Source organism: Gossypium hirsutum, chromosome D07 (assembly GCF_007990345.1).
Source record: "Gossypium hirsutum isolate 1008001.06 chromosome D07, Gossypium_hirsutum_v2.1, whole genome shotgun sequence".
NCBI classification, from domain to species: Eukaryota; Viridiplantae; Streptophyta; class Magnoliopsida; order Malvales; family Malvaceae; genus Gossypium; species Gossypium hirsutum.
Window position 1 is genome coordinate 2,488,490 of NC_053443.1, and position 71,676 is coordinate 2,560,165.

The window sequence follows — 71,676 nt, forward strand, 5'->3', positions numbered from 1 at the left end:
ACAGAGTTTCTGAAGTGCTTGTGGTTCTGCATATGTTGCGAACACACCATAGCTCACAAGATCGTCCTGTTATAGCTCACATGAGCATCCTGATATAAGCTCTCTTGAGCTTTCTGATAGATGGCTCTCCCAAGCTTTCCATTTATATGCTCTTATAAGCATTTTGATAGGTAGTGGTCCTGTATGTGCTGCGGACACACCGCAGCTTTTATGAGCATCCCGATATATGGCTATCCGGAGCTTCCCGATTAAGAGCTATTTCATGAGCTTCTTGATAATAGCTCTTCAGAGTTACCTGTTAAGCTCGCATGAGCTTTCTAATTTAAGCTCATATGAGCTTCCTGTCATTAAGCCTGAATAAGCTTCTCGTTATTAGTATTTGGCTTGGAAGAGCTTCTCGATTAAATGCTCAATGAGCATTCTTGAATATGAATTGACAGAATATATTATGTACACTTTGTGTGTACTAACCATGTATTCATCGATATTATAAGTGATTCAACAGGGTAAAGTTATGATAAATGGCAATAAGAGTTTGTAATGAAAGATTATGGACATATATTTGACTACATGAACATGAATTGTATATGAAGTTTGAATACATGATATGGAAAGTATATGAATAAGAAAACTTAATTAATGATAAGTTCATACTTGTTTATTGATATTCAAGTGAAATAAATGACTAACATTTTTATGAGGATATGTGTATAGGCTATCAACCAACTTTCTTTGAAAATATTATGTATATTTGCCTTAAATGCAATTAAATGGTAAGTTAATTTCCGTTAAACGAACTTACTAAGCATTAAATGCTTACTCTGTTTTATTTCTTCTGTTTTATAGTACTCGGAGGCTCGTAAGGTTGGAAGCTGGTCGGAGCCACATTACATTATTAATCACCCTTTTTCGGTATATTTATTAAATCAACTTTGGTATAATGACATGTATAGGTTAATTTAGCCATTATTGGCTTATAAATTTTTTGGTTGTAACTAGCAATTGAAATGACTTGTGATGAATGTGTTTTGAAAGTATACATATGAAATAATAACATGTTTAGATATAATGATTTATGAGGTGATATGCCATGCATAAGACTTGATTTTGGCTTGGTTTAAATGTTTTGGATTGGCTTGTTTATGTGTTAAAATATTTATGTAGGTGGAAGATAAATTGGGTGAGAAATAAGGCTTGGAAATGGCCATATTTGTCCACACGGGCAAAGACATGGGCGTGTGTCACAATTGTGTGTGACACATGGTCATGCGAACGGGTGTGTGGTTCGATCGAGTGTCCCTTACATCTTTAAAATTGCAAAACAAAATGCTCAGGTATTTTCACACGGGCAGAGACACGGGCGTGTGTCCCAGCTGTGTGTGGCACATGGCCTGGCACACGGGCGTGTGACTTGGCCGTGTGGCCCCTGCACTAAATTAATGTAAATTAAAATGTTCAGACAGCCGTGTGTGTAATAGCCCGATTTTAGGCTTAGTCGGAACAGTGGTTTCGGGACCACAAATCCGACGAAAAAAAAAATGTAATGGCTTGAATTTTCAGAGGTGTCGGAACGGTGATTCGAGATCACTAAATTCGACAAATGGGTAGAAAATATTATTAATTTAGTAAGTATAAGTTAAATATGAAGTTAGGAAAATTTTTGAAATAGTGAATAGTGCACTAGAAATAAATATTAAAATAATTAGAATCGAAATGAGGTATCAAGACCTCGGGGATTTTAAACTGAGCCATAAATATTTTTATAAATATTTATGGAGTGTTAAAAAGTTAGTATTAAAGTTTCGTTAAGAAATTTTAAAGTTCCGATAATTAATTGAACAAAAAGGACTAAATTGTAACAAATGCAAAATTTTGGGAAATGATTAAATAGCTTAAATGATAAAAGGAAGAGGGCTTAAAAAGGCAAATAGACCCAAGGTCTATTTGGGCTGGACGGCAGAGGCATGAAATCAGCAAGAAAGTAAGGAGAATTAAGGGCAAAATTGGAAAATTGCAAATTTTGCTTAATAAAGTTAGGACCTAAGTGGAATTATCCAGATTTCTCTTCATTTTTCTGAATTCTCATCAGCTAAAACACCATGGAAGGGCTTCTTCAAGCTGGTTCTTCATATTTTTATTACAAGTAAGTTCAATTCTTGACTATTTCTTGAAATTTTTGTATTTTTATGACTTTTACAACTAGGCCCACTTGTTAAATCCATTAGTTTTTGATTTTATGAAAGAAGTTGAAAGTTGATATGAATATATGCTGGAAGTATATGATGATTTAGCATGAAATTAGAGCTTTAAATTGTTCATATGTTGATTTTATTGAAAGAATTGAATAGAAAGTGAATGTTTGGGACCTAATAGTAAAAGAGTTTGAAGATAGAGTTATATGTGGAAATTCTGAATTTCAATAGTTGTGTAACAACTTATAATGTCTAGTAAAGTACTAATTGAGAAAATTAGATTAATTGAGGGGTTAATTGAGAAAGGACCGAATTGTATAAACTGTGAAATTTGGGGCAAAATGGAAATCAACATTTTGCACTAAAGCAGTTTTGGACAGCAGCAGTAGTGTAACTTTGAAAAATCACCAAAAATTGTAGAGATTGAATTAGAGGATGAATAAAATATGAAACTAAAGCTTATTGAGTCTAGTTTCTTATAAAAGAAATGATGTGAGCAATGGAATTGTAAATCATGAGATATAATAGATTTTGTGAGACAAGGTCAGAATGAATTCGGGTTCCCCTGTTCTGACTTTGGAAAATCATTAAAAATTTGTACAAAAATGATTATGAGTTATAGTTTATATGGTTAGAATCCTTAATGAGTCTATTTTTATAAGAAACAAGCTAAAACATCATCCGAATTCTGTACAATGAGATAATTAATTTTTAGTGAAGAGTGGTCGGAACTGTCAGACAGCGAAACAAGGGAAACTTTAAAGAATAAACTGTACTATTTGGCTGAACCAAAAATTATGAAAATTTTATGGTATGAAGATATGTGAGTCTAGTTTCAGGGAAAATTAACGGATCTTAATTTGGAGCTCTGTAGCTCCAGATAAAAATAATTTAGTGACTCTGACTCGGATAGACAGCTTTGAATATACATGTTAGTGAATATTGAAATTATGGTTAATGTTGTTTAAGTGTGTTATACACATTAAGGATGTGGGATGGAGAGGAGGAGGAGGAAAATTGGGAAATATATGAATGATTCGTGTATAAATGGTCATATGTTTGATTATAACTCATAAACGATGAAATATGAATGATGCTTATTTTTGTGCATTATTGGTCATGGTTTAAGCTCATGTGTGAAAATAAAGTTTCATAGTATGTGTGTATGGTATATTCAGTATATGATTTGGCATGAAATAATACCATGAATGGTTTATGAATTAACACATGTTGGTAAGCCTGATATATGAATAAATGATCAAATTGAGCGGAACGCCGGATTTGAGTACTTCTGATCAAGTGACAAAGTGATAAGTGGTAGCTTTAGCTACACTTATCTGATCAAGTGACAAGTGGAAAGTGATAAGTAATAGCTTCGGCTATACTTATCTGATCAAGTGACAAAGTGATAAGTGGTAGCTTTAGCTACACTTATCTGATCAAGTGACAAGTGGAAAGTGATAAGTAATAGCTTCGGCTATACTTATCTGATCAAGTGACAAAGTGATAAGTGATAGCTTCGGCTACACTTATCTGATCAAGTGACAAGTGAAAAGTGATAAGTGATAGCTTCGGCTACACTTATCTGATCAAATGACAAGTGAAAAGTGATAAGTGATAGCTTTAGCTACACTTATCTGATCAAGAGACAAAGTGATAAGTGGCTACACTTATCTGATCAAGAGACAAAGTGATAAGTGGCTACACTTATCTGATCAAGAAACAAAGTGATAGGTGGCTACACTTATCTGATCAGGGACAAGTGATAAGTGATCATACGTAAGACCATAGTTATACTATGGCAAAGTGAAAGTGAAGTACTCAATTTTCCGTGACCGTTCCCTAATTTGATTAAGGATGGTAAGTGACAAATGGGCCCAAAAGAATTAAAGTAAATGGATAAGTGGTAGTGTATTTATATCAGGACGATGTTGTTATTCAAACTAAAGTGATATTTTCATTGCTAAATTGAGAATTTCATAAATGTGTTATTGAATGGTATAATCAATAAACATTGAGTTAAATGGTAAATACGTATTAGTTTTGAATTTGATGTCATTGAATTGTACGTGAATTAAATGGAAATTTCTAGTGATATGATTTAAATTATGAGCATGAGAAATTGCGAATTGAATGAAATGGAAATGAAGCATTAAATTGCATGAGTATGTATCGGGTCTCGCAGGCCCTAATTATTATGATTATAATATTTTGAGGATATATTGTGAAAAGTTATAGAAACATGTTAATTATTTTGAAAGTTTTAATTTTGATGAAATTTTATAACTCGGTTAAATACGTTTACAAGTGTATGTGTTTTGGTAATGCCTCGTACCCTATGCCGGTGTTGGATACGGGTAAGGGGTGTTACATTTAGTGGTATCAGAGCTACGGTTTAGTCGGTTCTCGGACCAAACGTAGCATATGTGAGCCTAGCTATACATGCCACGTTATTACTCTTGATGATGTGATATCTCCGGGCTCTAACGAAATTGCTTTGTTAAGACAGAGATGATTTTCAATCGAGCTATTTTCGATAATGCTAAAAATGATATTGAGATAAATGAAATATGCTCACGTTATGTTGGAATTTGGAAAGGTAAGTATAAAAATTTGTGATATGGATGTGTTCATGTATGAAAAGAGATGACTATAAGTTAAAAAAAAAAAGTTTATGTTGTGACAAGCTCATCCAAGTATGTTGGTGATTATATAATGCTATGTGCTCAACATATTTGATTAAGTGAATATGATAAGCAAATTTACTTAAATAGATGGAACGTGTGTATGTACATCTGCTTGAATAAGTGAAATCAGTATGTTCATATGATAGAATTTTATGTTTAATTGTTAAATTAAAGATAATAAAATATTTTGTTTTATGTCTAAACCATGAATATTATAATAGTATGAAAAATTGAATTGGAAGTCAAATTGAGTAGAACGCAGGAATGAGTACTTTCGTTCAGTGATATGTGATGAATTGACGGAAAAGACCATGGTTTGACCATGGCAACATGTGAACATGTGATTATGTGATTCCGTGTAAGACCATAGCTGGGCTATGACATCGGTAAGTGATATGTGTGATATGTGATTCCGTGTAAGACCATAGCTGGGCTATGGCATCGGTAAGTGATATGTGATTTCGTGTAAGACCATAGTTGGGCTATGGCATCGGTATGTGATTTGTGATTACGTGTAAGACCATAGTTGGACTATGGCATCGAGAAAACGAAGTACTCAATTCCGTAAGACGTTCTCTAATTTGGCAAATGTCGGTAAGTAAAATAGAAGCCAAGTATTGGAATTTAATTAGATATTAACGTTGAGCTTGAGTCAGTAAATTCGTTGTGTGAAATTGTGAGTGACAGAAAACATTTGTAATAAATAGATGTGTTAATTTGCTTGGAATGAATTACGTGGTTATGATGGTATTACATTGATGATGAATACAAAATCATATATATATGTATCTATGAGAGCAAGTTGAAAGATTTATGACTTCACCATCACCCCCTTATCAGTATTGTTCTATGACGAAAATTATCTTGATGAGACAGATGTTTTTCAACTGAGTTAATTCTAATAGTATAGAAATAAATACTAAAATGTTTGAGTGAAAATGTATTGATTATGAGTTGAAACTCATAAAGGTATGGATCAAAGAATAAAACATTTTTTTATTGATGAATGTTATAATTATACAAGCATATGAGTTATGATATTTGGATTATGATGCTATATAGAAATTTTGATTGTGAATTAGTGATTTGAGTTAGAATTTTGTGTTGAGAACAAAAGTGATTAAAAGCAAATGTTTATTAAATGCTTTGAGAATGTGAACTTAGTAATGAATTGGCTATTTGTGATGGTATGTGTTATGCGCATTTATGTGTAAGATAAATTTGAGGCTTTACTACACTCACCCCCATATTAGTAAAATGTTACAATGAAATTTGTGAGATTTTGGTTGAATAAGCTTACGAGTGTAGTGTTACAGAAGTTCGTGTACGGGAGAATAATAATGTGGTCAGAAAAGTGAATGAATTAGAAAATGAGGACAATATAAAAAGAGAGAAATATTTGATAGTTCTGAAAACTACTCAGGTTATCAAAATGGATATCATTCTATATGGATTGTAATTTTTTGATACTTTGTGTAGCTTCAGATGCTGAAATATCGCTATCCTGATTTTCTTATGAATCTATGTGATTATCTGTAAAAGATATGAAAATCCAAAATCATGTGTGAATTTGAAATATATTGTGGAAGTAAATCATTAACCTACCATCTGGTAAGATTTTCGGGGACGAAAATCCCTAAAGGGGGGAGAGTTGTAATAGCCCGATTTTAGGCTTAGTCGGAACAGTGGTTTCGGGACCACAAATCCGACGAAAAAAAAAATGTAATGGCTTGAATTTTCAGAGGTGTCGGAACGGTGATTCGAGATCACTAAATTCGACAAATGGGTAGAAAATATTATTAATTTAGTAAGTATAAGTTAAATATGAAGTTAGGAAAATTTTTGAAATAGTGAATAGTGCACTAGAAATAAATATTAAAATAATTAGAATCGAAATGAGGTATCAAGACCTCAGGGATTTTAAACTGAGCCATAAATATTTTTATAAATATTTATGGAGTGTTAAAAAGTTAGTATTAAAGTTTCGTTAAGAAATTTTAAAGTTCCGATAATTAATTGAACAAAAAGGACTAAATTGTAACAAATGCAAAATTTTGGGAAATGATTAAATAGCTTAAATGATAAAAGGAAGAGGGCTTAAAAAGGCAAATAGACCCAAGGTCTATTTGGGCTGGACGGCAGAGGCATGAAATCAGCAAGAAAGTAAGGAGAATTAAGGGCAAAATTGGAAAATTGCAAATTTTGCTTAATAAAGTTAGGACCCAAGTGGAATTATCCAGATTTCTCTTCATTTTTCTGAATTCTCATCAGCTAAAACACCATGGAAGGGCTTCTTCAAGCTGGTTCTTCATATTTTTATTACAAGTAAGTTCAATTCTTGACTATTTCTTGAAATTTTTGTATTTTTATGACTTTTACAACTAGGCCCACTTGTTAAATCCATTAGTTTTTGATTTTATGAAAGAAGTTGAAAGTTGATATGAATATGTGCTGGAAGTATATGATGATTTAGCATGAAATTAGAGCTTTAAATTGTTCATATGTTGATTTTATTGAAAGAATTGAATAGAAAGTGAATGTTTGGGACCTAATAGTAAAAGAGTTTGACGATAGAGTTATATGTGGAAATTCTGAATTTCAATAGTTGTGTAACAACTTATAATGTCTAGTAAAGTACTAATTGAGAAAATTAGATTAATTGAGGGGTTAATTGAGAAAGGACCGAATTGTATAAACTGTGAAATTTGGGGCAAAATGGAAATCAACATTTTGCACTAAAGCAGTTTTGGACAGCAGCAGTAGTGTAACTTTGAAAAATCACCAAAAATTGTAGAGATTGAATTAGAGGATGAATAAAATATGAAACTAAAGCTTATTGAGTCTAGTTTCTTATAAAAGAAATGATGTGAGCAATGGAATTGTAAATCATGAGATATAATAGATTTTGTGAGACAAGGTCAGAATGAATTCGGGTTCCCCTGTTCTGACTTTGGAAAATCATTAAAAAATTGTACAAAAATGATTATGAGTTATAGTTTATATGGTTAGAATCCTTAATGAGTCTATTTTTATAAGAAACAAGCTAAAACATCATCCGAATTCTGTACAATGAGATAATTAATTTTTAGTGAAGAGTGGTCGGAACTGTCAGACAGCGAAACAAGGGAAACTTTAAAGAATAAACTGTACTATTTGGCTGAACCAAAAATTATGAAAATTTTATGGTATGAAGATATGTGAGTCTAGTTTTAGGGAAAATTAACGGATCTTAATTTGGAGCTCTGTAGCTCCAGATAAAAATAATTTAGTGACTCTGACTCGGATAGACAGCTTTGAATATACATGTTAGTGAATATTGAAATTATGGTTAATGTTGTTTAAGTGTGTTATACACATTAAGGATGTGGGATGGAGAGGAGGAGGAGGAAAATTGGGAAATATATGAATGATTCGTGTATAAATGGTCATATGTTTGATTATAACTCATAAACGATGAAATATGAATGATGCTTATTTTTGTGCATTATTGGTCATGGTTTAAGCTCATGTGTGAAAATAAAGTTTCATAGTATGTGTGTATGGTATATTCAGTATATGATTTGGCATGAAATAATACCATGAATGGTTTATGAATTAACACATGTTGGTAAGCCTGATATTTGAATAAATGATCAAATTGAGCGGAACGCCGGATTTGAGTACTTCTGATCAAGTGACAAAGTGATAAGTGGTAGCTTTAGCTACACTTATCTGATCAAGTGACAAGTGGAAAGTGATAAGTAATAGCTTCGGCTATACTTATCTGATCAAGTGACAAAGTGATAAGTGGTAGCTTTAGCTACACTTATCTGATCAAGTGACAAGTGGAAAGTGATAAGTAATAGCTTCGGCTATACTTATCTGATCAAGTGACAAAGTGATAAGTGATAGCTTCGGCTACACTTATCTGATCAAGTGACAAGTGAAAAGTGATAAGTGATAGCTTCGGCTACACTTATCTGATCAAATGACAAGTGAAAAGTGATAAGTGATAGCTTTAGCTACACTTATCTGATCAAGAGACAAAGTGATAAGTGGCTACACTTATCTGATCAAGAGACAAAGTGATAAGTGGCTACACTTATCTGATCAAGAAACAAAGTGATAGGTGGCTACACTTATCTGATCAGGGACAAGTGATAAGTGATCATACGTAAGACCATAGTTATACTATGGCAAAGTGAAAGTGAAGTACTCAATTTTCCGTGACCGTTCCCTAATTTGATTAAGGATGGTAAGTGACAAATGGGCCCAAAAGAATTAAAGTAAATGGATAAGTGGTAGTGTATTTATATCAGGACGATGTTGTTATTCAAACTAAAGTGATATTTTCATTGCTAAATTGAGAATTTCATAAATGTGTTATTGAATGGTATAATCAATAAACATTGAGTTAAATGGTAAATACGTATTAGTTTTGAATTTGATGTCATTGAATTGTACGTGAATTAAATGGAAATTTCTAGTGATATGATTTAAATTATGAGCATGAGAAATTGCGAATTGAATGAAATGGAAATGAAGCATTAAATTGCATGAGTATGTATCGGGTCTCGCAGGCCCTAATTATTATGATTATAATATTTTGAGGATATATTGTGAAAAGTTATAGAAACATGTTAATTATTTTGAAAGTTTTAATTTTGATGAAATTTTATAACTCGGTTAAATACGTTTACAAGTGTATGTGTTTTGGTAATGCCTCGTACCCTATGCCGGTGTTGGATACGGGTAAGGGGTGTTACAGTGTGTCCCTATTTCGAATGTCCACACGGTTTGAGACACGGGCGTGTCTCTTGACCGTGTGAGACACACGGCTTGGCTACACGGGCTTGTGTCCCTTGCACCTTGGAAAAATATTGGGATTTTGCGAAAAATTTTCTGAGTACCCGATTTAGTCTTGACTTATTTCTATTGCATATTTTGGGCCTCGAAGGCTCATATAAGGGACAATATGATTGTTTATGATTGATTTGTGATATAAATGAGAAATGATATGAAATGTTTGTATTTGATCTATTTTTTCGGTAATACTCCGTAACCCTATTCCGGCGACTAATACGGGTTAGGGGCGTTACAATCTAATTTTTATATACTTATAAATAACTAATATAAATAAGGGTATTTTAATTATTTTCGCTTTCAAACCCAAAAGTTAAAAGTTAAAAGCACCTAAATTCTAACTTTTGCATTAGGGTGGAAAAATACTTTTTCACCATTGTTTTGACTCCAAAAGTCAAGTATTCTTCATTGCTTCTACGGTGGAAAAGCAATTTTGACTTTTCAAACACAATGAAGAATGGGGCTTGAACCTCTTAATAGTTAAGTATGTTGCAAAACAAGTAACATAAACCTCTTTAGACTTAGTCAAATTCTTATTAATTTAAAATTAAAAATTAAAAATAAATATATCTAAAAAATATAAGATTTAATAAATATATTATTGGACTCATACATAATAATAAAATATTTAAAATTGAGCCCAATATGATTTAAAAGCTAATCCAACATATAAAACTCGAAATTCATATATAATTTTTTTTGCATACGTTGTCTTCACTAAAACGGCCATAACTAAAGATCTAAAAATCAAAATAAAATGATTTAAATTACATTTCAAAATAAGAGAGTAACAATAAATGTTTAAATTTGAGTTAAGGGGAGTTTTTCTTTTGAAGTCAGCTTAGAGATTAGGAATTTCTTTGGCAATCTTGCCGATAAGGGGAGAAGATTTGGCAGCAAATGATCATGCTGGGTTGATCATGATGATTGTGTTCGAAATGCATGCTAAAGGGGAGATTTCTAGTACAATGCTATGTGACAAAAGCTGAAAACACATCTTGTTGTGCTTTGTCAAAATGTGAAAGAGATACTCTTTACATGCCATTGTTTCATTCCTTATTCAAATAATACTTGGGACAAGTAGTTAAAGATTGTATTTGGGACTGCTACTTGGGATAATAAGTTAGGACAATGAGTTTGAACAGTTAAAGTGCAGTCAGTTTGTTAACATTTTCTACTTGATTCATCTTACTTAGTTTTCTGCAATTTTTGTTTTTAATCTTGTTGGTAGATTTAATTAAATTTATTTTTCTTGGAGATAAAGCTGATCAGATTTATTACCGCACATGTTGGGGGTGTATCGTCAGTGCTTTTGTCAAGTGTTTATTGATTTTTTGCTCCTTATTTTTGCACTTGTGTCAGGTATTTCATCGGAGAATAAAATTTGTTGTAAGGAAAGTTGTTTGGGGTGAATAATGGTAATATTGGGGGTATTTTGTGTAAAGGTAGATTGAGCTTTTTTTCAATAGGGTTTTGAATCTTTTGTTGAATAAAATCATTCACTTAGCAAAACTACGTGGAGGAGGATTGGTGAATCTAGATTGCGTTAACAAATCATATGTGTTATTAAATTGTCTTGTTCCAAACAGGTGAAACATTGCATTGGACATCCAACAAACCGGAAAGTTTTCAAAAACAATATTTTAAATTAAAATTTACAATTGTAATTAAATGATGTCTAATCAATATTTATAAATATCTATATAAAATATATTTTGCATGGACTTGATAATTTAGTTGTGAGTAGGATTTATTCTCAATTTTGTCATCACAAATTCGCATAATTTTGAGTTTTGATTGGTTTTGTGCCATATAAATTGAGATATTTCAAGCTCCAACTATCACAAATTTTGATTTTGAGTTATTGTATTTTTAGGATTAAATTAGATTGATTTACGGATCAAAATGGATGCCTTAGGAAGGGAAACACTTTGTTTAGTCCCCTAACCCACACGTGGTAGGCAACGAACCATTACAACAAAGACAATTAATAACACCACAAAACATAAACCATAACCCGAGAGTGAGTTGGTAACTGAGTCAAAATCTTCCAAATCTCTGGGCCTCTCCAAAGCGAACCCTCTCTTCTCTAGAAACCACCGTCGAGCCATGGCTCTAATCACCCGAACCACCGCCAATCGCCTCCCTCACCTCCTCTCCCTACAGCGTGCCCTCGCTATTCACACCACCGTCCCTTCTCTCTCCTCTTCTGCCACCCCAACCACATACGCTCGCCCTTCTCCGCCGTCCACCTCCGGCACTCCCTCCAGTCTGTCTAAGCCTGCTGAGTACGTGATCTCCAAGGTCGATGACCTCTTGAACTGGGCCCGTCGTGGGTCCATATGGCCCATGACTTTCGGCCTCGCTTGCTGCGCCGTCGAAATGATGCACGCCGGTGCTTCTCGCTACGACTTCGATCGCTTTGGTGTCATTTTTAGGCCTAGCCCTCGCCAATCCGATTGCATGATTGTCGCTGGCACTCTCACCAACAAAATGGCCCCTGCTCTTCGCAAGTATGATCTCATCTCATTCTTAGGGTTTCATTTAAAAAAAAAAGTTAATTTATGATCCTTTATTTTGATCTGTATATTAGATTTGGGATTTCATGAGAATGTGATTGTTGCAGTCCCAACCTTTTCTTAGCTCGTTGGGTTTTTTAGCCTAATACAATACAGGCGTAATCGCAAAATTCAATTCGTGAACCCTCTATTTGATTTGTGTTAAGGATATATTTACAATTTGATATGTGACTGAATTGCTTTGATTTTTGGAAGATGATTTTTTCTTTGAAATTGGTGGATTGTTTTTGGGAATATGATACATAAACTAAAAATGAACTGAAAAGCTACTTGAGGCTGTTTCTTCTTTAACATGATACATAAATCGAGAAGGTTATGTATATTTTTTCTATTGCTCTATTCAACTTATGGGTTTCTTTCTGATTATCGGGAGAATTGTTGAAGAGTTAGTAACATAAAAAACTATGTATCTGTAATCTTTTAAGCCCGTAGCTTGGTTGACAAAACATAGATCTTAATGGTGTAAAACCTGAAGCTCAAGCTTGAATGGTCCTGGATAAGTTCGTGTGGTCTAACTGGGGCTTGATGTTTTAGGAAGAAGATTCATAGTTATTACAAACATATTAGTACACATTGATTTTTTTTTTAACTTTTATTTTATGGTGTTTCTGGACTTGTGGAGAACTACCCAAATCCAGACTGAGCTAGCTTATTTGGCATGCAATTTTGTCTCATGACAGCCGTAGCCTAAACGTCTGATGGTGAATTCAGAGTGGGATGTCCATGAAAAGTTTTCTTGTTTTAATGGTATTTTGACAAATATGATTTATTCCCTTTGTTGTGTTGAACAAATCCAACCTATTAAGTTTTCACCCCTGATGGCATCCCACTCTCTGCTTTGAATATTAAGATTCTTATTAGCATTCCCCAAATTTTGTTGCTTGGTAGTGCATGTTACAATTTCTTCATTTTGAAGTTTGTTACTCTAGGCTCGAGGGATTCTCTATGAATTATGTGAATGACTTGGCAAAGAATCAACACTGTGTCTCCATTTTTGCTTCTTCTTCCTGCCTGTCTTCATATTTCCTGTTTGTTTTCCAGTCTTCGGTTATGCAAATTTGATTCGGCTTTGGTAATTTAGTTAATGGTTTGTAATATTTGTAGGGTTTACGACCAAATGCCAGAGCCTAGGTGGGTGATTTCAATGGGAAGTTGTGCAAATGGTGGTGGGTACTACCACTACTCATACTCAGTTGTAAGAGGTTGCGATAGAATCGTCCCTGTTGACATCTATGTTCCTGGTTGTCCACCCACTGCAGAGGCGTTATTGTACGGAGTTCTTCAATTGCAGAAAAAGATCAACAGGCGCAAGGATTTCCTCCATTGGTGGTCCAAGTAAGAAATTTGCAAGTTACTTCAGGGCTATTTGCACTGCATTTTGCAGTGTTGAGTAACAAATAAATAAAATCAAACTTTCTGGTGAAATGCCATGTAGATGGAGATTGTTAAGAAAAGCTTTTGATTATAAAAGTTCGTGGGGTTTCTATTACTTTGCATGGTGACTGTACTTCCTGTATCATTTGGAACTTCAGTTTTTGTTTCGGATTTAAATGGGTATGAAATATGAATAATTTCATTGTTTTGTTGTGGTATTATCTGGATTTGATGGTTTTTGCATTCATGCAAGTGTTTATCTTCTTATTTTGTGGAAGACGAATTTGGTCAAAAAAGTTCTATTGATAATTGGTTAACTCAATTTTATTGGTTTAGTCAATTATGATGTTAAATTGGTCAATTATTGATTATTAGAATTCATTATTGAATCGACCTATCAATATTAAATTGATTTGATTAGATAAACTGTTTTAGGTCGGCAGTACAAAAAATTTAACCTTGCAAAAAGGGCCTTTTATACCCTAATAACAACCATTTTATTCCAAAAGTGAATTTTGATTCAAGAACAACTAATGATACTTTCATATGTAGTTTCCCAAATAAGAGAAAATCCCTTCTATCAACAATTATATGCATTCAAAACCGATGGCAATCCAAACTCAAGTTTAGTCACTGATGACATTGATCTTCTTTTAGATCCTCACCAAGAATGTCTTCATACGAAACAGGAACCCTAATCCTGTCATGAACAGTTTTTCGTGTTCCTTTGGTACTGAACTGTTCTTCCCGAGTTTGTGGAAGCAGTTGAGAATCTTCCAAAACACTTACCGGGGTCCCATTAGTCAGATTGCAAGCAGTTTCTCGGGACGAGCTCTCTTTGTTCTGTGCTAGTGTTCGTCCGACATTTTGTTGCTTGAATTGCTTCTGCAAAATTATAAATACCACAACTCACATATTCGATGTTACAGTTCGAAGAACGAAACTAATTACTAGCTTTGGTTACTCATAACATGAAACAAGAACCAAGGCCTGGAAATCTAAACCCAAGTTCAATGGCTAGTACATCAAAAACAAGAGTTGCTTGAATCATACTTATATTTCAACGTAAAGGAACATGTCATATGCAATTAGATTAGTCATTAGGTAGCCAAACTATAAGAAACATCAGGCTTTAACCGCTAACGGTTTACCTTTGGATATAAACCAGACAATTATTTAGACATCTGATTGCTGGATGAATCAGAAAGCTCTCATGCATACACGTGTATGCATATATTCATAAGCTAATGAAAAGGCTAGTACTTGAAGTGCCTATTAATACGCACCTCGAAGTCCTTGGTTTTTTTCATTATTTCGCGATAAGCAGCGGGTTGTCGCACTTTTAGGATATTCCATAATATGCCACCACCTGTCCGACAACGTTTTCCATCGGCAGTCATCTGACCTCCACAAGATTGAATTGCACACACCTGGGAACTTTGTATTTCATCATACCATCCCAGAAGGAAAATTGCAACAGGAAAAATGAAGGAAAGAAAGTATCAAACCGAGCATGGAATAGTACAGTAGGATATATTGAGATTATCATAACATATAACAAAAACTATAATTTGCAACAGAGGTAAAAAGGGCATAAGGAAGAAGAAACAAGTCATGAATTTCCGCTTATTCCTATCTATACATCAAGCAATGGTAGCCAAGGTGAGGGACTTCAACACAACAATCTTATGAGCCATGGCCATGATGAAAATTGTTTTCCACACCAGACACCAAATTAAGGAATCTCCAAAACTATGTTACACAATACTTGGGTATATGTATCCGACATGTGTATGGTTAGATTTTTCTGTACTCAAAGGTCATATCACATGTGTCGAGCACATATAGGAAAATGAAAAATCCGAGCAACATAGCTCCAAAATCAAAAGAAAAGCTCAATGTTTTAACCATTATCAGTTGCAAATGGGATACTAGTGATAAACATAAACCCATCATTAGATTGTACATTATAAACACAGATAATTGAGTAAAAAATATACCTCCACGACAAGATCACTCAATGCAGAAACCCCCAAGCACCCCACAGCGTTGTACACCATGTATGACTTCTTTTCTTTTAATCGTCTACAAGTATCTAACACAAACCTGCAAAACCCATATTTATCAATTTATCAACAAATTAACCATGTTTTGATGGAAGAAAAAATTTTCATAGAGAATTACTGGTTTATATCCAAAGGTTTATGTCCAGAACCACCCTTTTTTCTCTTATTCTTCCTCTTATTTGCTCGGCGCTTTTTATTTTTACTATGGGGCACTTGATTTTCACCATTAACAGCAGCAGAGCCGCTTTTTTCCCGATCATTTCCCGAGTTACAACATTCCACGAGCTCTCCTTCTTCAACGTCAACCATCTCTACATCTTCTCCATCTCCTAAATCTTCGTCTTCGTAAATCGCTTCCAATATGCTCTCTCCTTTCTCCATCAAGAATTTCAAAACCAAAACAATCCCTAAAATTTTAAATTTTATGGCCTTTAAATGGACAATGGAGAAGTTTGTCGGCCGAGCTTTCAGTGAACGTGCGAACGTTTTTGAGTGTACATTAGTGGGGATTTTTCGGTTTTGTTTATGTAAAGCAAAGGGAAGCCCAACTGAATAATATGAGCCGATTTTGGGTTTTCATTTTCTCGGGAAAATAACCAGTCGGAGAGAAAGCCAATAAAAATTTTAAATGGGCCTCCACCCAATTTTCTAAGCAACTCTCATCACAACCGCCAATTATATACGATCCCTAATCATCAACAGCGACGCCCCAGATGCAAGCACACATTTCTATAAAAAATTTATAGATAATGTAGCTCTGGGCCCCTTACGTATCCTTTACTATATATGATAATGTAAACATATCTATGAATACCAGCTGCAAAAGGCTTGAAGAATCTGTTTCCTTTTTATGGTGCTCTATAATTTGGCCAAATCATGACATCTCTTGTGGTTGGTGCGATTCTTCTCTTGTTGTCGTTGACCGGAATTGTCTCAGCCGGTAGAGATGTAACCGGAGACATACTCCGGTTACCTTCAGAAGCTAATAAGTTCTTCCATGGGGGCGACGATGATGAAGTTGAAGGCACGAGATGGGCGGTCTTGATTGCCGGATCTAATGGATATTGGAATTACAGGCATCAGGTCTTAAATAGTCTAATTTGTCAAAAAAGTTACTTATTTTGGGGAATTTTATGATGAATTTATTGTTTTTTAATTCATAATGATTGATGGGTCGTATTAATTTTGAAGGACATATGTATCTATATATTTGTTTCAGGCTGATGTTTGTCATGCTTATCAAATGTTGAGAAATGGTGGCCTAAAAGAGGAAAATATCATTGTTTTTATGTATGATGATATTGCCTACAATGAAGAAAACCCTAGACCTGGAATCATCATTAACAATCCCCATGGTGATGATGTTTATAAGGGTGTTCCAAAGGTTTATTCTTTTTTCATGGTTACTTGTAATATTCTTTAAAAAGATTATAAATTGTATGCCTAATTGATGTTCTTATGCAGGATTACACTGGAGAAAATGTTACTGTTAACAACTTTTTTGCTGCTATCCTTGGAAACAAATCTGCTCTTACAGGGGGTAGTGGCAAAGTTGTTAATAGTGGCCCCAATGATCATATCTTCATATATTACTCTGACCATGGAGGTCCTGGTGTACTTGGTTAGTTCTCATTAGCATGGTCATTAACTTCATATCTATTACCTTGGATTCTTATATGTCATTCAGCTTGAAACTTAATATTGGTTTATAGAGTTGCTAATGAATAATGATGAATTGTGTGTTAATCCAGGCATGCCTACCTTACCTTATCTTTATGCTGATGATTTGATTGATGTTTTAAAGAAAAAACATGCTTCCGGGACCTATAAAAGCTTGGTAAACTTTTTTGTTCTAAATATCTGTCGGTTTCTAGATGTCTTGTTCATCACTATGTCGTAATTTTAATTTCTTGTCTGTCTGTATGTAACTTTGTAGGTGTTCTATCTTGAAGCTTGTGAATCTGGAAGTATCTTTGAGGGTCTTCTTCCCGAGGGTTTGAACATCTATGCAACGACTGCGGCAAATGCAGTCGAGAGTAGCTGGGGAACCTATTGTCCTGGAGAGTATCCAAGTCCTCCCCCAGAGTATGAAACCTGCTTGGGAGACTTGTACAGTGTTGCTTGGATGGAGGACAGGTACATATAATTTTTCATCTACCCTTCGGATCATTGAATCTGCGAGGTTTTTGAAGTTGAAGCCTATTGCCTATATCTTCAGTTTATTTCATTTCTTTAAGAATTTGGTAAACAAATACAAAAATCAGAGGCAAAGTAGGTGGATATATTCTGATTCTTTTGATATCATCTGGATTAAATTAGGATATATAATACTAAGGAATCAGTTTTTTTTCTAAATAGTTGAGTTACATCTCTCGGAATGTATTTTTAATGTTCTGTATCTTGTTGAGCAGCGACATACATAATCTGCGGAAGGAGACTTTGCACCAGCAATATGAATTTGTAAGGCTTTTTTAAATCTATGCTTTGCATGAGCTGTTTCCTTTCCTTTCTTAAAAAGAGAAAAAAAAATTGCGACTTCAATGTCATCTTCCTATAGTAGTTATTTATTACTGCTATATAGATATAAATAAATATGAAACTATATACTGAAAATGAGAGGTCGGTCTAAGTTCCTTTGACACTGAATTCAAGTGCCAATGGGTCTATTCAGTATTATGCTAAAATCCAAATGGTTACCCGGTTGAGTTATATGGTGAAATTTCACTGTGCTGGTCTTTACAGGTAAAAAGGAGGACTATCAATGGCAATTCTGCATATGGTTCTCATGTTATGCAATTTGGTGATATAGGAATTAGCATGGACAATCTCTTCACATATTTGGGTACCAATCCTGCTAACGATAACTTCAAATTCATCGATGAGAACTCCTTGTTGCCACCCACCAAAGCTGTTAATCAGCGCGATGCTGATCTTGTCCATTTCTGGGATAAGGTTTGTATCTTATGTCTCTTGCATCGGATATTACTGTGAATGAGTGTAAGATATGAACACTTTGTTCCGTACTTTGAAAGCTGAACTGCTAGTTTAGAGCTCATCCCACTCAAGTTATTTTTGAACCTATTGTGCAGTATCGCAAGGCACCTGATGGCTCGGTTAGGAAGGTTGAAGCTCAAAAGCAGGTTATGGAAGCCATGTCCCACAGAATGCATGTAGACAACAGTATACAACTCATTGGAAAGCTGTTATTCGGAGTCGAAAGAGGCCCTGAAGTTTTAAACACTGTTCGACCAACTGGTCAACCTCTTGTTGATGACTGGAAATGCCTTAAGAAAATGGTAATATCCTTGATTCCAAGTCCCTCTTACTCATTTTCCTTTTTCTCATCATGCAACTTATGAAGATGCTCTGTCCATCGACACAGGTAAGAACCTTTGAGACGCACTGCGGATCACTGGCACAGTACGGGATGAAACACATGCGTTCCCTTGCGAACATCTGCAATGCTGGAATTGAGACAGAAAAGATGGGTGAGGCATCAGCACAAGCTTGTGTCAACATTCCTTCAGGACATTGGGGTTCTGTTGAGAAAGGGTTCAGTGCATAAAATGTAGCAGAATTGTCAACTGTTGGAAGACCTTAACTTTGATGATGTTGTATTTCATAATGTGTTTTCCTAAGAGATATGTATATATATAAACTCTCTGCATTTTTATGATTATTCATGTGATTGCTTCTGCCCAAAATTGTTGGGTAGCCACGCTGAACCAGACATGCTTCATTTAAATTAATGTGCTTCAGTTATGATTCAAATGAAATATTGCAAAGCCTAAAATGTGATCTTTTTGGTGTAACATCTTTCAATTTGGATTCGAATTTATTTAAATCTCTCAAGGGTAAAACTTTGTCACTGCAATTTTTTTTTCTTTTTTTCAAGTTTTGAATCCGAAACTTTGCTTAAAGATATTGGAATTTTTTTTCACTTATTCTTACGTTGCATAAAGGATAAAGGATATTGAGACTGTTTGTAACGGACATATGCTCCACAAACTTAAAATTTAGGTATTCACACATTTGGTTTTAATGTTTTTTTTTAAATTAAAATATGCTTCAAGTCCCTATACATATATTTTTTACTTTTTGTATTTAGTCCTATTTTTTATTTTTAGGGATTTAATTCCTTTAGTTTTCATATTTAAAAAACAGACCCAATTGTTAATATTGTTAAAATTTTATTATTAAATTTAGGTCATTACAACATCTTTTTTGTTACATGCCTACCAATTGAGTATTTTTTTTTTAATTTTAAAATACCAAACCAACAAATTTGATAAAATAATATTAATCATGTTAATAATTGGACCTGGATTTTTAAATTCAAAAAAAAGAAGACTAAATTTATTAACATAAAAGTAGAGTGGCTAAATTCTAAAATCTACAAAAGATATAGGGACTTGGTGAATATTTTACTTTTTTTTTGTTTAGTACATATAAGGAAAAGTATTCAATTCCTCTAAGATTTAATAAAAAAAACATTTATTTTTATATTTTAAAAATATTCATTCACTCTTTTAAGGTTTAATGAAAATACACAATATGTTTAAGGTTTATTTATTAACTGAAATTTAAATTAAAAGATAAATATGTTCTGTATTAATTACGTATTTTTTTAATATTATATTCAATCATTATTAGTTAAAAATAATAAAAATATAATTATTTTAGCTTTTTTTAGAAGTATTATTAAATTAAATTGTAAATTACATCATACTTTAATATAAGCTTATCTTAATATTTTTCCGATTAATACTAGAAATGAAACACTGCATGAAGACCCTATTTTGTTGAAGATAATGTTCCAAAGTTTACGAAAATTAAACTGTTCGGTAATTACATTTGATTCTAATTAAATTTGAAGTTGAAGCTAATCATATTATTAAACGAAAAGTAATTTATTTTAACATTGTACTTTTCCGTCCTTAAATTACGAAATCAAAATTTTACTTTAAAAAATATTCCACCACTCAACAAACCCCTGAACGAATAAAAATTTTAACTTGTGCTTAAAGAGAAGGCCCCTCTATTTTCCAATCAAAGAGCTTGGTGGTGACACCCTTGGGTCATTGTCATCTTTAAGGACAAAAATAAAGAAAGAAACTGAGCTGAAAGTAGCCATTTTGGCATGTTTTTCATCTACCATTAGTAATAGGTTGATGAAGTGATTTGGAAGGTGACGGGTGGGTCTAAGCAAAGACACTTCAAAATTTTCATCATTGGTTGGATATATAATACCAACATATGCATAATCCAGGCTGTGTGGGTTTTGTAATTGGCCTAAGTACAAATCATTCAATCAATTCCGTGGCTCATTATCAGGAATTTAAACCCTTTTTCCTCGGGTTGGAAGTTAGTGACTCTTCATGTGAATGTGTCGAGAGTTGCTTGGGGTGGCTTTATAAGTTGAAATTGAGTGTCGAAATTTTGAAGGTACCTCACTTTTCAATTATCGTTGTCTAATACAAGAAGACAATATATTTACACTAACTATTAACACGATATGATAACTAAGATTTTTTTGAACAAAGAAAACTTTTTCAACCTTGTTGCATATAATTATTTTTATGTAATTTCAATCTACAAGTGACACAAAAACGATAAAACCAGCGTGGATAAAGTATGGGTTTCAATTTTAAATCATGTAAACAAATGTATATAAAATAATAATAAAAAGGGTTAATTGCACCAAATTATTATCAAGGGTTCGAGTAATATAAACCAAAACACAAAATTAAAAATTTTAATTACTTTTAGTAGGAAAGTAATTTGCCTCCTAGTAAAGATTGTAATTTCTAGAAAATAAGATTTATTTTAAGTAAATAAATTATCACTACTTTCTGGTAGAATAACAATACCTTATGATTGTATGAAGTGTTTCTAGGTCAATCGATCCTCTCTATTAATAGAGGGAAGTACAAGAATCCTGTTTGAACAAATCTTTGATAAACAATATTATTTAAATAGAAAACATACTCTCTGTCTAACTGAGACAGAGGAGGGTAGCACACTCTCATAATTTTACTAGGGTTGTTACCTCCTCATGTTACATGACAGATAAATTGGCCTCTCATGTATTAGATCTAATTATATGTGCTTTCTGAACTTTTGATCTAGCACTTTATAATTTAAACCAACCCAATATTTATTTTTTATTCTCAAATAAATGATAGTTAATCAATTAATTAAATTAATTAAATTAACTAAGTTACTTTCTCAATTAGATAATTTATCAACCAAATTCTAATTCCATTAAAGTTATAACAATTTTACTGTAATAGAATCTGTGAGGAAATATATTTAATTTCTTTATTCAATAGATTCATGACGACTAATTAATCTAATTTCATTTTCGAATTTTAATTATTTAATTATAAATAATTAAATAATAATTCGAAAAACCTTCAATTAATTCTCAAGTCATTTTTGTACTTAATGAGAAAACACATTCATTGTGAAATATATTTCTCTTACTTCATCGTTTCCATTTATTTCTATTCATTTGGTTCTACATGTGATTCATTTATAGTTTCAACGAGCTAGCGGAAGTTTCAACTTTTTACCTATTAATTATGAACATACTTAGTCACGAAGTCATTCCACTAAAGTCACTAAAGTATTGTGACTGAGCTCTTCCTTATTATATACTATTATGAAAATTATTTAACAAGTATTCGTCCAATGACCTTGTCAAAAATGTATTATTTTTATAGGATATCCTTAATCTTTTTTGGATAAATCTATTTACATTACCTTTGTTACTTCCTCCAACTTAGGTGTCAGAAAGTTTCCTACAACATTAGTTTCGGTATCTCCATAAGTTTCCTGTTGTTTTAAAGGTTCTTCCATACTTCCAGCCCAAAACACAAATCTCAATCCAACCCCTTCCAAAAAAAGATGTTAGCAATCTTACTCTAAGCATCACTAGCTTCAATTGTTGTAATCAAATGGATCTCAAACGGTAATAAGTTAGATCTTAAACTTAGCTCGAAATTTGTAGCACAAAATTCATCTCAAACTCAATCCAATATGTTAGTTTTCATTTTCCAAACTTTTGATATAACAACGTTTAATAATGAAATTTGCAATATTTTCCGAAACCATTTTATGAAAATATTATTGAAATCTCATTAAACATTTTCATGACTTTTAAATCTCAAAAAACACTTTTATTAAAATGGTTTAATATTTATAAAATAATTTTGAGCTAAATTAAAATTAATTTAAAGTGTTTCAAAGAATTGTTTCAACATTTTAGAGACACAGGGAATCCCCCAAGGCAATGGCATAGGATTGGTCCCCCTGAATTGAGTAGCTAAATGAGGTTTTCAGAAAGGTGGGGGATTGATTTGCCCAAGGGATCGATCCCCTATGGCTAACAACTAGCTTTTCTACACTACTGCAAAACATGATTTTTGTACTTTCAACGATCATTTTTCATCCCCGATGGCTCCAAAGGTTAGAAATTAAATTTTTGGTATAAATATATTTCAAAAACACTTCAAAAAGCAATAAACTCATACCCATACAAGAAATCAAGAGAATTTATTAGAGCTTTCTTTTCTACATCTTTCTCTTGTACAAATTTTATTGAGAACTTTATTGTAAATTTTTGTATAAGTTTTATTCACTCTTCTTGATAGCTTATATTTCGCAAACACTTACTTTATTACTCACATTCTTCTTTGAAAAATAGATCGGTTTTTAGCTGAGCCTTTAGAAAATAGTTAAATACTAATTTATCCCTTTCTTGGAAAAATTTGATCCATCAAGGCATTCACAATATTATTATAAAAGTTTGAGCTCGAACCAAATTCGAACTATTTGAGTTTGACTCAATTAAGTTTATTTACATGCTCGAGCTCAAGTTGAAACTCGTCTCATATATAATTTTTTTATATTTAAATAATAAGCTTTAGGGTTTACATTTTATATGGATATATTTTAAGAATAAAATAATAATTTAATATTAAAATATTATAAAATACTCAAAGTCGCTTAATAACTTGAGCTTAGTTCCATAATGACGAATTCAAACTCATGTTTATATCTAGACAAATTTTATGAGTGTTAGCTCACAATTTTCATTTTTCAACTTTTTTTGGTTTCTAATACTATTCAAAGATATCCAAATTCTCCATCTTCAGCGGAATACAATGAATTTTAAAGCAGACAACATCAAAAGCAGATAAATAAAAAAGGAAATTGCAATAATTAATAATAACAGCCAAAAGCAGGAAAAAAAAAATCACCAATGTTATTTGAATCAGATCGAGAATCAGTTGAGAGATCGGTTTGATTAAAGGGATTAGATTAGTTTATTCATGTTATACCACCATTCGTGTAAGAACACGTGACAAGTCAAAAAGGCATTCAAGTAGTAAGCTTGTTGACAGCAAACTAAGAAGTCGTTCACAAGTCCTCCTCTCCGAAGATACCATCTGATACCTAGGTCTTAAGGCTTTCATTGGGAACATGAAGTTGTTGGTTACCGAACACCACGTGAGCTCAACTGTTCTATACCATCAAGTCAAAGTAAATGACATGATTTGTCCCATCACAAACTTCCTCATCCCATCGAAGACATTTGCCCCCACACGTTTTGTAATGATAACTAGATGATTAGCCCAAACACGTTAACGTCATCTTACATGAGACCCTCACCTATAAATACTTTCAAGAACGATGAAGAAATGATTGATTATCCAGAGATGCTTAGTATAGAAGCAGAGAATTTCTGGAATTATCTCTTTCTTAATTGATTGAGATTACAATGAGCTAAATACATACTGTACACAACTAATTCCTAAACTCTAGGAGATAAAAACAATAATTTAAATCTACCTATTTACATGCTTAATAATACAAGTGGAGTTTATCTATATTAACAGAAGAATCAGTCAACAGCAGCATGTGCATAGTACGGGGTTACACTGATACTTAGTCAACACACTGTCAACTTACCTTCAAGCATTCTCCTCACTTCTAATCCTTCCTACCTCCAGCTCTCCATTCAGATTGATTGGACCAGTCTTCGTAGAATCTACCACTCTCTCCTTCATATCTCCTCCTTGTTATATTACTATATCAATAATCGACAAACTGATATGAAGTGATTGAACTAAACAAAATACAGATTGAAACGATTTTTTTTCATTTTTTAAATATATTTTTATAATTTTTAATTATCTATTTAATATAAACCAAATTAATCAAATTAAAAATTAGTGTTAACAACAGTTAAACTACCATTCCAATTAAGAAACATTTTAAAAAGAATAAATAATAAATAAAACCAATTTCAATTTGGCAACTTGCCTTCTTATTACTGTTTGAGCCGCCCGACAGGCATACTTACCCGTCCTATTGAGAAATTAAAATTCAAAATTAAATTATGATATTTTGTTGTAGACGAAAAAGTCCTACACCAACCAGCCACCACTCTTTTAAGTGTAATGGTTATTTCTGTCTTTTCAAGCTTGTAATTTAGGCTTCTAATTAAAATAAAATTATAATTTGGATGCGACATCTATTTTTTTTCTTTTTTGAATTTTCCACGTGTTTGCCCCTATTTTTAAGCCTAGTAGCGTTTTCGCAAATTATCAAAAAAAGTCCTATTTTTTTAAAATTTATCGAAATAGACTCGGTATTTTATTATTTACCGGAATGGGTCATTTTTCTCGAAATTGCGTCCACATCAGCGCGATGTCAGGGAACGTGTCAGAACATCGCGTCCACGTCAGCGCGCTTTGCTTACGTGGACACAAATTGCGCCTACGAGGATGCGATTTGCTGACGTGGATGAACAGTTTATGTTTTTTAGTTGAGACATTTTTTTTTATTTCGAATAACTTTTCGAAATCTACGCGCTGACAAACAGCCGAAGGCGGTTTGCCGCAGTTTCCATCGAAAAAGATCATTTTTTGCCCCTAAATTTCGATTTTTTCGGTTTAAAATTGAATTTTGAAACATTCAAATTATTATTTTCCTTATTTATTTGAAGTAAACACCAGATTCTTTTTTACAGAATTGTTGTATTATTTTTTCTGATTTGACATGTGTATGGAATAGGTCCGGTAAATCGTTAGAACGTAAGTAATATAATTAAGATAATAACAGTATTTCTATAATATGTTAATTAATTAGTTTAGCTTAGTTGGTTAAGATGCTTGCTCTTTTCCCTTAGTTTTTTGGTTCAAATCTTGTTGGTAACAATTTTGAATCTTTTTTGTACTTGTTGCTATTGATGTAATGTTGAAGAGTTAATTGATTAAAAAAATAAATACAAGTACAAAAAGATTCAAAATTTATTTTTTCAAAATACCAAAAAAGCCCTATATTTTTAAAATTTATCGAAATGGGCCCGGTATTTTTTTTTGGTATTAAAAAAAATAAATACAAGTACACACAACTAGTAATTTTCTTTCACAAAAATAAAAATCACTTAAGTATTTTTTAGTGTCACGAGTATGCAACATGTTAATTTTCAAACACAAGATTCACAACAATCACACTAGCAACAACAATTTCTAAATAAGAATGTTACATTTCTAATCAATATTTAAGAAATTTAAGATTATATAAATACAACCAATCTTAATTTCTTTAAGGATTTGTATTAGTTAACCTTTAAAAACAATTGCTCAACATGCCAGTATTTCACACAAAATCAATATCTCAAAATCATTCAATAAATTAAAAAAAAACTAAATCTTGCATAAAAATTCTAAATTATCACAAGAAAAGCGAAAAGAAAATAAAGTTGTCATCAAATTAGGGAGACTCGCTTGAAAGTATTAAAAGGTTAATCACTTTCTTGAAGAAATTCTAGAGAGAGTGTGTGAGAGAATAAGGTAAATTTAAGAGAAAAGTGATAAGTGTTAAAAAAATAAAATGATTATGGATTTTGGGGTTTTAGTGGGTGGAGTGAGATTTATTTATTTTTTATAAAACTTTTAGTGGATCATTTTCAAATTTTTGGTGAGATAAATTATATAAAATTTTAAAAATATATAACTAAAAAATTTCCTTTTTTTTGGGGGGCAATTTAAATGATTTTAAAGCTGAGTGGAGATAAGACCTACAAGGCTTGAAAGAAAGTTTTAGTATAATGTATAACAATAATTACGTAGCCCACCAACCTAAGGTATATAGACCATATGCTTGAAAGTATGGCACCACCTGAGGTACGTCTAAACGACAAAACTTTAAAATCTTCTTCCAAATGAGTCAACCCTTTAACAAGGTTCAAACTCCACTGTTTGAAAACTCTTCAGTTTCTTTGATGGTTTGCTTATTCGGGCATCGGTGAGTTATTTCCTTTCTATGATCTTGTCAACTTTTTAAACTACTTATCTCTTAATAAATATAGAAGAAAAGTCCCTATAAAAGATAATATCATATTTGTTAAATATTTCATTGATTCTGAATCAACTAACACTTTATAAACTTCTCCTAAATGAGGCCAAAATCGCTTAACATAATTGTTTTTTTTACTCAGTTTTTTCCTTACCATTTGGCAAACGTCTCATGAGCTTTTCCTATTTCACATTCCTTTTAATCAAGGAATCAAAATTTGGATCCTAAATCAAAGTAATGGAACTTTAGATTTTTTATCTAGTCGATTGAATATATCACTTCATGCTGATTGAGTCTTAACTCGATTAATATGGGTATTGTTATCAATACAAGAGGGCGTGAGTTCGAGTGTACTGAAGCGTATTATCCTTTTAGAGGGATTATAGATAGTTCTAAGCATTGCGTAAAAATAAACAGATATGGCCAAAACCTTTAGTGAAGTTGTTCAAAAAAATACACAAATTAAATCGTAAAAAAATTGTCATCAAATTCTATTTTTAATTAAAAAAATCAAGATTTTTAAATATTGATATAATTAAATTTACTTAATTACCATTATCAACTACACGTTCCAGTGACATGCCAATCTCTTTTTGTTACATTATTATTTATTGTCTTTTTAATTTTTCAATCAAAATAATTCAACTTATTTATTTTTTAAAAAGCACCCCAAAACAGAATATCTAAAAACCAACTTTTCTAAATATTTTAATAAATAAAGTTCCTAAATTTTCTATGTTTTGAAAGAAGTTAAATTTACTAATAAGATTCCAAAAATGTTGAAAACACAAATTTCGAAAGTGGGTTTAATTCCTTGAACTTTCTCTTGATAATATATATATGAATATATTTGAATAAAATTTTAATATTTATATTTTTCTATCACTTTCACCTTTAATTAAAAAAAGTTGAATTTAATCATCAAATTTTTAAAAAGAATCGAATTATTTTTTAATGAAAATTATTAGTTAAATCATTAAAATTTAAAAAATAGCAACACACATGTCAATCCAAATATACTTCATGTTTTTTTTTGTTTTTTTATGATTTTTTTAAATATTTTATAGTTTAAAAATTATTTTTTAATGTGACAAATAAGACAAATAGTATTATATTTGCATAAAATACATATGGATTGTTCACGTGAGTTACCACACAAATATCGTTAAAAAATTAATGTTTTAATTAATATCTACATTGAAAAATGATTTGATTCTTTTTTAAAAAATTAATAATCAAATTTAACTAATAAAAATAAAAATAAAAATTACTAAAAAATATAAACATTAAAAACTAAATTTATTATTATACGTTTAATAATTAAGAAAATTATCACCGACCGTGACAAGGGTTCGATGAACCTCACCAAAAGAGGAAGTGACATTTTTTTTTGTCACAACGGAGAGACATTTAAATAAATATTGAAAGAAAAAATAAAAGTAAATATAATAAAGTAACAAAGAAAAAATAAAATAATCGTAAGGTATAACATAATGATTGTTTACTTCATCTTTAAATTATAAGATCAAAGATTTGATCTCTATTCATGATAATAGAGCACATTACATGACCTGTTACTTATGTTTACGTAGGATATTTATAATGAGGGAATTAGTCCTATAAATGGTAGACATCCTAATTTCAACTGCAAAAAATAAATAATGTGGGAAAAGTATAATTACTGTTTGATTCAAAAGTCCACCAAGAATTACGAAACTGTCCTACAAGAACAGACCCGGTTTACATTAACCATGGTCAGTTCACCCGAGTTTACATAACCAACCATAGTTAACTTGTTGCATTGTTGTGCTAAGCACCACCTCACCCGGCAGCGACAAAATTAAAATAAAACAAAAAAAAATATTAAAGAAAAAATAAAAATATTATTATTCCAGCGTTGTTTGAAGATTCCGCTAGATCTATTAACGCCGTTAAAGAGGAGTAAGGCAAAAGAAAATCCTGAAACGAGAATCGTTATATAGACGGAGTTAACTTTTCGAATTTAGGGTTGGGGAATATGAGCCGTTGGATTAATGATGAACGGATTGGATTTCACGGTGATGAAACCCTCTGTGGTGTAACGGAGGGGTGAGAGGAGGTATAAAAACTGGTTATTGGAAGGGAGAGAGCGCATTTCGTTTAATCAATTTTTTCTTTTGCTTATTTTCTATGTTCTTTGCTAATTTGCTTCTACTTCCTTCTTCTTCTCTTTCTCGTGAACCAAACAGAAATTTCCTAAAGGAAAAAAAAATTCAAAAGCTGATGTTAATTTATGAATAAATGTTGAGGATCTGAATTTTAAACCAAGCGAGGGAGTGAAAGAGAGACGAGAGAAGGATTTGAGGAATTGTTAGGTGTGTAATTGAGAGTTGAGATTGTTTGTGTTTTAATTTATTGTGATGAGTTTTTATTACCTATTTCCAATGGATAACTTGTTAAACAACGATTTCGATTTTTCTTTTCTGCAGATACACTTGAAGAGATTGGAGGGAAGTTTTTTGCTGGTTCTGATAACTAATCGTGAAGATTTCTTTTTATTTTGTTGAAGTTTTTGAGAATCTGTAAGAAAAACGGTGAACAAAGTTCAAGAAATTTGGAACTACCGTTACGTTTCGATTCTTTTTTGGAAATAATTTTGTCTTTCTTCAATTTTTCTTGTTTGACAGATACATTTGGAAGATAGAAGAGCTACTTCGGGGAGAAATTTCAACTGAATTCATCTGCAAATAAGCAGATCAATTGCTGACATATTCAAACATTAGAACCTTCATCACAATCACAAGAGAGTTTCGGAGGAATAGGCTGCAAATGTCATTATTTTGTTGAAAATTTGAAGTAGATTTGTGTTTATAGACTAGAAGAAGCAAAGTTGTAACGGCTAAGCCTGAGTAATTCAGGTATGAGATAAGATCAGGAATCTGACTATCCAAATACCGATTCTAGTTCCACCTAATGGGAATTGACTCTCGCCATTGTTATGGCAAGCTTTTTGTTAAAAGAAGAAAAAGAAGTCACGGTTATTTTGTTTCTTCCCCAGCTTCTATTTTTAGAACACTCACTGTTCTACCAATTGGTTTTCTCTAGCTTGGATTTGATCAAGAATCGAATTTTTTTGACAGAGTTGATTTTTTTCCCGAGAACGTTAGCGACCTTCAACACATCTTTCTGCAGAACGTTGGGATTACTTATCCTCAGATTTTAATCTCACTTTGGAAGTGTTGTTTATTTCGTTTTCGTTTTCGTTTTCTGATAATTTTAATATGTTCTCTTCCATGTCCGTCTATGGATATTTCAAACAATTTTAAGAAGAATTTAATCTGTTCCGCCAAGATTTTTCCTCCAGATTGGATCTCTGTTTTGGTTTTGGTTTTCGCTTCCTTAAATCACCACTGAGAAACATCGTTTCTTCTTTGGCTGCGATGTTTTCCCGATTTTGTTGAATCGTCTTTTCAGTTTTTTTTTCTCATCGCGTTTCTTCTTAGTCAATGAATTCCTGTTTGGTTACCAGGAATCCAAGAGAAAATTAAAACAAAACAAAAAACTGTTTCTCCCGTCTTGAACTTTTCGTCAGTCTTCGGCCCTTTTTTTTTGAAAAATTTCTATCTAAATTCTGAGTCGTTCGATGCACATATTCTAGTGCTAATCCAAGGGCAACTGTTGTTTGAAATTGCGTGAAAGTTTCAAGAGAAGCGACATCTCAATTCTCCTAATCTCTTACCATCTTTTTTTTATCCTTTCGGCATTTCTACTTTAATTCTGAATTTGTATCCAACGCCTTTTCCCAAAATTATTTTTCTCAATTTTTTACTCTTCATGATGGGTCAGGTGTGGTGGAGAAAACGATGGAGAAGGACGCATTAAGGATCAATAACAGTGGTATTGGTAATAGCACCAACTACAGCAGAGATAGAAACGGAGGCGCAGGAGACGGCGGATTGTTAAGATCCAGCTCGGATCCGGCCAAGCAAACGGCGTCGTCTTCTGATTTCGTTTTGCAGTGGGGAAATCGGAAGCGTCTGAGGTGTATGAAGATACAAGTCAAAGACGATCAGTCCGGCCCGGTTAATCGAACAACGGTTCGAGTCGACCGCCGAGTCGTGAGGGCCGACAGAGACTCTTCGAATCAACCAAGCAATAATAATCACGGGAATGGATATTTTAACCTCCGTCAACGACCTGCTTCTCCTCAAGCTCCGCCATCTCAGCGCGTTCTCAGGTACTGTGTAATTTACGATTTTACACTTCTTCTCCTTGAGTGTTGGGCGCGTTTAAGATACGCTCACTTGTGATGGGGTAATAATGGGCGGTGTTGGTTAGTTTTTGATGTCTGGTTTCTTTTGCCACTTGTTTTTGCCTTGGGTTTTTAGTTCAAATTGGCGTGAGGAAGTGATTATAAAGATTTAGATCCCATCATTTCCAGGCCCCACTTCATCATGTCTGAAATTTCTTAAAATAATTTCTTCCCCTGCTTCAAAAGCAGAAATTACTGATCTGGATTAAGCTTTTTTGACTAGTATATATCCTTTGATGAGATGAGTTTTCTGAGGTCATGGATAAGTGAGAAGATTTTAGGTTAAGGAAGTACTTTTTTATTTAAATTACGATTTTAAATTAAAAAAATTGATAAACATGCCTCTTTTTAAATCAAAATTTATTTTTAAATCGAGATTTTAATCTAAATTAAAAAAGTTAAAATTTTAGTTTTTAGCTTTTTGGAGATATGCTTTTTAGTGAAATTATCATTTTATCTTTAGTAAACTTTTTACTTTGTAACATCATATTTGAAATACATATTTTAAGCAGTTTTAAAGATAATTATAAAACAAAATAAAAATATTTAAAAATATTTTCTCACAACTAGACGCAGAACCCCAAGCCCCCTAATATTTTAAAATCTTTTTATTTTTTATGAAATTTTTAGAAAATTTTTATTAGGTCCTCTCAAATTTTTAAAAATTCTCATTAATTTTTTAAAAATTTTAATTAAACTTTCTTAAAATCTTTGAAAATTTTCATTAATTTTACAAAAAAATTAATTAAACCCCAATTTTTTAAAAAAGAAATTCAAACTCGAGAAAATTTTGAAATTTTATTAAGCCTCAGAATTTTATCTAAGTCCACCACTGCTCGTATTTTTCAACTTTAATAGTAAACTAACTCCTGTGAATAGAGAAATTGAGAAATTGGACACTTAAAAAGTCTAGACAAAAAAGACAAACCTTCTCGATCATGCTACAAAGATCAAGGTTGTTCGTTGACTGTTCATTTTTCCTGGTAGCGTAAAGGTTTGTTCCAAGAATGGATAATCTTTATAGTTGGTTGCCAATGCCACGGACACTCCTAAAACCTACACAAATTTGGATGGATATTTCCAGATGGGCCTTTTGACTAGTTGGTGAATGCATTTAATGGCTCTCGTATATAAAATAACATTTCAGCCTCAGATTTGCTATTCTAACATTACATAACATTATATGAATGATGCATTCAGGGCTGAATTATTTTTAAGAGGCTTTTATTTTGTGCACTCCCCAATTGGTCAGGTGGGCGCCAGTGTATGGTTCTGGAGAGACACAAATGGTGAGTTTATGAATGGCGCCTTCTATGTTTAGGGTTTTACTTCTTTTTCGTAGATCTGACTGAATCTGGTTATTCATGCTAATTTAGTGATTAAAAATAGAAACACATGAATTATAGGGCTATGCTTTTGCTTTTTCACGAGGTGATCTTAATAATATGGTCACAGAAAAAATAAAGGATTGTTCTAGTTTCAAGTAGGTTCTGGTTCACCGCTTCTATTATGCGTCTTTGTTTGAAGGTGGTGTTGTTTGAGGGATCATTTTTCTAGATTTTAAGTTATTACAAAACATAGTTGGCCAAATTAGTTAAAATTACTCTGAAATACTAGGAGCTGGATTATATTGTTTTCTTTACTTAAAAAAATGAGTAAATTAATTCCAATACGTTAGATCAAAGAATAAGTTAGTCATTTTATTAAAAATTTTATCTATTTTTATTGTTAAAAATTGTCCTTGTACATTGGAATGAGGTATATGTGATATGTTAAATATAACTATTTGGTTATTTTGTCAGCCATTAACAATGGAAATGAATAAAATTTTTTGATAAAGAATTAATTTGCTCTTTAATCTAATATACAAAAATTAATTTACTCTTTTTTAATAGAAAGGTAAAATATAATTTAATTTTTAGTACATGAGTCAACTATCAAATATCAAATTATACTTTTGTGATATTTCAAAAAGAAAAAAACCTAATGAGTTATGTGTTGTAATTCTTATTTTTATCGAAAAAAGTTTAGGTGAGGAAAGATTTTATCAGTTAAGGATCAAGTATGCTATGGTCTTCATAAAAAGCTGAAAGGGATGTTTATAAATGACTCATCAATTGAAACTGATGATGGGACTCTATGTTTGTCGAGGTGTTAATGTTAATCCTCCATCGTAGACGAAAATCTGTGCTGGATCTTGTTTTGAGTTTTGATAATTATTATTACTATTTGATGGTATCCGTAGTTTTATCTTCTAGTAATTACTATTATTATATGTTCTTTTTATTAATTATTATAGTTTCTCGATGGTGCTTGTCCTGCTTTAGACTTAGCTCAATTAATATACACGATTCTTTCCTAGAGCTATTTAGTCTGATCAGGGGGACTCCTTGGAAACATCAACCATGGAGAATGGACAGTTACCTCACCACATGACTACAAATAGTCTATTTTGATCCCAACTTTATCAACCGTCGGATTATAAATCTGATTTAGGAATCTGGTCCCACTTTCTAATACCAACCCATATTTCAACACGTAACCTTAATCCACTACAAAAACCAAAAAATATGCCTTTAATCCTACGGCCTTAAAACCACCTGTGCTTTCCTTATATCCAATTCATCTCTTTCTCTCTAATAATCTAAACTTTCCCATCAAAGCAAGGAAAGAAATTTAACAACTCTCCTATTTAAAAGCCAATCTCAAAGTCTCACCCTTCTCTTTAAGAAAAGCCAATTATTAAAAAAGAAAATCCCTTCCCCCATTTTCTACGCAAATACTTGTACAGATTCTATCCACTCTCTTTCACCCACCGATTTAGAATTCTAGATCACTCCCAAGGTTATTTTTGTAATTCTAGTTTTACAACTTAAACCTTTTCTCTTTTTTTTTTTGTACTTTTTTAAAAGTTACAGCAGTTGGTTCTTTTTACCATGTGTTTTTTAAGATACTTTTTTTTTTAGTATTTCTATTCCTCTTAATTCTTGTTAATGTTTTCCAGGAACTCTGAGAATTCCAGTGCTATGAGAGGCCAAAACAACGGTGGTGTAAGGGAATTTGCTTCGCCAGATAGGGGTGCGCACGATAAGAGAGTTGGTGGTAACAACCATAACAATAACAACCACCACCACCACCATCACCACCATCACCACAACAACAAATCAGCGGCATCTTCGGATATGACCCATGACAGCAAAAAAGGAGGCTCATCTTCAGGAAGCGGTGAGGCAGCTCCACCCATCGTTTGGCCACCAAAATTTGTGATTGCTTTAACTAATAAAGAGAAAGAAGAAGATTTCATGGCCATTAAAGGATCTAAGCTGCCGCAGAGACCCAAAAAACGAGCGAAATTTATTCAACGTACCCTCAACGTAAGAAACTCTGAACTCTTTTCCTTGAATTGATTCCTAATTTTGTTTTAAAAATTTAGGCAAATTGAATGTTTTTAGCATTTAGAGGAGATTTTGATTTGAAAACGGAATTATTTTTACTAAATTGTATGGGGATAATAGATGAGGTACAAAAATTAAAGTAGGGGAGACTACCCGTGAATTACGTCAAAATAATGGGTTGTTTCGCTTTTATTATTTTTAGGCCATTCTCTTAGGAAAAAAGAAAAAGGGAAAAAGAATAGAAAAGGCTTTGAAGGAGTAGGTAAAGCGACAATAAATGAAACGTAGTCGTCCACGTGTCAGTGGAGGAGTGGATGAGTATCTAATTAGATTAATCCAAGTGTTAGCGGTCCACTGGAAAGGCTGTGATTGCGAGGCTGTCACCCATAATGTTGTGTACTGCTATGATGTACGCCTACCATAAAAAATATATAGGAGATTTGAACCGGCACAACACATCACACATACACGTGTTACTTCAAGAAAAAGGGGGTTTTCTTATACAGCAGACTTGAAGCTTAGAAGAAGTCTATAGAATCCGGTTTGAATTGGACGGTTCGGGAGATACTGATTATTTTGTAAATGAAGAGCAACCAGTCCGTTGCTGAACTGGAGGGCATTTGTGCAAATATGTTGTTGTTATAGGGTTACTTTTCCCTTCTTGTACTTCCAGTTGTCTTCCGGGATGGACCACATTGCATACATAAAAACACAAGCAATGATTAATCTGCCTCTTTCTTTTCTACTACATGGGAAAAAAATTGTTAATATTTAAAAAGATTATATTATTGAGTAGATTTAAGCCTTTGAAATTCTAATTGGGGAAAATATATTGTACAGCTGGTAAGTCCGGGGGCATGGCTATGCGATTTAACACTTGAACGATACGAGGTCAGGGAGAAGAAGATCTCAAAGAAGGTAACAATTGAGTTATAATGATTTGTTATAGTTATGGTTAGAAGGCTGAAATATTACAAAATATAATGTTTGCAGAGACCAAGAGGTTTGAAGGCTATGGGTAATAGTAATATGGAATCGGACTCCGAATAAAAAGCAGCCTTTTTTGAGCTTAGGTGTTGAGAGGCAGTTTGGGGGTCATTTTGTTAAAGATGGGAGAAGAAATTGAAGTGGGTGTAAATGAGGACCTTAATGAGAAAGGAATAAATTAAGCCAAACTTTTTTTCATCTTTTATTTTTGGTATAGGATTTCAAATTTCTTCTGAATTTCTCATATAATTCAATTTGTTAATTAAAAGATTATTAGATTTGGTAAAAAACCACTTTTGGTTAAATTGATTTGAATTTGAATTTCACCTTTTAATCGAAATAATTTGCGTTTAAAATTTGAATAGTGATAACATGTAAATGTTCCCCACAAGTAGGTCTATCGTTTTTTTTTCATGATGAATTTTTTGGTTATTCAATTTTATAAAAAAAAATACTTTATTAGATTTCCATCAATTGTCAAATATAAATTTTTTTTTTCCGGAAAATGGGTCTTGGATAAAAAAGATTTGAACACGTAAATACATTATATTAAGAAATAAAAGATGCATTACAATGGTTTATTATAGTATTATCATCACTCTTGAGTTTGTGTCTTTATGACACCAATTCAATAAAAAATATTATCAATATATATACAATTGATGGAAGTATGCTTAACATAATTAAAATATAAAATAAAGTTTTGGTTTATTAGTAAAATTAAAGTTTATTTGATCTAAATAACATGGATTCAAATCCCACCACATGTAAATTTTTATTAGTTTTTTATTTAAAAAAATTGAAGTATCCCGAATAATATAATTTATTTTAATTACAAAAAAATATTTTTGTAGTTTTCATAACCAAGTTGGTGTTTGATTAACTTGTGACATTAACTCAATCAATGGCTTAAATAATAGTATAAATATACATACAATTGATTGAGGTAATACAATTAAAATGTAAGTGTTATATTGAAATAAGTCATTGGTTTATGTAGATCTAATCATGGGTCAAGTCGTGCTAATGCAAAATTTTAGGTCAATTTTTTAGGTCTAGGCCAAATTTTAGGCTAATTTTTTGGGCCAAGCCTGGACCTAAAAAATGAACCTAGAATTTTGTCTAAGCTTAGATTGCCCATATTAATTTTTTAGATGATTTTTTATATAAAAATAAATTTGAAAAATATAATACATCTAATATACTAAACACATTCAGATAAATGTTTCCTACAAAATTGAAAATACATTTAAAAAAGTCATACTTAAATAACACTAACATAGTTGTAACTTAAAAAGTAAATACTTCTAAAATAATAGCAAAATTAAAAATAAAACAAGAGTTATACAATATTCAAATAATAATAACAAAATAGTAGCAATATAATAGCGAAATGATAGCAAAACAACATAAAAATAACATAACAGCAGTAAACAGCAACAAACAACAGTAGGAAAAAATTGTCAAATTCAATCAGGTTCGAGTAAAAAAAAAATCTTGCTTGAGGCTAAACGGGCATTTTTTTATCCAAACTCATTTTTCGAGCCTATATTTTTGCTCAAACCCTTTCACTTTTTGAGCAAGCCTTCGGGCCTAGGCATATGGCCAACCCATAATTAGGTCTAGTTTAATGGTAAAATTAGTGTTTTATTAACTCAAATAGTATAAGTTTAAATCCCACCACACACAAATTTTTATTGTTACTTTTTTGAAAAAAAAGATACCATCTAATAATATAATTTATTTTAATTACAAAAGAACATTTTTGTAATTTCTCTAATCGAGTTGGTGATGATTGACTCGTGATACCAACTTAATGAAAAGCTTAATTAATAGTATAAGTGTATTAAGTTAATCATGTATTTTAATATAATCGATAATATTTTTAGCGTAATTGGTTATGTCTCTCATTTATTAAAAGAGAAGTTTTAAGTTTGATAGCGTTCGATCGAATCAAGTTAAATTGAGTGAAAAAATTCAAGTTAATCAAATTGAAAAATCCTATTTTATCCTCAAGTTGGGAGGTTGTCTTTTGTACTTTGTCGAGAGCTAGCTAGCGTACCATAAGCACATACTCGGGGGCTTGATTCATAGAGCTAGGAGCTCCTCAGTCGGTGGACTTGCAAGGCTCAAGGGAGAGGTGACAGTATAGGGCGTGTAATAATTATAGAATTCACCTGGGCTAAGCGACTTACATGCAACCGGTTGTGGTTGAGGGAGGGCTAACTCCTTTGGGAAAGGTCTTCAAAGTGTCATTCGCCAAGCAGTTGACCTGTACCCCAACAATCGAAGGTATTGTCCTTTAATGGAAGGTTTTGTCTCTTGTACTTTGTTGAGAATGCGTCAGTGAGCACGTGCCCAAGGCACAACAATAAAAGTTACTACGCTTCGAAGACCTTCTCCTGAAAGAGTCGACCCCTTTCAACAATGAAAGGTGCATGTGCTTGAAGCATTCCTAACTCTGAGAAGCAAGCCCCTCAAGCATGTGCTTAAGGTACGCTGGGTCTCAGAAAAGTACAAGAGATAGAACCCCATTGGTGGACAATACAATTGGTTGTTAGGAGATCGGTCGACTGTCTGGCAAATGACACTTCCAAGACTTCTCCTAAAGAAACCAATCTCTTTCAACACTTTCTAATCTTACTAATGTGTCTGTGCATCTGTTGCGTTCCTAAAGATATGTTTGAGTGAATTATGTTCCATAGAAATCTAAAGTATCCTACATTCATCACTCAATAGACAAAACAAATTTCGACTTAGTGTTAGTTAGCATAAGATTGATCACAACAATAGCATCAACTTCAATTGAGAAGTTAGGAATGTTAAGGCCCTCTAGCAAGTTGAAGCCCTTCTCATACTGCCCATAGCTGGACCTCCACACTAGGAGCAAATGATATATGACGGCAAGAACCGATTATCCAATTTCCACGGATGATTGCAGCGTCCCATCTCTATCCGAATTACCCGTCAAGATCCATCCATGTAGAGCTTGAAAAACCCTTGACAAGGGCCTGCCAGGCTACAGGGATGAAGGAGCTTGATGGGTGGTGAGAAAGCAATAAATTCGTTGCTGGCACAAAATGGAAATACACCAGGAGTGCTCAAACTTCTCGAATTGCGAAGACTTCTTGGGAGTAGCACTTTCAGTCCACATTTCCATAGGTCTTCATTGGCAGAAGCTTTGTATGGCTTCTCTTTCCGATGTTAGCTCGAAGCTAATTCATAAGCTTTAAATAACTCATGTGACTAGAGATGTCCAATAGGTTTCTGATTGTAAATAGATTTTAATAATAAAAACAATATTTATTTAAATATTAATATAAGAATAATTATATGACACATTAGACTTCACAAGCGAACTAAAGGCGTGACAAGTGTCACAGTTATTTATATAATTATTTTTTACTGTATTTTATAATATACTTGTGGAGTCTAGAAAACTTCAATAACGATATATCAAATAATTTTTCTTAATTTAAAATACATATATTAATATCTTAAAAAAATAAAACTCCAATAGAATTTAGATAAAAGAAAAAAGTTAATTCACCTATACCTAGAACTGTTAGCATTAATTCATAATTTGGCAATAAAGCATTACTACTATATATATTTATTTCTTTTGGTATAAACCCATATCTTATGCGTGAAGTTCGTACTTCTTAATATTTAAATTTGTATTCTCAAATTTATAAAGATAAAATCATTACTATTTTAATAAATAATTTGCTAATTTTATAAAGTTTAAGAACTTCGGGGTATCAAATATTTTGTCAGGAATAAAAACAAAGTTAAAAGAAGAAAAACCACATGATAAAATCATTTATTGGTGAAAAAACTTAGATTGTTTCATTCTACTCTTCCATATTAATTCCAGAGAGCTATTAAAACCATGTAACATTGACTTCAAAATTTCAATTAACAACCATCTTAATTTGTTTTTTCTTTAAATAAAGTAGAACTAATTAGAACTATGAATATTTGTCCATAAAACAAAACATAACCAAATCAAACTAAGCCATGTGAGGTTGTAATTAAGATAAGATGGTATTGTTTCCATCAACATATCGTTTTTGTTTTGATATATCTTTTCAAATTTATTAGTATTTTATAAGTACTTTTCATATATATATATTATACATATAAATATATTTATTTATTAAACTTAGTTAAATGATTATATTTTATTTTTAAATGTAATTATAAAAATAAAAACATAAAAATTGATTTAAAGTATTAAGAACTATGCACTGGTACAAAACAATATTGGTCAAAATAATAAACAGGCAGAAAATACACTGAAATTTTGACACTAACTAGTTAAACTAGTTAGTAACGGTTTAAAACCAAAACGATAAGTACCGGCTGATACGATCGGTACCTACCTAAACGAAACCTACTAGCATGGTTGTAATGTAAACTAAAACTACTAGTTTATACTAAAAGAATATATTGAACCAATGATCAATCAAAAGAAGCCATCAGATATTATAATCATACCAACATGTTCAAGGAGCTTATGTTTGTCATAGAAGGTTCTTGAATCAGCCTAAAATGCAAAGTTGAAACAAAATTTATATTACATTGACTTGTAATCTCTCAACATATATTTACATATGAATAGACTATAACCAGAAAATATGCAAGAACATGTTACACCAAAAAGTAAGAGATAATACTGTTCAAGCAGCACACATAGGTAGATGGAGTCCAAGATGATTTACCGGTAATGGTTTGTTTGATATGTAAAACAAGCTCATCTTAGTCCCGTCGCTTTCTCTCTTTTTGTATAGATTGGAAAATACGTGCTGCTGATTCGGTGGCTGATCTTGGATTATGAGGCACAACCCGTATCACCCTTGTCCTCTGGTCAGTTTCATTAGGCTTCGAGGCTCCCTGTGGATTGGCCGGAGCTGTAAGGATAAGAGGTGTATTTTTTCCTTCAGCAGTATTACAGGTCCTGTTTTTCTCTGCTCTCTCACCTGGACTGCTTGCTGTACATCTTTGTTGCTCGGTGTCTTTAGATGCCTGAAACTTCACAACAGGAGGAATAGCAACATTCTTCTTACTCGGCAGATTAGATGAACTTTGTTGCTGCATGTTAAAGTTAGCTCCATTTCCAGATAACTGGCCACTTTGGGCATGGGACCCTGCTCCAGCAAATTGGTTCATCTGTTCCATGGAAGAACCTGAGAATGCTGGGTTCATGACTGGCATACCATGATGAGGAAAGTAAGAGTGACCGACTAAAGGAGTGCCAGGTAGAACCCCAAGTCCTTGATGAGGAGGAGCTTGAGCTCCGTAAGCTGATGTCATGAAGTTTCCAGTCATTGGGTTTTGTCCAAAAGGTCCACAGCCTCCACAAGCAGATCCCATGAATCCAGGTCCTGGATAGGGCTTGTATATCAGCCCTTCAGAGGGGGACATGACAGGGACCAGCCACTGGTGCCTGAGCATTTGATTGAAACACCAAGGGTTCATTTTGTTATCACCATTAGCTGGTGAAGGTGGTGGATTTCCGAGGAAAGGCCCATTATTTGAAGGCTGACTACCATTTTTCACAGAAGAGAGGGATGTCCTACCAACAGCATTTTCTGCTGAACATTCCATCTTATGACTTAGCTTCTCAGCTTCATCTTTGAGCTTATTTTGGGGCACTGGTTTTACAATTAACTCTGGTGGAAGCTTCTTCCCAGGAGAGTCTTTGTAAGAGGGTTTGCTCAAATATGCAGTATCCTCAAGCAAGAGATGTGGCAATCCAGCAATTAATCTCTGAACCTGTTTCAACCCAAAGTATGAAGCATTTTAACTGTATAAATACAATTATCTTCATGTGCATGCATGCATCCATATAAGAACCAGCAGAAATTGATAAACAAGTCAGGATCACCTTACCTTAATCAGCCTATGTAGCTCAAACACTTGTACAGCAAATACTCTTTGTTGACTGTAGAGAGTAACAGGAGTTTATCAACAAAATGTTGCAGAGGTCATAATAATACAGTTTTAACAGAATAAACTGCTGGCAAGTAAAAGGGGAATATCAACTAGATACTCATCACAATAATGCTTGAAAGCATCAGCTGGATACAGTTTTGTTATTTAGCATACAAATATTGCTTCATATGAGGTCAAATTCACTAAAGCAGTTAACACGTAAAGAGGTGAAGTTTATTATTCATCTCACTTCTCCTCAAATCCTTGTTTTATGATTTGGGGGGGGGGGTGGTTTGTAACTCATTCACAACCATGTCTCCAAGGGATGAAACCTTCTAAAATAATCTCAGTCTCGACAACATACCTTATGCACTTTGAAGCAATTAGATATTTGTAAAGCAGAATCCAACAACCAGAAGTCAATTTCATGCAAACAGATATGCTAGAAAACACCAAAATAATCAATCTGAAGGCATCTATAAACGTCAATCAGAAAAATTCTTCAATGTCACCTTTGGAGCAGCCAAATATAGAACATTAGTTTCAGTAGAATAAAATCGAATCAGAAGCCACATGCTTTTGTCGCAAATAGAATATTATCAACTTACAGAATGTACACAAACAGATATTTTTCTTGCATAGATATATGTGCAAAATCAAGTGAATCCTTCACCAAAACCAAATAAATATAGGGCGGAACTATTAATCTAAATTGCAATTGACCTATAGATCCCAAAACCGAATAAATCCTTCACCACAAAACCCAAAATATCAAGCTAGAGAACATCCCTCTTGCCAAAATATCCATCACCAACTTCAAAAATTTTCAAACATTTCCCAGTTAGCCTCCTCCAAGGTCCACCAACATTAGCTCCAGGGATAATCCTCCGTTGCTCATTCTCCTTCTCAAGACCTCAGGATAAAAGGTGAAGAAACCTGCACCAACCCGAGACAAGAATATATCTCAAATGAAGATGAGCAGACAAGGAATAAAAGGAGTTCCACTGTCTCAGTTGTTCGTTGCACAAATTAGGATAGCCCTCTCCCTGCTAGAAGATGATCCACGGTTAACATGTTATTGAGGGCCTCTGAACGCATAAAAATGCCACTTTGAGCAGAACTCCAGATCATTACTTCTCCCTCCTTCAAAGCCATATTACTATGCTCCATAATATAGCATTTATTCCATATTCCTACTACCAGTAATCTAGATTGCATTCAGCATATTAAAGTCAACTTTAACCTGTGATAACAACTAGAATAGTGATCTTAGTCAATATCCAATTGTAGTTTCAGCCAAGAGGAAATATTTAAAATGCAAAATGTCTTTACAACCATGGGGCTAAAAGTTACAACTCGATACTGTAACAAGAGAGAATACAATAGAACAAACCTCAGAACATAAAATCACATTTAAACTAATAGTAACACACCATTCAATTAAATTTTCATGAAAACGTCGCATGGATAAATTCTGTCTATGTCAATATATCAATCTAAAAAGGTTCCACTACTGGACCAGGCATCACATTGAATCATCTAATCTTAATATAGACTAGACCTATTGTTCCACCCCTCCTCATAAGGGACCTAAAAAGTTTCTTGTATAAATTCTCATTCTCAAAAGCACAAACCTTGCACTGTTTTGTCTTCATATATACAAGTATATAATATGAGTACGTATTCACAGAAAAAGAAAAAGTACCCTCGGATAAAAAACCAGAAAAGCGAAAAAAATTCAAGACAATATACTTAACAATGAATGCTTACTTAGCAATCGCTCTTCTTGCTTTCCAGAAACGCTTCTGACCTATTATTCCCACCACGTCATCAGGAGAGATTTCCAAGCCTGATGCAGTATCCACCACAGAAGTCTCAGAGACATCATCGCTTTTATCTACATTTGCCCACTGCAGTGAGCCACAAGTCCTGTCTTCATGGCATTCACTGTCATTACTAGTTTCATCAGGAACACTGTGATTCCTCTCTGAATTAGACAGGCTTCTCTTCCGAGAAAGAGTTCCGTCACCAATCACTTTCACCAAGGCAACATCATCATCAGTACATCCATTATCAACCGGTTGTCTGCCAGCTCTCAACTTTTCTACCAAGCAAGCATCATTTTCATGTGATCCACTTAATCTAGATGCTGGAATCTCTCCACAACCTTGATCAGGGGACACATTGAACTCTTTGGCACATCCATCAATGTTTTCTCTAGTTGATGAATCTCCAGCAGTTTTTATTGAACGCTCCCTACTTGAGCATGCTTGCAAGCTCCCTTCACTCTGATCTCTTACCTCCTTTCTTGAACCGACACCAGAAGAGCTACACCGATTTGGATCATTATCATGAACATTACGAGCTTTTCCCCCATCAAACCCTTCCTTATTTTTGCTATGTTGTAAACCTGTCTCTGAATTAACAAAAACAGGAACCAAGAAATCATCTTCATCTCTAACTTTCTTTCTCGGTTCAAGGCGTGCCATAGGAGCATTTACACTTGCTCCTCCATGCTGGCCTGTATGAATCTTCTCAGCCTGATTAGTAGATGTCAACTGCGATACATGAGATGGAAAAAGCATATTTTGAAGGCTACTTCCCTGCAGGCAATCAACCAGTTACAGCATAAACCATTATAGTTCCCGTTTCATTTGTATAAATACTAAGGAAATAACTAATCCCTCACCAAATCCCCACCAGATGTATAAAAACAAGTCATAAATAAAGGAATTAATCCCTTATGAGCCAATAAGAAAAACAAAGAGACATAAGATAAATTGCAAACACACACCAACCTGGCTTGTGGAAGTAGGAGGAACCAAACTGCCTGAATTACTTGTGTTATGAGGCAAGAGGCCAGGGTTAAACCTCTGTGAGGGAATACTTAGCTGTTCATAAAGGGCCATCTTATTCCTTGGAGGAGCCCTCGGCCCTCCTTTCTCTGTAACATTAACATGAAGCCTAGGGAACATAGGCTCCATATTCTTCTCATCATCTTTTCCTCTCTTCATTTATTTTGTTTTCTATGTCAAAGTTTCAACCAAAATAATAATAACAACACAATTTTACATAAAATTCACGAAGATACCTAATGAACCACATCACCAAAATTAAAACCCACCACTAAAAGCTCAAATTTTAACAAACCCATAAAGAAATAGCTTAATTTGGTCGATACCCAGACTCCAAATGCACCTTCGACTCGGATTGAACAGTCTTTGCAATAACGAAGAGAATACCCAGATGGGAAATGGTGAATTGCAACTCAAACGAAGAAAAGGGGGAAAAGGGGAATAGTTTGGATCTTAAAAAACTAAAAATGGTAAAGTTGATAAAGAGAAGATAGATTCAATGCAAAGGGTGAGATAGGAGAAGGAAATTGAAGAGTAAGGTTAGGGATTTGTATGAAGAAGAGGAAGAGCAAACCATGGTTGGTGTGAGAGAAGGGGAAAAGCGTTTAGATTATGGGCCCATTTTTGGATGGAAGTAGAAGTAGGTGCTCCTTTTTCCTCGTGGATTTCCAATATTTTACTCCCTGCCATTGTTGGCCTCCAACAATTCTTATCCATTTGGAATTTTATAACCATTCAGTGCTTTTCCTGCTAAAATACCCTTTCTTACCCACCATTGGATTTTGCCTTCATTTTTTCATGTCTTTATTTCACCCAAAATAACTCTATACAAATTATCATTTTTATAATTGTTTAATAGAAAATAATTTCTGATTAATTTTTTTTTCAAAATAAATTGGTGAATACACAATTTTTCTTTTTGGAAAATGTATGTCATTTTCTGGAAAAATGTGTAAATTCATTTTTATATAATCAAATATTATTATATTAATAAATTTTTAAACTAAATTTTTAAAAATTTTAAAAATATTATTAACTATAATAATTTTCAATAGTATTAATCATTCACATTTATATTTTAATCATAAATAAATTATTAACATAATTTATTTTTTAATAAAATTATTTAATATTACAAATTTATTTCAATAATAAATTTTAAACCCGTAACTATTTTAAATTTTAAGTAATATTCATAATATTTTATTGAAATTCTATATTAATATTTTAGTAATTGAATTATATTAAATTTTATTTTTTAGGAAAATATATTAGATAAATAAATGTTTTATAATATAAAATATGAATAATTCAATAATACAAATACAGGTATTTTAAATCCCATTTAATTTTATTTATCCTTTCCACTTTCAATGTTGTACCATTCACTCTCGTATAACTTCAAATTAAATTTTAATTAGACATTGATTATTGTTAAATCTATATAAGATATTAGTTATTATAAAATATCATCTTATTATAAAACAAATTTCGGTTGCTAAATATATTCTTTAACAAATATAATTTATATTGTGTTTGTTTCATTGAAAACATGTTTCAAAAAATGATTTTCAGAAAATTTTTCAAACAATGAAAATATTTAACAAAGAATCATTCAAAGATACTAAATTTTTCAAAAAATTCAATCTATTTTTTAAAAATTGTTTCGAGCGAAGCAAACACAACTTTTTTTTTTGGTCTCTTTCTATTTTAATAATATTACTGACCTTTTAATTTAATTTAATGATGAATTTATTTATTTTTATAATAAGCTTAAACTAAGTCTAACCCCTCTAATTTTCAAAATAAAATATATTAAATATTTGAATGCTTTGAAATCCGTTTTTTAACAAGATGTATCTATTTTTTTGACACAATATCTAGAACTATTCGTAACCCCTTTTCAACTCATAAATCTCGAATCTACGTGCTCATGCATTGGCAATAAGGTCCGTACCAATCGAGATAAGACACAATCGCCGAAATTCGTATTTTTAAAATTATAAAAAAAATAATATTAAACAAAGTAAGACGTATACAGCTAAATTTACTTTTCAAAATACATATATAAAATTATTTAGTTAAATATATATTTTCTCGAGTTTACAAAAATATAATATTAAATAAACGTTGATGTCTTTAGTAAAAACATAAATAATTCTCTAGCTCTCACATTTGTTGTTTCTTTAATCATCTTAATAGTTTTTTCCTCTCGTTAACGCCAGCAAACCCTAAATCCCCAAATTCTAATTACTCAATTGCTAGTGTGTTGATGTCAATTTTCCCTCAGTTTCTGTCATCTATCATTATACGAGCTTTGTGGTTTGGATTCGGTCTGGCTAATAAGATAGTTGGGTTGAAATTGGAAATTCCCCAATTCAATCTCCTTCTTCTACTAAGGGTGAGTTTGGATGGACAGTACGTTTACCTATGGTTAGTGTAAAAACAGCAGTGGCGGTTAGATTAGATATTGTAGCGATACTGTAGCGTAAGACAAAAAGTAAGCTAAACGCACCGTACCGCACCCAATCGCCCATCCAAACTCACTCTAACTTGCTTTAGACATTTGATGGGGGTTCTCTCATTAATTGGAAGCTCAATTTCCACTTGCTAGGCAAAGGGTATCATAAAAAAATTTGAAAATTCTATTAATATGATTCAAACTTTTATCAAACATTTTTGAAAACTTACAAAATACTTAAAAATATGTTTCAAATATGTTTTAATTTATCTAAATATTTCTGGGTTAATACCAAAATGCTTTAAAATGTTTTTAAGAGATTTTGGTATGCAAATTTCGAGACACATGACTATAGACATAAAAAGTCGAAGCAAAAATATGCTTCAAGAGCTGCTTGTCTTGAGACACAATTCATGTCTCGGTTTGCCAATGGCTATATAATAGCTATTTTTTAGCCATGTCTCGAGAATGCTTCCAACGGTTAGAATTCATCCAAACAATTATAAACGTCCACATATTTGTTCATTGATATAAATACACTTCAAGATTCAATAGAGAGATATCCAAGCATCAAGACAAAGAGAAAAGTATTCGAATATTTATATTTAGATAACACTAAAATAAGTACAATTTAACACGCAAATACTTCTAAAATAGTAGCAAAATTAACAATAAAACAAATATTATATAAATTCCAAACATTAACCACAAAATAATAGCAATATGATAGTGAAATGATAGCAAAACAAGGTAAAAAGTGGGAAAGCAACAGTAAAACACCAGAGATTTTTTTAATACAAATTTAGGTCGGGCCTAGACAAAAAACCCTTACATGAGGCTTGATTTATTTTTTAAACAAATCTTTTTTTTGTTCAAATCTATTTTTTGAACCTATATATATACACAATTTTAGTAATATTGAGGTAACACCAAAAAAAAACTAGTAGTTAAATGAATCAAAGTGGTTTACCGGTTTACCCTCTTATTAAAACAGGAAGACGCCAGAGAGAGAGACTTAAAAAGGTCTAAGCGAGAAATGGTGCCAAATGTGAACGCAAAATCCAATGGGGGGTAGGAGGGTATTTTTGCAAGAAAAGTACTCAATGGTTAAAAAATTTCAAATGGATAAGAATTGTTGGGGGCCAACCATGGCAGAGAGTAAAATATAGAAAATCCAAGAGGAAAAGGAGCTTCTAGTTCCATCCAAAAGTGGGCCCGAAATCTAAACGCTTTGCCCTTTTCTCAGACCTACCATGGTTGCCTCTTCTTCTTGTTCTTCATAGAAATCCCTAACCTTACACTTCAATTTCCTTCTCCTTTCTCACCGTTTTCATTTAATCTATCTTCTCTTTATCAACTATACCATTTTTAATTTTTCCATATCCAAACGATTCTTTATTTCCTTAATTTATTTCCTTTTTCCCCTTTTTCTTCGTTTGAGTTGCAAATCACCATTGTCCGATCTGGTTATTCTCTGCGTTATTGTAAAGACTGTTCAATCCAAGTCAAAGGTGCATTTTGAAGTCTGGGCATCGACCAATTTAAGTTATTGCTTTATGGGTTTGTTAAATTTTGAGCTTTTAGTGGTGGGTTTTAACTTTGGTGATGTAGTTCATTAGGTATCTTCGTGAATTTTATGCAAAAGTGGGTTTTGGTAATTGTGTTATTATTATTTGGGTTGAAATTTTGATATCGAAAACAAGATAAATGAAAAGAGGGAAGGATGATGAGAAGAATATGGAGCCTATGTTCCCTAGGCTTCATGTTAATGATACAGAAAAAGGAGGGCCGAGGGCTCCGCCAAGGAATAAGATGGCCCTTTATGAGCAGCTGAGTATTCCCTCACAGAGGTTTAACCCTGGCCTCTTGCCTCTTAACACAAGTAATTCAAGCAGTTTGGTTCCTCCTACTTCCTCAAGCCAGGTTGGTGTGTGTTTTCAATTTATCTACATGTCTCTTTGTTATTCTTATTGGTTCACAAGGGATGAATTCCTTTCTTTATGACTTGTTTTATATATCTGTTGTGGGTTTGGTGAGGGATTAGTTATTTCCTTAGTATTTAGGCAAATGAAACGTGAACTATAGTGATTTTGTAGTCATGGTGATTCATGCTGTAACTGGTTGATGCCTGCAGGGAAGTAGCCTTCAAAATAGGCTTTTTCCTTCTCGTGTATCGAATTCGGCATCTACTAATCAGGCTGAGAAGATTCATACACGACAGCATGGAGGAGCAAGTGTAAATGCTCCGATGGCACGCCTTGAACCAAGAAAGAAGGTTGGAGATGAAGATGATTTCTTGGTTCCTGTTTTTGTTAATTCAGAGACAGGTCTGCAACATTGCAAAAATAAGGAAGGGTTTGATGGGGAAAAAGTCTGTAATGTTCGTGATAATGATACAAATCGATGTAGCTCTTCTGGTGTCGGTTCAAGAAAGGAGGTAAGAGATCAGAGTGAAGGGAGCTTTCAAGTGTGCTCAAGTAGGGAGCGCTCAATAAAACCTGCTGCTAATTCTTCAACTAGAGAAACGATTGATGGATATGCCAAAGAGGACAATGTGTCCCCTGATCAATATTGTGAAGAGATTCCAGCATCTAGATTAAGTGGTTCACGTGAAATTGATGCTTGCTTGGTAGAAAAGTTGAGAGCTGACCGGCAACCAGTTGATAATGGATGTGCTGATGATGCTTCCTTGATGAAAGAAAATGGTGAGGGAACCCTTTCCCGGAAGAGAAGTCTGTCTTATTCAGAGGGGAATCGCAGTGTTCCTGATGAAACTAGTAATGACAGTGAATGCCATGAAGACAAGACTTGTGGCTCACTGCAGTGGGCAAATGGAGATAAAAGCGATGATGTCTCTGAGACCTCTGCGGTGGATACTGTATCAGGCTTGGATATCTCTGCTGATGACGTGGTGGGAATAATAGGTCAGAAGCGTTTCTGGAAAGCAAGAAGAGCTATTGTTAAGTAAGCATTCATTGTTAAGTATATTGTCTTGGATTTTTTTCACTTTTCTGGATTTTTATCTCTGTGAATACTTACTCAGATTATACACTCGTACATATGACGAAAAAACAGTGCAAGTTTTGTGCCTTTGGGAATGAGAACTTAAACAAGAAAATTTTTAGGTCCCTTAGGAGGAGGGGTGGAACAAGAGGTGTAGTATATATTAAGATTAGATGATTCAATGTGATGCCCGTTCCAATAGTGAAATTATTGTCCTGATTTGATATATTGACATAGAATTTATCCATGCAATGTTTTCATGATAATTTAATTGAATGGTATGTTACTATTAGTTTAAATGTGATTATATGTTCTGAGGTTTGCTCTATTGTATTCTCACTTGTTACAGTATCGAGCTGTAACTTTTAGCCCCATGGTTATTATGTAGAAATAGAAGCATTGCTTTCAATCATTATGAAAGTTAGACAATTAGAAATAGCTGTAAAGACATTAAGCATTTTAAATATTTTCTCTTGGTTGAAACTACAATTGGGCATTGACTAGGATCACTATTCTAGTTATTATCACAGGTTAAAGTTGACTTTAGTATGCTGAATGCAACTTAGGTTACTGACAGTTGAGTATGGAATAAATGATATATTATGGAGCATAGTAATATGGCTTTGAAGGAGGGAGAAGTAATGATCTGGAGTTCTGCTCAAAGTGGCATTTTTATGTGTTCAGAGGCCCTCAATAACTTATTAACCATGGATCATCTTCTAGCAGGGAGAGGGCTATCCTAATTTGTCCAAGCAACAACTGAGACAGCAGAACTCCTCTTATTCCGTGTCTGCTTATCTTCATTTGAGATATATTCTTGTCTTGGGTTGGTGCAGCTTTCTTCACCTTTTATCCTGAGGTCTTGAGCAGGAGAAGGAGCAACGGAGGATTATCCCTGGAGCTAATGTTGGGTGGATCTTGGAGGAGGGTAACTGGGAAATGTTTTAAATTCTTTATAAGTTGGTGATGGATATTTTGGCAAAAGGGATTTTGTCTAGCTTGATATTTTGGGCTTTGTGGTGAAGGATTTATGCGGTATTGGGATGTATAGGTCTACTGCAATTTAGATTAATAGTTCCGTCCTATGTTTCAGCTGCTAATTGTTGTACATCTACGATATGTTTTACTCAATTTTGCACATATATCTATGCAAGGAAATATCTGTTTGTGTACATTCTATAAATTGATAATATTCTATTTGCAGCAATTGCATGTGGCTTTGGCTTTGATTTTATTGTACTGAAACTAATGTTTTTATATTTGGCCGATTCAAAGGTGACATTGAAGAATTCTTCTGATTGACTATTATAGATATAGCTAGATTGTTTATTTTGGTGTTTTCTTCAACATAATGCTAGCATATTTGTTTGCATGAAATTGACTTCTATTTGTTGGATTCTGCTTTAGAAATATCTAATTGCTACAAAGTGCATAAGGTATGTTGTTAAGCCTGATGTTATTTTAGAAGGTTTCATCCCATGGAGATTCAGTTGTGAATGAGTTACAAACCACCCCTCCCCACATCATAAAACAAGGATTTGAGGAAAAGTGAGAGGAATAATAAGCTTAAACTCTTTACCTGTGAACTACTTTAGCAACCTTGTCCTCATATGAAGCAATTTTTGTATGCATAATATCAGAACTGTGTCCAGTTGATGCTTTCAAGCATTATTGTGATGAGTATCCAGTTGATCTTCCCCTTTTACCTGCCAGCAGTTTTTTCTGTTAAAACTGTTTATTATGACCTCTGCAACATTTTGTTGATAAACTCCTGTTACTCTCTACAGTCAACAAAGAGTATTTGCTGTACAAGTGTTTGAGTTACATAGGCTGATTAAGGTAAGGTGATCCTTGACTTGTTTATCCATTTCTTCCGGTTCTCATATGGATACATGCATACACATGAAGATACTTGAATATATATAGTTAAAATGCTTCATACTTTGGGTTGAAACAGGTTCAGAGATTAATTGCTGGATCACCACATATCTTGCTTGAGGATGCAGCATATCTGAGCAAACCTTCTTTCAAAGACTCTCCTGTAAAGAAGCTTCCTCAAGAGTTAATTGTAAAACCAGTGCCACAAAATAATCGCAAAGATGATGCTGAGAAGATAAGTTATAAAATGGAATGTTCAGCAGAAAATGCGGTTGGTAGGACATCCCTCTCTTCTGTGAAAAATGGTAGTCAGCCTTCAAATAATGGGCCTTTCCTTGGAAATCCACCACCTTCTCCCGCTAATGGTGATAACAAAATGAACCCTTGGTGTTTCAATCAAATGCTCGGGCACCAGTGGCTGGTCCCTGTCATGTCCCCCTCTGAAGGACTGATATACAAGCCCTATCCGGGACCTGGATTCATGGAATCTGCTTGTGGAGGCTGTGGACCTTTTGGACAAAATCCAATGACCGGAAACTTCATGACATCAGCTTACGGAGTTCCAACTCCTCATCAAGGACTGGGGGCTCTACCAGGCACTCCTTTAGGCGGTCACTCTTACTTTCCTCCTTATGGTATGCCAGTCATGAACCCGGCATTCTCAGGGTCTGCCATGGAACAGATGACCCAATTTGCCGGAGCGGGGTCCCATGCCCAAAGTGTCCAGTTATCTGGAAGTGGAGCTAACTTCAACATGCAGCAACAAAGTTCATCTAATCTGCCAAACGAGAAGAATGGTGCTATTCCTCCTGTCACGAAGTATCAAGCATCTAAAGATGCTGAGCAACAACGATGTAATGCAAGCAGTCCTAGTGAGAGAACAGAGAAAGACGGGACCCGTAGCACCTCTGAAGGGAAAAATACACCTTCACTTCTCCCTACAGCTCCAGCCAATCTGGAGGGAGCCTTGAAGCCTCGCGAAACTGACCAGAGGACGAGAGTGATACGAGTTGTGCCTCATAATCCAAGGTCAGCCACTGAATCGGCGGCACGAATTTTCCAATCTATACAGAAAGAGAGAAAGCAACGGGACTAAGATGAGCTTGCTTTACATATCAAACAAAACCATTACCGGTAAATCATAGTGGACTCCATCTACCTAGGTGTGCTGCTTGAACAATATTATCTCTTACTTTTTGGTGTAACATTTTCTTACATATTTTCTGGTTATAATTTATTCATATGTAGATATATGTTTGAGAGATTACAAGTCAATGTAATATGAATTTTCTTTCATCTCTGCATTTTTTAGGCTGATTCAAGACCCTTTTATGAGAAACATAAGCTCTTTGAACATGATGGTAGAATTATAATATCTGATGACTTCTTTTGAATGTCCGTATCTTTATTGTATCATTGATTCAATAGGTTCTTTTAGTGCAAACTAGTTTTAATTTCTTGAGTTTTCTTCTTTCAACCATATGCTTCATTACATTACAACCATGATATTAGGTATCATTCCGGTATCAATCATATTAGTCGGTGTATTTACATTTCGGTTTTAAATCATTAGTAACTAGTTTAAACTTCATTTCGATCAATATTGTCTTGTACCATTTCGATCAATATTGTCTTGTACCGGTGAGTGGTTCAGACCGATTAGTACAAGTTTTTAATATTTTAAATTGACTTTTTACCTTTTTATCTTTATTTTTTATTATTTCATTTAAATTAAAATATAATCATTTGATTAAGTTTAGTATATTAAATATATTATATACAAAAATAATTTATATATCTATGAAAAATATTTAAAAAGTACTGACAAATTTGAATCAGTATATTGAAATATAATGATATCAATACATACTAATACCTAATTTCATTTTTGTGATTGTCTATTTTGATTACAACCTCACATGGTTTGGTTTTGGTTTTGGTTTGGTTTGGTTTGCTTTTGTTCAGTTTTATGGACAAATTATTCATAGTTCTATTTAGTACTAGTATTTCCTCCTCCTTTTTTTGTTAGTTAGTGATTTGGTATTAATTGAAATTATGGTAAATTTCACCTTTAGTTATTAAATTATATTAAATTAAGAGCAAGTTTTTATTTTGGTCAATTAATTAAAAAGAGTTATAATTTGATCATTAAATTTTTTGAAATTATTTTGATAGTCACCCATTTTTTAGTTGGTATAATAATTTTAATACTCAATTTTTATACGATAATTTGCTCCTAAGTGTATATAAGATGATAAAAATTAAATTTTTTTAAAAAATTGGAAAAATTAAAATTAAAAAAATTTAAGTGAGAAAATGAGTATATAAGATGATAAAAATTAAATTTTTTTTAAAAATTGGAAAAATTAAAATTAAAAAAATTTAAGTGAGAAAATGAGTGATCAAATTATAATTTTTTAATTAAGTGATGGAAACGAAAACTACCCGTAATTTGACTAATGGTGATACTCAACTTATAAATATTAAAACTTAAAAACCTAAAGCATAAACCTTTGGTTTCTGTCGTCAGCCTTCATTTCTACTTTCAGTCTTTGGTGGAGAGTGGTGGGGATTGGGGATCGATCAACGGTGTTGATTGGATGAGCAATGTCCTCAGCTCTTTGGCCAATGCTAATGGATTGGGTTCTCTAAGTGGTCTGATTAATAAAACAGAATACAACTTCTAATTAAAAAGGAAATTGAGTTTCCAAATATTATTAAAACTTTGGTGGATCAAACAATTTTTTCTACTATTAATTTAATTGCCACATTTCATGTTTTATTTATTTAAAGTTGGGAGTAAATTTAAATTTTTTAATTATTTTTATTATATAAAATACTTTTAACTAATAAATATATTAATATAAACTATATTTTAGATCTATATGATAAAGATATTGGATCAATTTAAAATTTTATATGTACTGATAAATTTAACGATTGAATTCATCATAAATTTTTGACAGATTAGTCATTGCAACGTGACATGTAAGAGGTAGTGTATGATGTTAGTTAATTAATTAAAGCCTTTCATGAAGCAGTTAATTACCCCTTTTCAGAATGCACTCATTCATGGTGGAGGGATCATGGATAACGTGCTGCTCGGGAGTGAACTAATCTGTACCATCTAGTGAAAGAAGACAGGGAAGGGTATTCAAAATAGACGTGTAGTCGCATAAGTTGGGATTTCTTGCTTTGTGTAACGGAAATCATGGGATTTAACAAGCATTGGAAGCAGCTTGTCCACCAATGCATTAGTTCAGTTAACATATCAAGTCCTCATTAATGGTAGTCGTACGGAGCCTTTTGTCCCTAGTAGAGGCCTACGTTAGGGAGATCCCTTTTGTCAAAATATACTTTCATTATTGCTCTTAAAAGCTGAATCTGAGCAAGTGATACGGGGTATTTGCATCGCAAGGACATGTCCTCCCGTCTTCCATCTCCTATTTGCAAATGACGAATACTTGTTCTTTAATGCTACTACATATTCTTACACAGTACTGTTATCTCTTTAGACTATCAAATATTATAGGCTTGTGTCTCATCCCTAAATTTTCAATTTTTCAACATAACTATGTTAATTGTCTTTTATTTTTATTTGTGTCTTGAAAATTCACAATACCAACATCCTCACCATGTTCAATTATCCATTCTTTCGCAAAATAATGTCATAAATATCTTTTCTACGGTTGGTAAATTACAGTGTCACTTTATCTTTTCTTATCATGACAATTTCATATTTGACTATCTTATTTATTTTTTGGTATCCAAGAAATTAATTTCACAATCACCAATCACCAAATATACGAAACCATACCTCTTGTCTTTTTCATCAAATAAATAGTCATAAAGAGGTCTAGAATCTCTCGGTGAAATTAAAAAATACATTTGCTATCTGCCGTACCTTTCGTCATATGATCCACAAACTTCAGACTAAGCTTGCAGGATGGGAAGCCAAGTGACTGTCTCTATGGGGAAGATATAATCTTATAAAATTTGCGTTGTCATCTATTCCTCTATATGTCATGTCTTGCTTTAAACAAGTGGAAATTACACGTCAATTTGGAAAAAATTATGCTCCCCTGTTGAACAACGTGGGTTGGGTGTCCATGGTACCGAGCTCTTAAATGAAGCTCTTCTCTGCAAGAAAGCTTGGAGAATGCTAATAGATCAGGAGAACTTTACCTAAAGCATCTTACTTGGGAAATACTGTCACGATCACCATTTTCTTGATTTGCCTCTCTGGCAATCTGACTCTTGGTTTTGGAACAACCTTCCATGCGGACGTGATATTTGTAAGAGGGAAGGGGAAAATGTTGTTATTCTATCCAATTCTTTTGTTCACCAAAACTAATCCCAATTATTTGCCCTATAGTACTACTTGTCACAGATACATAGACTCTAATAATCAAATGTGGGATACACTCCAAGAGTTGTGTTCACGGGGTTTTTCCATGGTTGGAGGTAAGGATAAATATGTCTGGAAATACAATCATAGCGGTAATTTTTCTGTTAAAAGTGCTTATGACTAGCTACGGACCATTCCCTCATTCCTTACCTACCAACCAACACTGCAATTGGAGAAAGCTATGGCAATTGAGATTACCATATTAAGTACTAATATTTGTTTGGAAGTTGTTAAATAATTGTTTGCCCTTGTATGTTGAACTCAAAAATCAAGGCATTGTTGAAAATGATATCTGCCCCATGTGCCAAAGGGAATCTGAGTCAGTGAACCATTTGTTCAAAGAGTGTTCTTTCGCGAAGGCTATTTGGTTTGGAAGGTACATGAATTTTAGACTTGACACCATTGAAGAAGCTAGTATCTAACTATGGCTGTACCAAATATTGAATACGATATTCTACCAGGACCCGACGAATCAGGCATTTTCTTTCTTATATTGCTCCAAACGTTTGGACTATCTGGAAAAGTCGAAATGTATGTGTTTTTTCGCACACAAAACCTTCTCCAGTGAAGTGTATTCTTCAGGCTAACTATTTTGCCATTTCTATCTTGAGAGCTTTTCAGGAAGAATCTACCGTCCAACATGACCGCTGCACTGTCTCCTCACTACGATGTCAGGCATCTGGTATTGAGGAGGCATTCCAATCATAGTACTGGCCTAACTGGTGGTGCAGCCCTAGCCATGGATGCCAAAGGCAATCAAATCATCATATGGAGGACGATTAGAGGAGACTCAAAACTACATTGTCGACTGTTATTGGTACGTTCTATCTTATTTCGCTTTCATAATCTCAGTATCATGTGTTGGTGTTGCAAGACTCCTAATAAGCAGATGAAAGCAAATTTTCACAATCATGTTAACACTAACCGGAGGTTGGAACCGTTACGATCTGATATACAACACCTCCAACAGGGGATGACTATACTTTGTCAACTAAATCGCCATCATCTACATCTGGTGGAAAATATGGTGATCATAGCAGCGGAGTCCTGGATACCTTTTAGCTGGCCATAGCTTATTGATCGATATGATAATGATATTAGATTTATTTAAAAACTTACCTGTATGAAAAATATAATTATATTGAAAACTTTTACACTGACATAATTGAAAATATGGGAGGATAGAGAATTAAAATACATAAAGCGTTGTTGAAAATATTCTCGATCGACCAAAGTTGTAATAATATATGGAAAGCTATCCCACTCAATTTCCCTTTTAATTAGAAGTTCTATTCTGTTTTATTAATCAACTTGGTAGACCAATTAGAGATTCCAATCCATTAGCATTGGTGAAAAAGCTGTGGACTTTGGTCCATAATTTTCATCGAATCACACTTGATCGATCCCCAGTCCCCCACCACTAACCGGTTTTTGTCTAATATTTGATAATTTAAATGCAAACATATTTCTGTTCTCATTAGGGACTCGAAGGGTTCCATCATCTTTCTATATAAGACACTCGACCAGACACAACGATTCTGCATTCAAGTCCTCTCAATTATATTCTTAGTCTCCTACGAAGTGAAACTATGGCTGAACTTAAGAAGATGGATTGCCAAATAGTGATCAAGACACCAGCTGAGAAGTTCTACAATACATTCAGGACCAAATCCCATTTGATACCAAAGATGTCCAACGGATTAATGATAGATGGCAAACTTCTTCAAGGTGATTGGAATACTGTCGGCTGCGTCAGGCTTTGGTCTTATGTTTCCGAAGGTAAATACCATCAAATATATAGCTCACACAATCAAGTATATAAATATGTTTTCCTCGTGTATTAGGAATCCGATTATATTTTGTCCATTCTACTAAAAAAAAGGGGCAAACTAGTACGTTAGATCAAAGAGCAAATAAATTATTTCTGTTAAATTTTTCATCCATTTTTGCTGCTAAAAACTGACGAAGTTAATAGAATAATTAGACAATGACACATGACATGCCATAAGTACTTTATACTAATGTACAAGAATCAATTTGTAATAATAAAAATTGATGAAATATTTAACAGAAGAACCAATTTGTTCTTTAATCTAAAGTAAAAAGATTGATTTGTCTTTTTTTTTTAATAAAAAAAAAACAAAATGCCTAATACATAGACCTCTAAAATATTCTAAAATACTTTTGCGCGCTTTCCACACAATTTGAAGCATATGATATATATGTAGTACCATATACTTCTTGTATAGCTAATTAATGCGTGTTGTAGGTAAGTCTGAAATGGTTAAAGAGATACTTGAGAACGTTGACGACGAAAACAAGACAATGGTTTTGAAAATGGTGGAGGGTCAAATCTTGAACTATTATAAGAGTTGGAGGAGCATCTTTAACATCACGCCCATGGGTGAGGGGAGCTTGGTGAAATGGACTATGGAATTCGAAAAGCAAAACGAGAGCATCCCTGATCCAGACAAGTACACCAGCTACATGATGTGCTTGACCAAGAATATCGATGCTTATCTTCTTGATGCCTAATCAAGTTCTGTTTCGGAAAGGGAATATTGACAATAACTATTGTATGGTATGGAAATTAAGTATGAATCCTTAAATTAAAAAAAGAAAAAGAAAGGCATATTAATGAGTACCTGATGATGTACATGCATCAATAAATAATACTAAGGTATTAACTACATGTAAAATAAATTTACTTTTGATCTTAATTACATGTAAAACGAATTCGCTTTTGATCGTTATGTATATGTATTATTAATAAAATAAGATTCATTCTCCTCCTATCGACACTCTGTTCGGGGTTTAACATGTCACTGACACTTCATCACTAGTCGTGCAGCTCGATTTTTTAAAGACTATACAAGAATAACATTATTATAAATAAATGTTCCAACAACTACAAAGTAGAATTAAATTAATATCATCATAATTGAGGATTCTAAATAATTTAGATTAAAACTCATATATACATAAAAATAGCATAGATTAACAAGTAGCCAAAGGGGTCTGACTAAATGGGAGAATTGCCTTTTAGGCCTTTTCAGAAATTAAAACATTAAATTTAAGGTTTTTTGGCCTTTCATTAAACAGAACAATTGCTTTTCTTGGTCGTATGAAAAATTAATAAATTAACTTAAGTTTTTTTAACATATATATTCTTTTCTCTTTTAGGTTGATTCCGAATACAATTCGTTCTACGTATTTGCTACGCTTCCTTAGAACACTTCACAAATATTATGTAGATTCTTATGCTCTTTCATGAAAATTATAATAAAATAAAGGATCGTAATCATTTGTGTATACATATTTTTAATCTCTGTTGTTGAATATATCATATTTATTATAACATTAGTAAATTAGAAAGGACGACGACGATGATGGCTCACGCCGTAGATGGTGTGAAAAACCAGATTCACACAATAGATGATTGTAGAGCCATAAAGGTAGTGGTTTGTTTAAGTTTAGAGGGTGCTTTTACAAAGTGTAGCTATGTAGATTTTCCTGTGTCTTGCTTTGAAGAAGGAAATATTTATATGTAAAATTGGGTTGAAAAAATTATTTAATTGGATATATATTGAGATGTTTATTTTGGGAAATAAAAAAAATATTTGTAATTGAATCTGATATGGGAGAGGCCCAAAAGCCCCATGTTAATGACGGGGTGACAAACCCTAGTATTATTAACTAGGGTTGCTGCCCCTATACTCCTAGATAGGCTAGGAGTTCATTTTTTAAGTTGAAATAAACTTTTACAATTTAACAAGAGTTCTACTTTCTCTCTCTATAAATAAATGACATTAATAGAGCTATTGACACAACTTTAAGATATTATTACTTTGCCTAGAAATAGAGATAATTTATTCTCAACTATTGAATCAATTTGTTAGAATAACAATTCTGCCGGTATCTATTTGAGAAGAGATTTTTCATTTTTACACTTAAACAAAGAAAACTATTTCTAGTTATGTGTTTTGATTTGAATTTTTCAAGTCTACACTCGAAGCAGTTCGTGCTATTTTGTTTTCACACTTAAAATTTCGGGTTATTCTTTCAAATTTAAAGTTAGATTTAATATTTGAGAAGTTTTGGACAAAAATAATAGGTCTAAAATTAATATTTAAATAAAAAAAATTTAGACTCATTTAAATTATGAATCAAATTTAGGCTTCAACATTTAAAACTCCAAACATGGCCCGGCCTTGCCCATTTATAATATTATATAACATAAAAATAAAATCTATAATAATCTATAATATTATAAATTAAATATTATAAAACATGTTATGTTGCTTATGTTTAAAATTTTAATAAAATAAAAACTTATAAATATTAAATTAATTGTTTTTAAAATGTGATAGAGCTTAAAATTATATTGGATTAGCTATTTACAAATTTGGACAAGTTTAGATAAAATTGGAGGCCATATTTTGGCCTAGGCTAGGCTTGGGCAATCATAAATTATGTTAATAACATACAATGATCTAATTAGGCACATGAACACCTCTATTCTGAAACAAATGAAATAAAGAATACAAAAAAAATATATTTAAATTATAAATTTCATTGTTGCAAATAAACCCGATTAAGAAACGAACAAATAAAATAACAAAGTAATTGAAAAGATCGAACACAAATATTTTACTTGGAAAAACCCTTTCGAAGAGGATAAAAAACCATGGGGAAAGATAAATTCACTATAACAACAAAAATGAAGATCGTACAAAGATGGAGATAAAACTAAATCCCGAAACCCAAAAAATAAGAACCTTCAAAACGTAAACACAAGATTTTCTGAAAGCTTGAAAAAACTAATACCTAAACGTGTACTGAGTTGTTCTTTTTAAGGTTGTAAAAAGAGGCTAATTTTGTAGGTTCAAATAATATTAAAATAATCTACACTAATCGGAGTTCGACTGAAACAAATAATCAGAGTTTAACTAGGAGAAAAAAATCAAGAAAATTGCTTAACACGTCGCCACGCCGTGACGTGGAATTTGCATTGTTTGGACGAGGTGGCGTTGTGTCGTCGGGACGACGATCTTCTTCTTGTCATGACGTCGACAACTCATCGGGATGAGGAGCTCCTCCTCATTGCGATGTCACTATCTGATTGTGTCTTAATTTGACTGAAATGCGAGGCATACTCCACATTCATCCCTATACTTTATGAAAATTGATAAGTTAGTCATTGTACTTTAACTTCTGAAAATTTAGTCATCATACATTACAAAAATTGAGAAGTTAATCCAATTGTTAGTAAATTTAGAGGTGGCTAAGGCCTTGACAGATAAGGGGTTGGAAGATTCAAGCATCACAGTGCTTAGACGAGCTCAAAGGATTATGCGTTATGAAGGATAGTGGAGGGTCAGATATGTGGCCAGAGAGAGGAATCTGCAATTTGCAGATCGTTTGGCTAAGCTCTGCCTAGACTGGATGTCAAGCTTACAAATTTTCGATGTGCCACCTAATGAGGTGCTTTTAAACAATTGATTTGATGTAATTGTTTTATTTTTCACCAAAAAAAAATAAACAACTAATTTTTGCTTATTTGTTATATATAAATTGTTGCTTTATTAATTTTCATTCATTCAAACTTTTGATTTTCAAGAACAATTTAACGATAAAGTTTAATAGTAGTACCTAATTGAAATAACTTTTCAATTTTCATACTAAATTTCAATAAAATAATATAATGGGTAAATTTGACAAAATAATATTATATGAAATTTAGAATTAGACAAAAAAAAATTGACATTCAAACAGACAGTGGGCTTAAGGAATTTAAAAAGAATAAAATCAAATCAAAGACTTAAATTATAGAAAATGTAACATAAGTTGGAAAATAAATGAAAGAACATGAGCTTAAAATGAACCATAAATGTTGAAATGGTCAACGTCAAAGACGAAGCATTTGAGATTCTCTATATGGACCATTTTGTATAATGAATCAAAGTTTTGCATGATTCCCCCCCAAAACAATTTAAAATTAAATAAAAAAATACTCATCTATTATCATCTTTGTTTAATGGAATCATCTATTTCAATAAGGCTATCCGTTTCATTGACTAGAATTTGGCTCGGAATTGGACTAATTTATCATAATAACTGTAGGGCCCAATTTTGACCCGGGCCCAATGCCAATACCAAATAAAAACCCAAACAGCAACCCAAGCCCAAATCTAGCCCAAATGAAAAAACAAAATGTTTGCAGTAGAAAACCCTAGGCGCCGCATGCCTATCCCGCGCCTCTGCCGCTCCCCCTGCTACCAGCCACCGCCGCCGTTGGCCTATCGCAGCCTCTGCCATGCCTCTGACACCTGCATAGAGCAATAAACACGCAAGCACAAATAAGCAACAGACAACAAATGAAATCCAAATCGCAAAACAACAAAAACAATAGATTTAAGAGTTTGAAATCGGCTATAAAAGCCAAAGCTGGTCATTGTTTTGTTTCTCTTGGATTTTCTTTGTAAAAAAAACGCACATCAGAGAAATAAAATTTACTATTTCTGCTTCGTTTCTTCTAGTTTTTCTTTGGTTGGTTTGTTTATTTTATTTTATTTTTTTTCTTTTTCTCTTTTTCAAATCCACTTTAAATAATCAAAGAATATATATATCCCTTTTGAACTTTCATATGTACGTATATATTCTTTGAACTATTTTGAACTTTCATATGTACGTATAAATAGTTTAAACTATTTATTTGAACTTTCATATGTACGTATATATTCTTTGAAACTGTTGGTACCTTTTTATATATAATATTATTTATTCTAAAACGTTTTATATTTATTTATTTTAAGTTTTATTGTATATTGTTTATTAGAAACTTTTATTATTTATTGTTCTTATAAATCATTCATGTTAAATTATTATTTACTTTAGATTGTTATATATATTATCTTGTTTTATTTTCCTTTGGTTATTAATGTTGGTATTAAACTAGATATATTGTGTGTTCATTGTCATTTTGTGTACTATAACTAGCTTGTTCGTAGTTCCATATTATTGTCATTTATTGATGCAACCTTTTATTCATAAACTGTTATTTTATGCTCTATTATCATTCCATCAATGTAACCTTTTATTCACACATTATTTTTAAATGTTACATTTTTTACCCAAATTTGTAAAAGGAAAATTTCGTAAATAAGGCACTATTTTGCATTTTGGAAATTCGGGAAATTGTACCCTAACTTACTGGGTCCCGATTTTCTCGTTAAACCTAAATAGCAAAATATCCTTTTAAATTTCCAAACACATAAAATTTTAAAAATAAAGGTAATATTCTATATTTAGAAAATTTGAGAAATCGTGCCCTAACTTACTGGGCTTCGATTTTTCTCATTGATTCTAAGTAATTAAATATCCTTTGAAAATTAAAATAAATGAGGTTTAAATAAAAAATAAAAGGCAAGCTTACTCTCAAAAATACGAGGTGTCGTGTCCTAACTTACTGAATGTGACATCTTGTTAATTCGAGATAACGAGGCATTTTTCATTTTGATTTATTCGAGTAATTTTTTAAGATAACACAATAAAGAGGGATCGTATTTTTAAATTCTTTTCGAGTTTTTAATTTTCGACACAAATACATTAAGTAATCGACTAGGTACCAATTTTGGGCGTATCAAGGGTGCTAATCCTTCCTCGTGCGTAACCGACTCCCGAACCCGTTTTTCTGAATTTCGTAGACCAAAATCGTTGTTTTAATAAAAATTAAATCGTTTAATAAAAACAACCACTTTTCGAGGTGACCCGATCACACCTCATCAAAAAAGATTGGTGGCGACTCCCAATTTCGTTTTATTTTCAAAATCCAAGTCGACCCCGTTTTTCATCAAAAAAATGGTGTCAACAATAACTTTATCACATCATAACTATGGGAATCAATCATATTCAAACCTTAGAAGCCATATATTCATAATCAAATCTTTTGTTTTATGGTAGGTGATCTTTTAAACAAATAGTTTTTTTTCGGGTTTATTTATGAATTTCATCTTTTTACTTTGTGAAATTTGGGAAGTTGGCCTTTCTACTTTAATTTATAATAATTCCATATTTGTACTTTACGAAAATTGAGAAGTTAGTCCAATTGGGTAACATTTTTAATCATTGTCGACCTAAAAATCTATAGTTTTACCAGTTTATGTGATACTCCATACTCGACCTGATTATCGATCCAAATATAGGATATCACATTTGTTGCCGGAGCAACTCATAGTAACTTAGTTTATTTAATAAATAAACTTTAAAATAAAAAATTAATAAATCTCATTCATTTTCAAATTTTATATATGAACATGTATAGGATATGGTTTTACTAGTAACATACATTCAAATAAATAATGTATATGTACCATCCCAAAACCCGGCCTAGAAGTTTAGACCAAATTTTGGAAGTGACATTGATCACTGAAGTGATTGTGGGAAATTTTAGTTTAACAACCCAAAACACCTTACAGTATTAATAACAGAACTTACAGTCGAAAAACGTTTACGTAAAATCAGATTTACAGAAAATACTTTATTAACCAGTTTTAAAAACAATGTGATGCTTCCGAGACCTCTGCAAACCGAGTCCAACTTCAGAACACGTAAATATACCTGAAAGGAGAAAACACTAAAGGGAGTGAGCTACACGAGTTCAGTGTGAGTTCGACAAGTGACTTGTAATACCCCGAAAATTACTATAGTAAGATAGTATCATCGATATAGTAAAATAAGGAAATAAAGTGACAAAAAGGGAAATCTTGAGTTATGGCAACATTGGGAAGCATATTATGACATATTAATGCAAGAAAGGACTAATTTGCAAAAGTGAGAAAAATTTTGTTGCCTAGGAGTAAATACTTTTAATTTGAGGGGTTAAAGTGTAAATATGAAAATTTTGAAGGATCAATAGTGTAAATATTTTAAGGGTAGAATGATCTAGAAACTAAGGAAAATGGATGGATTAGGACCAAATTGAATAAGTGAAGAATTATGAGAGACTAAATCATAATTTTACCAAATTAAGTAACGACTCAAGGATGGAGTTTTAAAAGATCATGAAGGGAAAAATGGTTAATTAGAAGAAAGAGAAATCTAGAAGATAATGATGATGTTGGAGATATTTTAGATTAAATAAATAAATATTAGTTTATTAAAATTTTAATTTGATTTTTAAATGATATTTTATTATTTTATTATTATTTTATTTAGTATATATATAAGAAAAGGAAGATGAGGGATCATCATCAACCTCCCATGCATTCCAACGTATGGGGAGAAAAGAAAGAAAAAAAAGTTTCTTTTCTTTACAATTTGGTCCTTTCACCAAAAATCTACCATTTTCACTTAGAAATCAAAAGAATTTTCATAGCCACCAAGAGAGAAGATTGATAAGGAGACTATGGGGAGCTAGAATATCAAGTTAGATTCAAGAAATGGAAGATGGAGGAGAGAAAAAATCAAGTTAAAGATTAAAATCAATAGGGCAAGGTAAGAACATCAAGATTTCAATATATTTTTGAGTTTGATATTATTGAAAAAGTATGAAATTGATGTTAATGTAGGGTTTTATTACATAAGGTTCTATGTTCTTGATATGTTAGTGAAGGGAAATAATAAGAAGAGATGAGAAATATTGTAGAGAAAGAAAAGGAGGGTGTTATAAATTTGATTATCAATATCTTGCACTAAAACAGTTTTGGACAACAGCAGTAGAGTAACTTTGAAAAATCACCATAAATTGTGGAAATCGAATTAGAGGATAAAAAAATGAAATTAAATCTTATTGAGTCTAGTTTCTCGTAGAAGAAACGGTGTAAGCAATGGAATTGTAAATCATGAGATATAATAAATTTTGTGAGACAAGATTAGAATGAATTCGGGTTCTCCTATTCTGACTTTGGAAAATCATCAAAAATTGAAGAAAAATAATTAAGGGCTTAAATTTATAAGTTTAAAATCCTGAATGAGTCTATTTTCAAGAGAAACAAACGGGAACATAATCCGGGTCGAAACTATCAGACAGCAGAACGGGGATGACTTTAAAGAATAAACTGTACTTATTGGTTAAACCAAAAATTCTGAAAATTTTACGGTAAAAATATATGTGAGTATAGTTTCAGATAAAATTAGTGGATCCTAATTTTGAGTTCTGTAGCTTAAGATAAAAATAATTTAATGACTATGACACGGATGGACAGCTTTGAATAAATTTATAAGTAAATAGTGAAATCATAGATAATGATACTTATAAGCATGTTATATAAATTAAAGGATGTGGAATGGAGAGGAGGAGGAAAATATATGAATATTCAACTAGCATGAGTTTTTATTAAAAATGGCTAATTTGCATTTTTAGGTTCAGGGACTAAATTGAATAAAAGTAAAATTTTAAGGGTAATTTTGTAAAAATGTCAAAAATGACCAAATTATATGAAATGAATTGTTTCATTATTTAAATTAATAAATTGAATGAAATATTAATTTAGATCAAGATTGGGTGGAAATTCGAGGAAAATGAAAAATTACCAAAATGTCTTTAAATTTTGGTATTTCTACAATTTAGCTCTGTAAGTTCGTGTAACTTGAATTATATTCTTAAATGCTTGAAATGTATGTTATTGATGTGAATATGATTTTAATGTTCTTTGTATGAAAATTGATAAAACATTAATATATTTGATAAAAATGGGAAGAAATCCCAATTGAATGGAAGAAAAATTCGATGGATCTCTGAAAAGGAATTGACAGTAAAAAGGATCTAAGCCCGGACGGGTGATCCTATCCTGATATAGTCCTCCTGAAAAATATATGGAAAATGAATTTAGCCCGGACATGTAATCCGAATTAGGGTCCGAATTTAGTCTGGACTGGTAATTCAAATCCAAGCTCATTAGAGTAATTGTCATTGCAGGGGATTTAGCCTGGACTGGTAATCCCGAAAATACTCTATGAGTTTATATTACAGGGGATTTAGCCTGGACTGGTAATCCCGCTATAAGGATGAGGTTTACGGGAGTGTGCTCTCTGAAATGGAAATGTGTGCACATGAATATGAATTGACGGACCCGGATTTGTACACTAAAAGTATACCTCTAAAAATCCATCGAATTTTCGAGAAATTCAATGGGATAAATGTGAAAAATAATAAGGGTAATAAAAAACATGGAATTGAATTATTATTGGAAATATATTATCAAATTTAATACCCAGTTTGGATTGAACGCGGGATTGAGTACAATCGTTCTGTGCCAAAGGATGAATTGACGGATAAGACCATAACTGGGTTATGGCATTACAAATGTAAAGGATGAATTGACAGCAAATTACCCTAGTAAATCGAGGTTCAGCATTTGTTGCGGACTTTCGTGTTTACTATTTGTTTAGCTCTCATGAGCTTAAGTTCAGCCTTCAGGCTTTTGAAAACGATGTACTCATATCCATAAATTGTTCTTCGAAAGGTAAAATATCGAGAGTTGTCCTGAATGGTAATATGATTATTTACATGATGCATTGAATTGGTAAGTATTTAAGTGAAAATGTGCTACTGCTCATGAAAAAGTATTAAGGTTTAAATTAAGTAATTTTCTTATGAAATGACTTATCATGTGATCAGTTCGGGAAAAGCTTTGGTTGAATGTACTAGCTTGTGACCATGGTTGAGTGATATGTTTATGACTTGTGTAACATGCATATGGAATAAGCGTGAAAAGTAAAGAAATGCAAATGAAAATAAAGAAATTATCAAGAGTTAAAGTGGTATAAAATCCTATTAAGCTTGGGATAATATGTTTAAGTGATACTGTGGATTTATTCACCTTGTAAGTTGGTGAATATAACTTCATGAGTATTGTGGTATCAATATTAGGTTATCCTTGATATGTATAGATTTCATATTTTAAATGAACTAATATGATTAAAGACTACACGAGCTTATTAAGCTTTCATTGCTTACGTATTTTTTTTATTTACCCTACGGATTATCGAAAGCTCGATTGGGTTGGAAACTCTTCGGAGATATATCACACTATCCATTGGTTCTATCGATAATTTTGGATAATTTGATTCTGGTTATAATGACATGTATAAGTTAATTTAGCCAACGTTGGCTCATTAATATTTTGATTTTGGTTGGTTTCAAATATGAATGCTAGATGAAATGAAATGTCTGAAAATTAATCTGTAAATTTTAGTAATGCTCCGTAACCCTGTTTCGGCGATGGATTCGGGTTAGGGGTGTTACATGACTAATAAAATAATTACGGAACTCAATTCAATAGCGAAACAGGCTTACAGATAAACGCAGAGTCAGAAAGTAAACTTGGAACCAACATCCCAACAGAACGTAACAACTCAAGCACACCAAGTCGCACACAGACACTTAGTCACAAGTGTTATTCAATCAGATAATCTTACTCCCAGTACACTAAAGTAGATGCACATGGATGCAGTCAAGTAATAAAAACTCACCCATCCAGCCAAAACACCTCTCCGTCCCCCGATCACACCCCAAAAGAGTTGTCTAAGCTCATCCAACCAAACACACCACATAGAACCTCGAAAGACTCATCCACCATTACACACCATGCATGTGGACTAAGCCACTCAGATATTAATGCGCAGCAGGGTTGGCGTATATACAGTACAGTGCAATGCGGTAATCCGCTGTACAGACATGTTGCAGTTTAAACTGCCAGATTAGATAATGGTACGCAACAAAGCTAACGTACGTGTGGTACAGTGCGGTAAACCGCTGTACGAATAAGTTGCACTAAACTGCCAGATCAGATCAGAATCAGTCTTCCTTCTCTTCACAACCAAAACCCCAAAAGTTTTATGCAAATGCATGTATGCAAATAGACGTACAGAATCAAAATACAAAATTTCTAGAGAGTCATTCGGACATAGAAACTCACATCCAATCAAACAATTATATAATTCCCATGCAGTCACATAATGCGCGCCACACATAACCACTCACACACCAATCTAGGCCGAATCAAAGTCCCAACCACCCTTGCTAAGACTTAGCTAGGAGTCGGAACACACGAAATCACAATCAAGCTTTAATTTGACACAGAACAAAATTTGTGGGGGTCAACACATCCATGTGGAGGGACACACGACACACGCTTGTGTGGAAGGAGGCACATGCCCGTCTGATCCAGCCGTGTAACTTCCTATCTGATTGTACTAAAATATAATGCAGGGCAGATACAGTCGTGTGAAAGTCTCACACGCCCATGTGCCCACCAAACACGCCCGTGTGGGATCCTTAAATTCCTAAATTAGCCACACGGTCGTGTGGCACCAAACCACTAAATCTCTAATTCTCAAGCACACACAACCGTGTGCCCAAGGGACACGACCGTCTGAAAATTAACTAATTTCTCCAAATCAGCCACTCGACTGTGTGGCACCCAAATTAGCCCAGGAACCCTAATTCCCAATTACACACGACTGTGTGAACCGCTCGTGTGGGAGCACACGCTCGTGTGGTCATGAAACCACACTGAAATTGACTGAAAGCTTGATTTTGCGACATCAGAACAAACCCCAGTCGTTAACCACTCTTTAAACAACATAATCTTATAGAAATCCTTTAGATTCAACAACAATTTCATGTCGAAAATAAACAGTTCAGAACACACACACACCAGATGTTGAATTTCACAACAATTCAGTACCAATACCCAGTTCAGTACACACTCGAGATTATCAAATACTATAAAATTGAATTAACATATAAAAAATAAAAGAGAAGAGGTTCAAAACCCACACCTAATTTGTGAGATAAGCACCCGAATCGTTCGATTTGCTCCCCAAGCCAATTCAGAGACCCACTAGTCAACAACGTTGAACCCAGAATTAATTTGGGAACCAACAGAGGGAAAGAAAGAAAAGAAAATCTCTCAATTGAAAAAAACCAAAAAGGGAGATGGAAGGAACGTCCAGGGGAAAAAAAGAAAAGAACGTGCAAAATTTTTCCCAAAATAAAGATAACAAAAATAAAAATAAACCAATCAAAATAACAAAAATAAAGTTAAAAATTAATAACTATCTTTAACTCCAAACAAATAGAATGTGAAAAAATAATTACACACTAACATACCTAGAGACTCAAACCCGAGACTCCAAACTAAACTAACACATAACCAACCACTAGACTAGCAAGTCCATTCTGACACTAATACGTGAAAGTAAACTTAAATGCCCAATCTAGCCACTGACCCTACCTGCAAATCTCAAAACTTCTAACCCTAAAAACCGGGACATTACAGTATAATTTCAATTAAATCATATGTACATGTTTAATGAATGTCAAATGATCTCGTTATAAACAATTCAAGATTAAATGAGGTCAAATATGAAGTTAGGACTCGAATCTAACTCAAATTAACAAATTTTAGCAGTGTGTCTTGAAACAATGAAGGTCTTGTCTCGAGACATAACTCCCATGTTCAGACCTCTAATTTCAATGTTTACATTTTTTTGTCTTAAGAAAATGGGGTTTTTGTCTCAAGACAATGCCCTTTTATAGTCTCAAGACAACGATCCCCTATTTTGATATTTTAGGTTTGATGTTTGGCTGTCTCGAGACTTGAAATAGGGTAAATCTATTTTAACTTCGATGTGACCTTATCTCGAGACGAAGGTCACTCTGTCTCGAGGCTTATAAGGTCAATCTTGAGACTTGGGTTAAGCAGTGCCCCAAATGATCAAATTTGTTCTTGATGTCTCGAGACACTAATATTCATTATCAACCTTCATGTTTTTATCCTTTACAAATAAGCCCCTAATTACACCTAATTTAACTATAATTTCTCAACTTGATTCAAGCTTAATTTAATACTTTTTACTACAATTGTAATATATTCTATTATAATCTTAATTAATTTCAACATGCATAAATTTGAGCTATTAGTATCAAATTTCTAAAGATTTTCAATTATGGAAATTCAACCAAAACATCAACAATTCATTAATCTAAGGATTGGATTTGAATCAACTAGCATCATTACTTAATAATCCAACTAAAATTAAAAGAAAAGATCACCTTAATTAACAATGCAATGGACGGCAATGGTGAAATGAAGAACCCAATTTTCTTTCTTTGTTTCTTCTGTAGTCGAATGTAGGAGAAAAGATGGGAGGAAAATCAGTCTTCTCTTTCATCCCACTATCACATTAACATGCTAACTTTGAGTAACTATATTATTTTATTTTATTTTATTTATCATTAAATCTAATGGTTACTATTGAATATGGTAAAGATTAATGGAGAGTAATGGCTATGATCAAGCCATCCCATTATCTTATTTTCAAAGTTGGCTTAATACCAATTAA

General features: G+C 32.8%; 7 protein-coding genes across 7 annotated transcripts; 5 read left to right on the plus strand and 2 right to left on the minus strand.

Annotated features, from left to right (window-relative positions):
* Window positions 1-11,580: 11,580 nt before the first annotated feature.
* Window positions 11,581-13,892, plus strand: LOC107953877 (NADH dehydrogenase [ubiquinone] iron-sulfur protein 7, mitochondrial). Its single transcript, XM_016889317.2, has 2 exons — window positions 11,581-12,234; window positions 13,405-13,892. Exons 1-2 carry the CDS (start codon window positions 11,831-11,833, stop codon window positions 13,637-13,639), a joined length of 639 nt encoding a protein of 212 aa, XP_016744806.1. The 5' UTR covers window positions 11,581-11,830; the 3' UTR covers window positions 13,640-13,892.
* Window positions 13,893-14,126: 234 nt separating this feature from the next.
* Window positions 14,127-16,121, minus strand: LOC107953876 (uncharacterized). The gene is made up of 4 exons (XM_016889316.2): window positions 15,859-16,121; window positions 15,675-15,780; window positions 14,961-15,104; window positions 14,127-14,559 (listed from the first exon to the last, which is right to left on the minus strand). The coding sequence occupies exons 1-4, from the start codon at window positions 16,119-16,121 to the stop codon at window positions 14,305-14,307; spliced, it is 768 nt and encodes a 255-aa protein (XP_016744805.1). The 3' UTR covers window positions 14,127-14,304.
* Window positions 16,122-16,567: 446 nt separating this feature from the next.
* Window positions 16,568-19,516, plus strand: LOC107953875 (vacuolar-processing enzyme). The gene is made up of 9 exons (XM_016889315.2): window positions 16,568-16,823; window positions 16,960-17,124; window positions 17,205-17,361; window positions 17,492-17,577; window positions 17,677-17,876; window positions 18,152-18,200; window positions 18,483-18,692; window positions 18,830-19,036; window positions 19,123-19,516. Exons 1-9 carry the CDS (start codon window positions 16,617-16,619, stop codon window positions 19,303-19,305), a joined length of 1,464 nt encoding a protein of 487 aa, XP_016744804.2. The 5' UTR covers window positions 16,568-16,616; the 3' UTR covers window positions 19,306-19,516.
* Window positions 19,517-29,235: 9,719 nt separating this feature from the next.
* Window positions 29,236-36,020, plus strand: LOC107953874 (probable serine/threonine-protein kinase DDB_G0282963). Its single transcript, XM_016889314.2, has 7 exons — window positions 29,236-29,464; window positions 29,579-29,671; window positions 29,777-30,007; window positions 30,936-31,326; window positions 34,406-34,775; window positions 35,637-35,714; window positions 35,790-36,020. The coding sequence occupies exons 4-7, from the start codon at window positions 30,953-30,955 to the stop codon at window positions 35,844-35,846; spliced, it is 879 nt and encodes a 292-aa protein (XP_016744803.2). The 5' UTR covers window positions 29,236-29,464; window positions 29,579-29,671; window positions 29,777-30,007; window positions 30,936-30,952; the 3' UTR covers window positions 35,847-36,020.
* Window positions 36,021-40,247: 4,227 nt separating this feature from the next.
* Window positions 40,248-45,299, minus strand: LOC107953872 (protein EARLY FLOWERING 3). Its single transcript, XM_041097040.1, has 4 exons — window positions 44,519-45,299; window positions 43,491-44,323; window positions 41,679-41,730; window positions 40,248-41,561 (listed from the first exon to the last, which is right to left on the minus strand). The coding sequence occupies exons 1-4, from the start codon at window positions 44,732-44,734 to the stop codon at window positions 40,545-40,547; spliced, it is 2,118 nt and encodes a 705-aa protein (XP_040952974.1). The 5' UTR covers window positions 44,735-45,299; the 3' UTR covers window positions 40,248-40,544.
* A 2,865-nt stretch (window positions 45,300-48,164) lies between these two features.
* On the plus strand, window positions 48,165-53,213 carry LOC107953871 (protein EARLY FLOWERING 3). The gene is made up of 4 exons (XM_016889310.2): window positions 48,165-48,959; window positions 49,171-50,000; window positions 51,827-51,878; window positions 51,997-53,213. The coding sequence occupies exons 1-4, from the start codon at window positions 48,744-48,746 to the stop codon at window positions 53,011-53,013; spliced, it is 2,115 nt and encodes a 704-aa protein (XP_016744799.2). The 5' UTR covers window positions 48,165-48,743; the 3' UTR covers window positions 53,014-53,213.
* Window positions 53,214-57,824: 4,611 nt separating this feature from the next.
* Window positions 57,825-59,118, plus strand: LOC107956590 (MLP-like protein 28). Its single transcript, XM_016892200.2, has 2 exons — window positions 57,825-58,104; window positions 58,595-59,118. Exons 1-2 carry the CDS (start codon window positions 57,915-57,917, stop codon window positions 58,858-58,860), a joined length of 456 nt encoding a protein of 151 aa, XP_016747689.1. The 5' UTR covers window positions 57,825-57,914; the 3' UTR covers window positions 58,861-59,118.
* Window positions 59,119-71,676: the final 12,558 nt, after the last annotated feature.

Bases quoted from the DNA above. Each gene is read 5' to 3' on its own strand.
- LOC107953877 (XM_016889317.2), top strand. From the start codon at position 11,831: ATGGCTCTAATCACCCGAACCACCGCCAATCGCCTCCCTCACCTCCTC. The intron at 12,235-13,404 runs GTATGATCTCAT...TAATATTTGTAG, and splicing joins ATGGCCCCTGCTCTTCGCAA to GGTTTACGACCAAATGCCAG.
- LOC107956590 (XM_016892200.2), top strand. From the start codon at position 57,915: ATGGCTGAACTTAAGAAGATGGATTGCCAAATAGTGATCAAGACACCA. The intron at 58,105-58,594 runs GTAAATACCATC...TGCGTGTTGTAG, and splicing joins TTGGTCTTATGTTTCCGAAG to GTAAGTCTGAAATGGTTAAA.
- LOC107953875 (XM_016889315.2), top strand. From the start codon at position 16,617: ATGACATCTCTTGTGGTTGGTGCGATTCTTCTCTTGTTGTCGTTGACC. The intron at 17,362-17,491 runs GTTAGTTCTCAT...GTGTTAATCCAG, and splicing joins TGGAGGTCCTGGTGTACTTG to GCATGCCTACCTTACCTTAT. The intron at 18,693-18,829 runs GTTTGTATCTTA...CCTATTGTGCAG, and splicing joins TTGTCCATTTCTGGGATAAG to TATCGCAAGGCACCTGATGG.
- LOC107953871 (XM_016889310.2), top strand. From the start codon at position 48,744: ATGAAAAGAGGGAAGGATGATGAGAAGAATATGGAGCCTATGTTCCCT. The intron at 50,001-51,826 runs GTAAGCATTCAT...TACTCTCTACAG, and splicing joins GCAAGAAGAGCTATTGTTAA to TCAACAAAGAGTATTTGCTG. The intron at 51,879-51,996 runs GTAAGGTGATCC...GGGTTGAAACAG, and splicing joins AGTTACATAGGCTGATTAAG to GTTCAGAGATTAATTGCTGG.
- LOC107953876 (XM_016889316.2), bottom strand. From the start codon at position 16,121: ATGGAGAAAGGAGAGAGCATATTGGAAGCGATTTACGAAGACGAAGAT. The intron at 15,781-15,858 runs GTAATTCTCTAT...TGGGTTTTGCAG, and splicing joins AAACCTTTGGATATAAACCA to GTTTGTGTTAGATACTTGTA. The intron at 14,560-14,960 runs GTGCGTATTAAT...ATAATTTTGCAG, and splicing joins AAAAAACCAAGGACTTCGAG to AAGCAATTCAAGCAACAAAA.
- LOC107953872 (XM_041097040.1), bottom strand. From the start codon at position 44,734: ATGAAGAGAGGAAAAGATGATGAGAAGAATATGGAGCCTATGTTCCCT. The intron at 44,324-44,518 runs GTTGGTGTGTGT...GATTGCCTGCAG, and splicing joins CTCCTACTTCCACAAGCCAG to GGAAGTAGCCTTCAAAATAT. The intron at 41,562-41,678 runs GTAAGGTGATCC...GGGTTGAAACAG, and splicing joins AGCTACATAGGCTGATTAAG to GTTCAGAGATTAATTGCTGG.
- LOC107953874 (XM_016889314.2), top strand. From the start codon at position 30,953: ATGGAGAAGGACGCATTAAGGATCAATAACAGTGGTATTGGTAATAGC. The intron at 31,327-34,405 runs GTACTGTGTAAT...AATGTTTTCCAG, and splicing joins CCATCTCAGCGCGTTCTCAG to GAACTCTGAGAATTCCAGTG. The intron at 34,776-35,636 runs GTAAGAAACTCT...TATATTGTACAG, and splicing joins TTATTCAACGTACCCTCAAC to CTGGTAAGTCCGGGGGCATG.